Source organism: Macrobrachium nipponense, chromosome 24 (assembly GCF_015104395.2).
Source record: "Macrobrachium nipponense isolate FS-2020 chromosome 24, ASM1510439v2, whole genome shotgun sequence".
Lineage (NCBI taxonomy): Eukaryota > Metazoa > Arthropoda > Malacostraca > Decapoda > Palaemonidae > Macrobrachium > Macrobrachium nipponense.
Genome location: NC_061091.1, coordinates 4,889,048 through 4,961,136, shown reverse-complemented (window position 1 = coordinate 4,961,136; position 72,089 = coordinate 4,889,048). Strand labels below are relative to the sequence as shown.

General features: G+C 36.5%; 3 protein-coding genes across 5 annotated transcripts in view; 1 reads left to right on the top strand and 2 right to left on the bottom strand.

The window, feature by feature from the left end:
* The window catches only part of LOC135205771 (prestin-like), a 33,655-nt gene extending 9,469 nt beyond the window's left edge, over window positions 1-24,186 (bottom strand). Inside the window, 8 exon segments of the mRNA XM_064236911.1 lie at window positions 261-394; window positions 1,278-1,382; window positions 2,508-2,678; window positions 4,898-5,061; window positions 5,455-5,565; window positions 6,917-7,099; window positions 13,951-14,080; window positions 23,709-24,186. Of these exon segments, the coding sequence (XP_064092981.1) occupies window positions 261-394; window positions 1,278-1,382; window positions 2,508-2,678; window positions 4,898-5,061; window positions 5,455-5,565; window positions 6,917-7,099; window positions 13,951-14,062 (980 nt within the window). The 5' untranslated portion in view covers window positions 14,063-14,080; window positions 23,709-24,186.
* A 3,438-nt stretch (window positions 24,187-27,624) lies between these two features.
* LOC135205264 (male-specific lethal 1-like 1) lies at window positions 27,625-49,979 on the top strand. 3 transcript variants are annotated; one of them, XM_064235639.1, is made up of 8 exons: window positions 27,626-28,208; window positions 31,057-31,369; window positions 31,754-32,305; window positions 34,926-34,964; window positions 37,515-37,645; window positions 38,321-38,445; window positions 40,554-40,754; window positions 47,991-49,979. In XM_064235639.1, the coding sequence occupies exons 1-8, from the start codon at window positions 27,849-27,851 to the stop codon at window positions 48,058-48,060; spliced, it is 1,791 nt and encodes a 596-aa protein (XP_064091709.1). In that variant the 5' UTR covers window positions 27,626-27,848; the 3' UTR covers window positions 48,061-49,979. The 3 variants fall into 3 exon arrangements, with proteins under 3 accessions (XP_064091690.1, XP_064091709.1, XP_064091701.1); XM_064235620.1 differs by having other exon boundaries at window positions 27,625-28,208; window positions 31,057-32,305; XM_064235631.1 differs by lacking the exon at window positions 34,926-34,964 and having other exon boundaries at window positions 27,640-28,208; window positions 31,057-32,305.
* A 6,506-nt stretch (window positions 49,980-56,485) lies between these two features.
* LOC135205231 (cyclin-dependent kinase 1-like) lies at window positions 56,486-71,559 on the bottom strand. The gene is made up of 7 exons (XM_064235588.1): window positions 71,427-71,559; window positions 65,341-65,538; window positions 64,278-64,416; window positions 62,734-62,889; window positions 61,173-61,336; window positions 60,763-60,904; window positions 56,486-57,193 (listed from the first exon to the last, which is right to left on the bottom strand). Exons 2-7 carry the CDS (start codon window positions 65,532-65,534, stop codon window positions 57,089-57,091), a joined length of 900 nt encoding a protein of 299 aa, XP_064091658.1. The 5' UTR covers window positions 65,535-65,538; window positions 71,427-71,559; the 3' UTR covers window positions 56,486-57,088.
* Window positions 71,560-72,089: the final 530 nt, after the last annotated feature.

Here is a 72,089-nt window from a genome sequence, read left to right as displayed (position 1 = left end):
GGTGGAACGTAGATCCTATCCATGTGAACGCTCTCGAAAGACTGAGAGTTTCCAGCCCTGTCATTGGCTTATCAACAACCAATCAGGAGCGCCGTAAGGGACTGGCCTAGACGTCAAATGCACGGTTGATGTGAATCTACTATAGCTATTTAGAGGCATAATTGTCTAGTCATCATCTACGCTCACCATGACAGGCTCCTCAGGAAGAGCGGGACCCTTGATGGCATAAGGCCCAAACTGATAGAGCGACGAATGCTCACCCTGTAGGAACCTCGCCGACAACCCTGACGTCGTATTTCTCGTGGAAGTCGCCGTAATAGGATGCCACCGTTCCGAGGACCACCACGATCAGTTCCATCGGGATAGGGAGCTTCGTGTACTTCTGGACTCTGGGCTGCGGACGGAGAAAGGTGGATAGACTAACATGGACACTAAAATACTGCAGCACATGGGGACTTGTTGGCGAGGGTATTTTAATTTTTTTATGTCTTGTAATATCTGGACAATGGATATTTCAAAAATAAAATATAATTCCAATAAGTGCAGGACTATCCGCATTAAAACAATGCCCGTTTATCTGGGGGTAGTTTCCTTTTTTTTGGCAAAAGGTGGGTGCCACATTCTACTTTTTTGTGCCTTGTACTATCTGGACAATCGATATTTCAAAAATAAAATTCACATTCCAATAATGTAAGTGCAAAACTATACGCATTATAACGATGCCCATTTATCTTGGGGGGGAGGGGGGGGGAGGTCAGGTTTCCCTTTTTTGGAAAAAGGTGGGTGTCATTCGAGGACATTTTTGGGCAATTCTGGCACCTCGCTCTTTTTTTTTCCTCAAAACCAGCAACTATTTTTAGTATATTGGTACAAATTTGAAGTCACGCAACACCTAACATGGGTAGTTTGTTTCCAATATCAGCGATTACAAAAAAAAGGAATTTTTTTTTTTTTCAAAATTCCAGAATATTCCAGCCCATTCATAAGATTACAAAAAAAAAGGGGGGGGGGAAATGTCAAAATTCCAGAATATTCCATCCCATTTCCAGACCATTGATAAATCTGGACTTTGTCCATCCCCATCGACTATCTGCAACAATAAAATCCGGGTGGATCTCGTTAATCCTCCCCCGGATGACGGTAGGGGAGGCATGACACAGCCCCCATCCCCTGCAAACCGGTTTGTCCGCCCCGGGTAGGGTGTAGAAGGTAGGGGAGACATCCACCTTCCTGCAACAAGCTCGTATGCTATAAATGTGAAGAGGAGACGAACTTACTTTCAGTATTTCATTGTTGACGACCAGCATGGCTATGCAGACCAGGGAGATTAATACCACTGCGACTTTGGCCAGGCGGATGTTACTGAGGATGTCAATGTAAGTCTGTCGAAGAGAAAGTGTCCTCTGTAATTACTGAAGATAATTCCACTGCGGCAGTAAATACAATTTAGTTTTATGGATAGCTGAGCATGCTCTCTCTCTCTCTCTGTCTGGTAGACATTAGAGGTGCCTCACACTGAGGGACCTGGGGCAACCCGAACAAGATGTAAGGTCTGTAAGGTCTCTTTCTCTCTCTCTCTCTGTCATGATTTTTGATAATTTTGAATTATTATACTTATAGTATAATGTATAATTTAAGCCGTTCATTTTTATGGTAGGTCTCTCTCTCTCTCTCTCTCTCTCTTATAGTAATTTACGTATTTCATTTTTATAATAGAGGTCTCTCTCTCTTTCTCTCTCGTCCAATCATAATTTTTTGTATTATGAATCACTTACAGTAATTACGCATTTCTCTCTCTCTATCTCTCTCTCTCTCTTATAGTAATTTACGTATTTCATCTTTGTAATAGGGGTCTCTCTCTCTTTCTCTCTCGTCCAATCATAATTTTTTGTATTATGAATCACTTACAGTAATTACGCATTTCTCTCTCTCTCTCTCTCTCTCTCTCTCTCTCTCTCTCTCTCTCTCGTGCAGAATGCAAATTAAATCAACCAATTTCATGTTCCCTGCAATTTCTTTAAATAATTAGATATTCAAGTTGCATTGCGACTGAAAGTGAATCATTATATACAACTGATGATCAACAATTACAATACGAATCGACTAATGAATCATTTAATGAGCAATTAGAACCTATTGAATTATTTATTATTTTATTATTATTAATTATTATTTTATTATTATTATTATTATTATTATTATTATTATTATTATTATTATAAAGATGAACCCTATTCACATGGAACAGGCCCACCACCAAAGGGGCCATTGACTTGAAATTCAAGCTTCCAAAAAATATTAAATATTATGAAATACAGAAAGAAAAATCATACATTAAAAAAATCATATATAAATTAACAAATGACTAAATAAACCATAAAAAAAACTTAGAAGTGAAATATTAGAATACAGGAATTTGTATCGTGGTAGCAGTGCATTGCACGTGAACTTTAAAAAAAAAATCTCAAAGCAATTCCACAGAAAACTCTAATTGACCCACAACTCACGTAGATGATTTTCAAGGGTCCGTAGCGCGACTTGATCCCGGGAATGCCCAGGAGGGATTTGACCTGGGAGGTCAACACGTGGAAGCCGACGGAGGTGGTGAAGCCTGAGATGAGCATGTCGGACAAGATCACGTTCAACACCTCTCCGAAATTCAGCAGCCCGAAGGCGACCTGGAATCGAAGAGAATGTATAGTGGATTAGAGTAGATTCACATCAGTATTTGACGTCTAGGCCCCAGTCCCTTACGACGCTCCTGATTGGCTGTTGATAAGCTAATCACAGGGCTGGAAACTCTGTCTCTCTCTCGAGAGTTCACATAGGCAGGATCTATGTTCCATCTTTCCTGAGGGATACATCTTTCTGGAGAGGTAGAATATACATCCTGCCTATGTGAACTCTCTCGAGAGAGACTGAGGAGAGTTTCCAGCACTGTCATTGGCTTATCAACAGCCAACCAGGAGCGTCGTAAGGGACTGGCCTAGACGTCAAATGCACGGTTGATGTGAATCTACCATAGTTGTTGTTGTTGCTCTTGTTGTTGTAAGAGAATGTACTGTAGCAGTTGTTGTTGTTGTTGTTACTGTTGTTGTTATGAGTTTGGATACCGCAGTACAGTTTTGGTCTGCTTCAGTACTTAATTGGAAACTTATACTCTGTCTATTTATAAGGAGTATATATTATCTGTCTATCTATGTCAATATACCTATCTATATAAATACACACACGTGTATATATTATATATATATATATATATATAAATATTATATATATATATATATATAGATATATATATAATATATATATAAATAAATAATATATATATATATATACTTCTTCACCCCATAAAAGGCGGTGGCTCCAGATGTTAACCTTGTTCTTAACAAATCTTTCGGGATAAGGATCGGCGCCCCCTTCCCCCGCCACCACCACCCCCCCCCCCCACCCGCTTTCATTAAAAGTACTTACGTCATTTCCTCCTCCGTGGGGTTGAACCTCGATAATAAATCTACGTTGCAACCACTGTACATAGTTATGAACTTAATGTTTGTCTGCGTGTGTGTGTTCCCTCTTTTCATCCATGATTTGTTTTATGGCTATGCGGGCTACTTTTTTCTTTTAATATATTTAAAGTTTCATTTCTAACTGTCCCATGTCAATTGTAGCGTTTCATCAAATATATCTCGCAGACTAATGAGTTAGCGTAACAATAAGTTCGGTCATGCAAACGCATGTGAATGATAATGTTCTATAGTAGTACCATTCGTTTCGAATCAGGCATTCGAGCAATTCCCGTAGAGTTGTGCGGTGTCTCGCGCCTCTCTGGGAAGCATCCTAGGGGCGTGGCGGAAAAAAAAACCGGGCCAGGTGCAATACTAGTATACATCTCTGGAATAGGTTGGCAACAGACGTGACAGGATATAACTGGGTCTCCATACGTGATCGGGTCGAAAGTTAACTTGATCAGTTATCAAAATATTATAGCCAATAATCGTCGTTACTTTTTTTTTTTCATTTGCTGTAATACCTTTTATTTTATATACCCATATTTCTCCTTGTCTTACAATCTGTATGGGGCATCCCCTACATTTATTCCTATTTCTCGTATTCCTCTTCTCGGACAAGTACCCCAAACTTGGACTGAAATTTCGAAGTTGGTCCGACATTAGAGAAGACATCACCAAATTAAAAAAAATAGGCCGAAGTTTTTTCGGCGCAATCGAGTTTTCTGTACAGCAAATATCTGCAGGTGGAGAGATTGCATTAGAGACTATATGAGGGAGAAGGGAGTACGGGAGGAAATGACACAGGACAGAAGTAGATGGAAGAGACTCATTAAAAACGGCGACCCCGAATAGGGATAAGGCTGGGAAGAAGATATATATGCTGTATGAAACTCTCTGCCACGGCCCATGAAATCTTCGGCCCACGGCCCAGTGGTGGCCTGTGCTGTTGGCACCTGAAGAAGATATAAATGCTGAAAGAAACTCTCTGCCACGGCCCATGAAACCTTCGGCCCACGGCCCAGTGGTGGCCTGTGCTGTTGGCACCAGAAGAAGATATAAATGCTGAAAGAAACTCTGCCACGGCCCATGAAACCTTCGGCCCACGGCCAAATGGTGGCCTGTGTTGTTTGCCTCTGTAATGATGCCAGACGTATGATCATGGCTACTTTTAAAATTAAATAAAATCAAAACTACTGAAGTTAGAGGGCTGCAATTTGACACGTTTGATGATCAACATACCAATTTGCAGCCCTCTAGCCACAGCAGTTTTTGAGGTCTGAGGGTGGACGGACAGACCAATGGCCATCTCGATAGTTTTCCTTAACAGAAAAAAAAAAAAAAAAAAGTTCTAAAAACAACCCATCAACATTTCACACAAAACTCACCTCCCAGATTCCAACCACGAAGCCCAAGACAGCGGAAACTTGTTGGGCTGTGTGGGTAGACGTGGCATTTGGGGTTCCTTCCGGTAGCTGGTGACTCTCCATGTCATCGGACGATAACTCCGTCACCACCTTGCTCATCATGAGAGAGCCTATGGCGTAAGTTCCTGCAGGGAAGAGGAATCACTCTGCTAATATCTTTTTTTGAGCTAGAAGTTAGTCTCATGTTTCAGCAGTTCATTGACGATTACTTTTACAGCGCGGAAATACTTCTGAATTAATTTTTCAAAAGCTTGTTTTGTGTTAATTAAAATACCTGTGATGTGCTATAGGATGTGACATCATAAATCTTTTTTATTTTTTTTCTGAAACAGGCAAGGTAGTAAAAAGTTCCCAACAAGAATTACCCATTCAGATGTGGCTTGAAGATCTTAAGAAAAAAGTACCCATTGAGATGTGGCTTGTATTTCCCAAGGGAAGTTACCCACATAGATGTGACTTGAAGTTCCCAAGAGAACTTACCCATAGAGATGTGACTTGAAGTTCCCAAGAGAACTTACCCATTGAGATGTGACCTGAAGTTCCCAAGAAGACGTACATGAGGACAGGAAAGAAGGCCATGTACAATCCGGTGATGGGCGGAAGGTTTGCAAGCAGTGAATACGCCATGCCTGTGTGATGGTGAAAAGTAGTTGCATGATTCCCTCGTATTGACGTTCTTTTGTTTTCATTCTATAGTTTGTTCACAGTTTTCTCATTCTATAGTTTGTTCACAGTTTTCTCATTTAGATTATTTCTGCATTGAAACTGGGGTACAGGAATGCTTCTAATAGATAAATTATTATAATCGTGAAATATACGTATACTAGTATATGTTGGGAAGATCATGGGTGAATGGTTTCATCTTCTCTCATTTTATAAGTACTGATTTCAAACAATATTGAACTGAATATAGAATTTAGGCCAAATGCCAAGCACTGGCGACTTATGAGGTCATCCAGCGCTGAAACGGAAATTGACAGTAAAAGGTCTGGAAGGTGTAAAGGAGGAAAACCTGGAAGCGGTTACACTATGAATCAATTGTTAGGCCCTGTCCACACGGCCGAGCTTTGCTCGACGAACTTTGTTCGATGTGACGTCAGAAGCGGAGAAACCGCGGCAAAGTTCTGACTTCTCTAGCTGTTTCTACGCTTCTGATGTCACATGGGACAAAGTTCGTCGACCAAAGCTCGACCGTGTGGAGAGACTGGGAAGTAAGATGGAAAAGAATATGAATGGATTTACCGTAAAAGGAATGAAAGGGGTTGTAGCTAGAGGGGTCGAAGGGCATACTGCAAAGACACTTGAGTAATGCCTACAGTTCACAGCATGAGGTGCACTGACGGCACTACACCCCTACGGGGTTCGAACAATGTTATTATACCTCTTAAGACTTCAGGCACCTCTAGAATAATGTTGATAACTAAGGAGTATAGATTTTTTTTTTTAGCACTCTGATTTCATTATCATTAAACTTTAGCCTATATTATTATTTTTTTATGGCGTATATATGAGAAGCCTAATCGTATTAATATTCCTTCCAATCAGAAAGAGCTTGCCACAATGTGCTCCACTTTATCTTATGTAAAACTTTGTTTTTTCAATTTTATTTTATTTATTTATTTATTTTAGATTACACGACCCACGCCGATCGTACCTCCGATTATACGTAAATTAATTGTGTTTTTCAGTGGTGCTAGACCTTTATTTTCTAAGGACTGTATCTTTCATTTATATCTATACTAGATCTCCATTGAGCCACTAGACTCACGGTGGAGTCACGTGACAACGGTTCTTGACGACAAACTTTTCACAAATATAAGACTCCTGTTTGCGGTTATAAGTTGAGGGTCCAGCCCAAAAAAACGTTTACTAACTATAACAATATATTTTTTTATCATTTGTGTACGTATCTTCCACATCTACTAACTATAAACGTCAATTTTTGCAAAAATAAAAAAATAAAAAATAAAAATGTCTTGCCTTGTGGAATGTGCATTATGGCAACAGTGATTCCAGCGATGACGTCACCCAAAAGGGCGCTCCTGATTGGGTAATTCGGGAGCCAGTGGAGGATTGGCACCCGTGCCTGGCACCAGGCCCACAGCCTTCCCCTCGAACACGTGCAGTATTCGCGGGTCTTCGTGAGCACAGCTTCCTTCAGTCCTGAAATCGAGTCATTGCACGAAATCCTTACTTTTTTTAACAAACAAACTTGAAAGCTCAGATGTCATGTGCAAAAAAAAAAAAGAGACCACGAAATTCTTACTTTTTTTAACAAGCAAACTTGAAAGCACAGATGTTATGTGTAAAAAAGAGACATGAAAATATAAAGGGGAAGATATTTTATTCATTTTAATGGAATAAGTAACTGAGCAAGCATGCACAATAGCAGTTAGTTGAGGGGTGTATAAATAATATCATGCAGACCGTGCTTGCTTGTGCCTGCATATCACAGACGAAAGCAGTGGACGTTAAAGCTGAAGGAACCGAGTGGAATATACTATATAATATACACTTTGGGTGTTGTGAGTAGTGTTTGAAGCCAAAAACCTATATAAGTAGTAATAATAATAATAATAATAAAATAATAATAATAATATAATAATAATAATAATAATAATAATAATAATAATAATAATAATAATATAATAATAATAATAATAATAATAATAATCCTTATAGTAGCACGAGTCTTCAAATGGAGAGACAAACCCCCCCGTTATGTAAATGCACATATATTTAAATTTAAAATTCCAAGGATAGCTTTCGGGAATCAGTTCGGTTCCCTTATCAATCTGATAAGGGGATTGATAAGGGGAACCGAACAGATTCCCGAAAGCTATCCTTGGAATTTTAAATTTAAATATATGTGCATTTACATAACTGTGGACTTGTTTCTCCAACAATAATAATAATAATAATTTTTCCAGATACGATTTCCAGTTTTCCAGTGAAGCCTTTGGGACAGAATCTTTCCATGAGGGGAATCGGAAAAAAAAAAAAATCAAAATCCTCTGTCTGCAGCGCTGGGACCTACGAGGTCATTCAGCGCTTAAAACAACGCTGGAGCAATTACTAGATGGAAAGAAAGATGGGGAAATAACAATCATGAAAGGAGGTACAGTAAAAGGAAAGAAAGGGGTTGCAGCTAGGGGCCGAAGGCACGCTCCTAAGAACCTTCATTAATGCCCACAGTGCACCTTGTGCAGTGCACTGACGGCACTAACAACACCCCCCCCCCCCCCCCCCCCCCCCCCCCCCCCCCCCCCCCCCCCAATATGGGCAGGGACCTTGTAGCGTCGTGCCAACTTGACGCTGTTGAACTTCTCAGCAGCATAAGTTTCTACACGGGGCTTTGTGCCGTAATGAGGATCGTATAAATCTGGTCAGACCCATAGATAACAAGCATTAACCATGCGATGTCATGGAGCGATGTGCTCTTCCTTGCTATGAAGTCTGGAGAGTATGTTTTTGTTTTTGTTTGTTTTTCTTAGCAACGTTGTGACCGTGCATCCACCGAGTTTATACTTCGTTTAGACCTCGGTAGGATGACGAACCAGATGGAATATACTTGAGGACGTATAGCTTTCTAGTAAAACCTCTATATCTATTCATTCTTTCTAACGTGTTGAAATACATTTTTAGCGGTTGTGACACTGAATTTCATGCGACGAGAACCAGATGTCGTGGCCAGTTGAATCCTTCCTTTAATTCTTTAATAGCCTCTTCGTTTATTTCCAGATTCCTTGGAGATGTCTGGCGGTGTTGTTGCAAGGGAAGATTGTCATGACTCGTGATGACGCTGGTATTTTTTACTTTTTTTTTTTTTTTTTTTTTTTGTCTTCTTTTCTTGAAACTTGCTCATCAGGACCCAGTCCTTTCAGCGCGAATAACATAACCAATGGAATAATTACGAGCTGCCTTCAGCTAGGTCATTTTTCAAGACTAGCTTTGTCCCAGAGGCAATTGTTCTAGAGAGAGAGAGACTGGAGACAGAGAGACAGTGAGAGAGACCCTGGGTGTGGTGAGGTTACCGCATGTATTTATCTTTCGGATTCTTTCCCCTTTGTGTCGCTAGTCAAGTAAGCAGCATAAATAGCGAGACTTCTAGTTGGACAGGCATGCCTACAGATAATAAACAAACAAACAACCAGGCCTCTTTTTAACAACCTTGTTGACTCCAGCGATGACTAATCATAAACATTACCACGACACAGAATGAATTCTTGAACCGCTAGGCATTATAAGACTATTAAGTGATGCCCTTGGTATCTTGATGTAACAGCTTGTTTTTATTTGTTGTTGTTTTTTGTTGTATTACGCTATTAGATCAGGGATCCTGTCATTATCAAAACAAAGGCCAAGAGAAAGAGAAGGTCTGCTCACTCTTCCCCCCCAAAAAAAACCAAGTGGGCGGAGCTTTGTCTACCTCCTTATTACGTCAGCAGGTGGATTACCGTAACGAAAACGCAAATTACCGTAAAGAAAACGCGACCTTGAGCAGGTACCTCTCAGATACGTCATCGCCTACGTATTACCCCAGGTGGGAGACGACTCCACCCAATTAGGTAGACCTTGTCTGTCTTGGCCTTGATCAAAACTGTCGATTTCAGAAGCGCTCAAGCTAAAAACTTGGTGTTGACTTGGAATACTCTGTTCGATAACAATTAACAACTCTCCTAAATTTCACACGTACGGAAAAAGACCCTCTTTAGAGGCCAGGGGCACTGTTCCGACGAATTCCATCCATTTGCATTAGGTGGGAAAATGATGGTAGGCTTAATGCCAGTTATTTCAGGGTATTGACACTACGTTTTTCAGAATCAAGATTATTCCTTGGGCGCTCAGTGTGCTCACCAAAAGCTTGAAGTTGTCTTCAGAGTGTATATAGTAAATAACAATTTAACACGACCTTTCGACAAAATAATAGGACATTCAGTTGCACTTATAATTTTCTTATGCATTACATTATCTTACTCAGTGGCTAGAGACAATGAAGAAAATTTATTAAATGTGCACTCAAGGTCACATGGTCATTGTTGGCGCGGCTAGGCAACTGCAAGAAATACATCGTGTATGAATGTATCACCAAATAGCCGCATGACTTCACTGTGTATAGATATTTATATTGTTCGTATGAGGTTGAGATAAGATCCGGAGCCTTTGAGGAGATAACAGCTTCACTCGGGTATATATATATGAGCTGATTCAATACAGTTTTGAATATGCCTTCTCCGTGATATTCTGAAGTCCTGTGAAACCGTTATAAGTGATACTGTGTGTATGTGTAACAAAACAAGTCGGCCGCCAAAGACGTTACAAGTTAGTGTGGCTTGGGCAGTTAAAAAGAGTACCACGTATCTCTATATCCCTTCGTGATTGGCCCTTGTGTCTAAGGAGCCAGAATAACCAATCAGCTTCTTGCATAATGATGCTGTGTGTAGGGGGTATTTGAAACAGGCCGGACTACCGGTCAAATCAAATCAGTTGGTTAGCGGGTCTCATACAGTAGACGTCTGGGTCGAGACACGAGTGCCCAGTGCCCGCAACCCGGAGTCCCGTTCCCGTCGGCCGCCACACAAAGACGTGTGTCACCATGAGTGTCAATAACAGTCTAACCTGCCGTCCGGTTGTGCACTAGCATAGTTAACGTAATAATTACAGTTAAAGGCCACCTGTGTAGCTAAGAAGAATACACCTGTGTTAAACGTTCCCTCGATTATTATTTTTGCATGTCCTACATTGCATGCGCGTAAACTTATCTCTCTCCTGTTTATTCCTTCATATCCCGAACCCATAAATGACCGAGATCAGGTCATATACTATATTTATATAATAATATAATTATATATATATATATAGATATATATATATATAAATATTATATATATATATATATGAAAGTGCTTCACCCAACATCTGTTGATATCTGTATCTAATCCCTGGGGCGACCTGCCCCAACTGATCCTCAGCTCCGGAACTTCCCTGCTGTCTTCTTGATCCCTTTGGTCGTTCGCTCGGTCCTTCGTTATTCGGAATTATTCCCCTTGTTCGTGTCCCTCTTATACTATTCTTGTATATATCATCTCTCACAAGTAATCTTCTTATTATAATTATTATTCCCAACTTTGCCTTCCAGCGTTTTTCCATAAGTCGACGAGGGCGTTCTCTACAATCCCCTTAATATATATGTTTGTGTATATAGGTCTATTTCCTTATGTAGACATACCTTCCACATCTTGGTCAGCCACTCAACATTTGGGAATAATTATTAAGGAATGGTTGACAGGCTTAGTTTTTCCTTTGCGTATTGGTAGGGCGACAGAACGGATCATCAGGCGTGTCATAAACACATCGAATACAAGTTGGATACAAGTCAGTGACTTACTGGTAGACTTAACCGGTGCTTTCTATAATTATTCAGCATTTGAAAACAAATTTACCCTCCGCTTATAGCAGCTGATTTGTCTTCGACCTATCTGTGATATGTATGCGATAAGTTGACTTGTGTATAGAATTGAATTGCATTTAGGCCAAAAAGGCCAAGCACTGGGACCTATGAGGTCATTCAGCGCTGAAACGAAAACTGGCAGTAAAAGGTTTGAAAGGCGTAACAGGAGGAAATCCTCAAAGGAGTTGCAATATGAATCAATTGTTAGGAGAGGGTGGAAAGGAAGATGGAAGAAAGAGAATATGAAAGGAGGTACAGTAAAAGGAATGAAAGGGGTTGCAAGAGAGAAAATATGAGCTGAGGTACAGTAAAAGGAACAAAATGTATTGCAAGATAGAGAATATGAACTGGGGTACAGTAAAAGGAACAACATGGGTTGCAGCTGGGGGCCAAAGGCACGCTGCAAAGAACCTTAAGTTATATGCTTTAAGTTATGCTTACAGTGCACCGCGTGAGGTGCACGGACGGTACTACCCTCCTATGAGGGACAAGTGTATATGACTTGTTTATGATTATTGAACCACTTGGCAATTGAGGGAATGTGAATGAAACTATACTCTGTTTTTTTTCATCTGTCCACCCGCCTGTGGTGTTTTTGTATGGCAACACTGCGTCCCGGGCTTTAGATAGTCACATTCAGCTTACATTCAACGATTATAATGATATCCTATTTCGAATATTAACGGTGTAATTCGCATACAGTAAATTATTAAAACACTTTTCAGTTGCATTGTACACCCAGATATCCTTTTATTTACCTAAAACTTACACATAGCGTAACTATCTAAAGCCCGGGACGCAGTGTTGCCATACAAAAACACCACAGGCAGATGGACAGATGAAAAAAAACAGAGTATAAAAAGGCGGTAGGTGAGATGAATTGTCAAGTGTAGTACTATAGCTCACATACGGTACTAAACTAGGAAGGGTAAGATATGCAGTTACGTAGACCATTTAAGCATGCAAACCTGATAGTGAATCCCGTATCATTCACTACAAATGACGTCTTGCCTTAGAAGCAGATATCAAGAGAACATATGTCTGTTCTTCGTTTATCAGAACCGATTTCGTACCTCCATTAGCGTCATCATTAATCCAAGGTTGTATCAACTCAGACTAGACCAACATCGCCTATTCCCGATAGTCCCATGGCCTTCAAAGTCTACGGTGAATAAATTATATACTAGTTAGTCAATATATCATTGATAAATTAAGAAGCTGTGGCTTATTTCACCATCTTCTCGGCTGTTTGCGTTAGATTTCTGTAATCGGTGGTAGCGAGAGAGACCACAACAGGAGCCGTGTTTATTTAGGCGGTTCCTGGGTGCACGTGTGTGTGTCGTGCTAGTACTATAGCTCTACAATGGCTTTCCTTGATTCTCTCTCTCTCTCTCTTTATGTATGTATGTATATATAATAATGTGTGTCTATCTGCGAATTCCTATATGTTCTTGTTTATCTGTCATTGTAGCAGAGAGAGAGAGAGAGGAGAGAGAGAGAGAGACTCGAGAGAGGACGAGAGAGAGAGAGAGAGAGAGAGAGAGAGAGAGAGAGACTGGTTTGGTGTGTGTGATAGAAGGATGCACCATCTACATATGTTAATGTGGATGGCGGAAGGATGATAATGGATGATTAGTACTATAGGCGTTTGCCAATAAATATAACAACTGATCATGAGATAAGAGATGAGACGAGTCACAATAATAGAAGGGGGGGGGGGGAGAAGGGGAGAGGGGGGAAGAACTAAAGACCGAAGGCTGACAAAAAGAGACTTGGAATGTTTATTAGAAGTGGCAATCTGTTATGGAGCTACTGAACCGTCTCCACTTCATGAAAGTGAAGTGTGGATGTTGGATGTGAATGACAGAAAGGATGAAATATGAAAGTGGCCGAGATAAAATGAGGGTTAAAAGTTAGCTGGAATTTAACATATTTCTACTTTGCTATAAACAATTATTCGATAATAAATAAAGACTTCTATATATGGCCTTGCCTTTGATAATAATAATATTAATATATATATTATAATATATATATAATATATATATATAATATATATATATATAGATATATATATTATATATATATATATTATAATATATATATAATATATATATTATGCTTGCTATTGTGCAACATCAACTGCCGTTACTTTTAACGCTATATAGACTCTGTGTTTATTTAAAACTTCATTTATTACATTTATTATACCGACCATTGTCCTCACTCATAGCGTGCGACCAAGAAAGGATTATTTTTACTTCTACATAAAATTATACCTATATATCTTAATATCAATGTTGCATCACTTAGCCGTGACGGGAGAGAATGAGTTAAAAGCCACGATAACGTATATATGAGACTGTATTTCTCAAAATATATATTTAAAAAGTTAAGAAGCCGTGAGCTTTCGCCCTGTTTTTTAACCGTTTTTGTATTTGTTAAAAAATAGTCTCATATGCATCATATGTCTTATATCTTAACATTCAGAAATCACGGAGTAAAGTTCAAAATGTACTTGGGATAGCAAATAAATCCCATGTAGATTATTTCGAGCACGTACCCAGATTCGTTTTCGGTGTATAGCTGTACTTCTGACATCTTTGCTCGACGGTCAACGCTGGACGAACAACATAGACCTCCTCTTCATTCATGCTTGGTGGCCCCACGTCCATGGTGAACCAGCGCTGTTCCTAGAAGAGAAACGGGGAGAGGCATTAGACTCACTCACTCTCTCTCTCTCTCTCTCTCACACACACACTCAGTAAAAGTATGACGAGCGCTTTCTTTCTTTATAACTATTTTGTAATATCCGAGTGTGATGACTTGGCATGAAAACCAGTTTGCAAAGTATTGTATGTCCGTGATTTTTATTCTTTTTAAGCTCTTTTGTCTGTCGTGAACTTGTCCGCGTATTTCAGATGTTTTTCTTAGACATACGTTTGTGGCTGACTTTACTCAAAGCATTTATTGGTGAATTACATTGTTTTTTCAGCATCAAAAGCAGTGGATAAATGACGTAAAAGTAACACACACATTGCAATGTTTCTTCGGCAGTATAGTTGGAAACATTACGCAAATGAATAAGTGACCCTTCAATCAGAAATGGAAGTTTACAGACATAAAAAACTGAATCTTCAGTCGAAACTGACTACTACACACAAATACCACTTTCTTCAAATGACTGCTGTAAGCTTCACACAAATATAGGATGGCTTTTCAATCACAGTTGAAAGCTTCAAACAGGCACAACTGGAAGCTTCACACATATAACAGGGTTTTCAATCATAAATGAAAGTTTCACACAAATAAACAGTGTTTGTACAGTCACAACTGAAGCTTCACGCTAAGTGTTTTTTCAGTCACAACTGAAGCTTCACACTAAGTGTTTCTTTCAGTCACAACTGAAAGCTTCACACAAAGTGTTTCTTTTCAGTCAGAACTGAAAGCCTCACACTAAGTGTTTCTTTCAGTCACAACTGAAAGCTTCACACAAAGTGTTTCTTTCAGTCACAACTGAAAGCTTCACACAAAGTGTTTCTTTCAGTCACAACTGAAAGCTTCACATCAAAGTGTTTCTTCAATCACAATTGAAAGCTCCACACAAATAACAGTGTTAACTTCAGTCATAATGAAAGCTTCACACACTGTTTCTTCAATCACAATTGAAAGCTTCAGACAAATAACATTGGCATCTTCGGTCACAACTGAAGCTTCACACAAAGTGTTTATTCAGTAACAACTAAAAAGCTTCACATAAAGTGGTTCTTCAGTCACAACTGAAAGATTCACACAAATACAGTGTTAACTTCAGTTGAAAGTGCCACAAAAACAGGAAGTTTATTCAGTGACAGTTGAAAGCCTCACACACACAAAAAAACTTGGTTTCTTCAATCACAGTGGAAAGCTCAACCCAAATGAGTGTTTCTACAACACAGCTTAGACCTTAACACATAGTTTTTTTTATCACAGTTGAAAGTTTCATGCAAACATGATGGAAAATTCACACCAATAAGTGTTTCTTCAATCACAGTATGAAACGTCAGACAGACAAGTGCTGCTTGAATCACGAGGGTAAACTTGGCAACTTACGATAATAATCCTTCTGATGCAGTGGGGAACGTCAATCGTAGTGGGAAATTTTGCGTGAAGAACAGTGTCTTTTTCATTGACAGCTGAAAACTTCCAATTAAGTGGCTTTTCCTTAATCACAATAAAGAAACTTCACACACATGACTCAGTGATCACAGGGGAAACTTCTATCAGAAACGATCTTGTTTCCTCAAAGATAAATTTCTCACAAATAACATTTTTTTTTCAGTAATATTGAGGAACCCAACTCAAACAACTGATTTTTCAGTCACAATGTTCACTTTTTTTCACAGATTACAGTGTTTTTCAATCACAGTGTAAATCGTGATTCAATTGCAATGGGCACTTTACACAAATAACAGTGTTTCTTAAGTGGAAAACTTGAGTAAACAACATTGTCTCTTCATTGGAAAACTTGACATAAGCAATGTCTCTTCATTGGAAAACTTGACATAAGCAATGTCTCTTCAGTGGAAAACTTGACAAAAACATTGTCTCTTCAGTGGAAAACTTGACGTGAACAATGTCTCTTCAGTGGAAAACTTGATATAAACAAAGTCTCTTCAGTGGAAAACTTGATGTAAACTGTCTCTTCAGTAGAAAACATACATAAACAATGTCTCTTCAGTGGAAAACTTGACGTAAACAATGTCTCTTCAGTGGAAAACTTGGTGTAAACAATGTCTCTTCAGTGGAAAACTTGATGTAAACAAAGTCTCTTCAGTGGAAAACTTGACGTAAACAATGTCTCTTCAGTGGAAAACTTGGTGTAAACAATGTCTCTCCAGTGGAAAACTTGACGTAAACAATGTCTGTTCAGTGGAAAACTTGACATAAACAATGTCTCTTCAGTGGAAAGCTTGACGTAAACAATGTCTCTTCAATGGAAAACTTGACGTAAACAATGTCTCTTCAGTGGAAAAATTGACGTAAACAATGTCTCTTCAGTGGAAAACTTGATGTAAACAGTGTCTCTTCAGTGGAAAACTTGATGTAAACAATGTCTTTTCAGTGGAAAACTTGACATAAACAATGTCTCTTCAGTGGAAAACTTTAAGTAAACAATGTCTCTTCAGTGGAAAACTTGACATAAACAATGTGATGTAAACAATGTCTCTTCAGTGGAAAACTTGACGTAAACAATGTCTCTTCAGTGGAAAACTTGATGTAAACAATGTCTCTTCAGTGGAAAACTTGACGCAAACATCTCTTCAGTGGAAAACTTGGTGTAAACAATGTCTCTTCAATGGAAAACTTGGCGTAAACAATGTCTCTTCAGTGGAAAACTTGACATAAACAATGTCTCTTCAGTGGAAAACTTGACGTAAACAGTGTCTCTTCAGTGGAAAACTTGATGTAAACAATGTCTCTTCAGTAGAAAACTTGACATAAAAAATGTCTCTTCAGTAGAAAACTTGCGTAAACAATGTCTCTTCGGTGGAAAACATTCATAAACAATGTCTCTTCAGTTGAAAAATTAAGTAAACAATGTCTCTTCAGTGGAAAACTTGACGTAAATAATGTCTCTTCAGTAGAAAACTTGACGTAAACAATATCTCTTCAGTGTAAAACTTACGTAAACAATGTCTCTTCAGTAGAAAACTTGCGTAAACAATGTCTCTTCGGTGGAAAACATTCATAACAATGTCTCTTCAGTTGAAAAATTCCAAGTAAACAACCTGTCTTCTTCAGTGGAAACTTGACGTAGAAATTAATGTCTCTTCAGTAGAAAACTTGACGTAAACGAATATTCTCTTCAGTGTAAAACTTAACGTAAACAATGTCTCTAAAACAGTAAGAGAAACTTGCGTAAAGCAATGTCTCTTCGGTGGAAAACAGGTTCATAAACAATGTCTCTTCAGTTGAAAAATTAAGTAACAATGCCTCTCTTCAGTTGGAAAAACTTTGACGTAAATAAATGTCTCTCAGTAGACAAACTTGATGTTAAACAATATCTCTTCAGTTTGTAAAACTTAACGTAAAACAATGTCTACTCATAGAAAACTTGACGTAAACAATGTCTCTCAGTAGAAAACTTTGACGGTAAAACAAATAGGGTCTCTTCCATGTAGCAAACTGGGATGTAAACAATGTCTGTTTCAGTGGAAAACTTGACGTAAACAATGTTCTTATATAGAAAACTTGACGCTAAACAATGTCTTCTCAGTAAGAAAAACTTGAGGTATACAATGCCTCTTCCAGTGTTAAAACTTGACGTAAACAATTGTTCTCTTCAGTAGAATAAACTTTGACGGTTAAAAACCAATGTCTCCTCAGTAGAAAACTTGATGTAAACAATGTCTCTTCATTAGAAAACTTGCATTAACAATGTCTCTTCAGTGGAAAAAACTTACATAAAAAATGTCTAACCAGTAAAACTTACATAAACAATGTCTCTCCGGTAGAAAACCTTACGTAAACAATGGCTTCTTCAATGAAACTTACGTAAACAATGTTCTCAGTCAGAAACTTACATAAATTGGATGTCTCTTCAGATAAAAAAACTTACAATTAAACCAATGTCTCTTCCAGTGGAAAACTTGAAGTAAACAATGTCTCTTCAGCTTAGAAAAACTTACGAACAAATCAATGTCTTTCTTCAGCTAAGAAAACTTTAACGTAAACAACTGTCTCTTTCAGTGGTAAAAACTTGATGTAAACAATGTCTCCTTCAGTAGGAAAACTTACGTATTTCAAACAATTGGTCTCTCAGTTAGAAACTTTAAAACGTAAAACAAGTCTCTTCAGTGTAAAACTTAAATGTAAACAATGTTCCTCTTCAGTGTAAAACTTTACGTAAAAACAAATTGTTCTTCATTAGAAAACTTAACGTAAAGAAAATGTCTCTTCAGTCAGGAAAACTTTGACATAAACAATTGTCTCCTTCAAAGTGGAAACTTACATAAACCAAAAAATTCCTCTTCAAGGAAACTTGATGTAAATAATGTCGCTTCAGTGAAAAACTTTACCGTTAAACAATGTCTTCTTGCAAAGGAAAACTTTGATGTAAAACAATGTCTCTTTCAGTAAGAAAACTTGACATAAACAATGTTCTCCTCAGTGGAAAAACTTACGCAAACAATGTCTCTTCAAGTTAGAAAAACTTGACATAAACCAAAATGACTCTTCAGTGTAAAACTGATGTAAAACAATGTCCTTCAGTGGAAATTTGACGTAAACAAGTCTTTCAGTGGACAATTATGTAACAATGTCTCTTAGTGGAAAAACTTGACACAAACAATATCTTTTCAATGGAAAACTTGACATAAACAATGTCTCTTCAGTGGAAAACTTGACGTAAACAATGTCTCTTCAGTGGAAAACTTGGCATAAACAATATCTTTTCAATGGAAAACTTGACATAAACAATGTCTCTTCAGTGGAATACTTACATAAACAATGTCTTCAGTGGAAAACTTGATGTAAACAATGTGTATTCAGTGGAAAACTTGAAGCAAACAATGTGACGTAAACAATGTCTCTTCAGTGGAAAACTTACGTAAACAATGTTTCTTCAGTGGAAAACTTGACGTAAACAATGTCTCTTCAGTGGAGAACTTGATGTAAACAATGTTTTTTCAGTGGAAAACTTGACATAAACAATGTCTCTTCTGTGGAAAACTTGACGTAAACAATGTCTCTTCAGTGGAAAACTTGACATAAACAAAGTCTCTTCAGTGGAAAACTTGACGTAAACAAATTCTCTTCAGTGGAAAACTTGACGTAAACAATGTCTCTTCAGTGGAAAACTTGATGTAAACAATGTCTCTTCAGTGGAAAACTTGATGTAAACAAAGTCTCTTCATTGGAAAACTTGATGTAAACAACAGTGTTTCTTTCAGTGAAAAACCTGACATGAACAACAGTATCTCTCCAGTAGAAAACTTATGTAAAAAATGTCTCTTCAGTAGAAAACTTGACATAAACAATCTCTTCAGTGGAAAACTTGACATAAACAATGTCTCTTCAGTGGAAAATTTGGAAAACTTGACAAAAACAATGTCTCTTCAGTGGAAAACTTACGTAAACAATGTCTCTTCAGTGGAAAACTTGACGTTAATGTCTCTTCAGTGGAACACTTGACGTAAACAATGTCTCTTCAGTGGAAAACTTGACGTAAACAATGTCTCTTCAGTGGAAAACTTGACTTAAACAATATCTTTTCAATGGAAAACTTGACATAAACAATGTCTCTTCAGTGGAAAAATTACATAAACAATGTCTCTTCAGTGAAAAACTTGACGTAAACAATGTGTCTTCAGTGGAAAACTTGACGTAAACAATGTGATGTAAACAATGTCTCTTCAGTGGAAAAATTACGTAAACAGTGTATCTTCAGTGGAAAACTTGACGTAAACAATGTCTCTTCAGTGGAAAACTTGACGTAATCAATGTCTCTTCAGTGGAAAACTTGATGTAAACAAGGTCTCTTCAGTGGAAAACCTGACATAAACAATGTGTCTTCTGTGGAAAACTTGACGTAAACAATGTGTCTTCAGTGGAAAAGTTGACATAAACAATATCACATAAACAATGTCTCTTCAGTGGAAAACTTGACGTAAACAATGTCTCTTCAGTGGAAAACTTGACGTAAACAATGTCTCTTCAGTGGAAAACTTACGTAAACAATGTCTCTTCACTGGAAAACTTGTTGTAAACAATGTCTCTTCAGTGGAAAACTTGACGTAAACAATGTCTCTTCAGTGGAAAACTTGACATAAACAGTGTCTCTTTAGTGGAAAACTTGACATAAACAGTGTCTCTTTAGTGGAAAACTTGACGTAAACAATGTCTCATCAGTGGAAAACTTGACGTAAACAATGTCTCTTCAGTGGAAATCTTGATGTAAACAATGTCTTCAGGGAAAACTTAATGTAAACAATGTCTCTTCAGTGCAAAACTTGACATAAACAATATCTTTTCAATGGAAAACTTGACATAAACAATGTCTCTTCAGTGGAATACTTACGTAAACAATGTCTTCAGTGGAAAACTTGATGTAAACAATGTGTCTTCAGTGGAAAACTTGACGTAAACAATGTCTCTTCAGTGGAAAACTTACATAAACAATGTTTCTTCAGTGGAAAACTTGACGTAAACAATGTCTCTTCAGTGGAGGACTTGACATGAACAATGTTTCTTCAGTGGAAAACTTGACGTAAACAATGTCTCTTCAGTGGAAAACTTGACGTAAACAATGTCTCTTCAGTGGAAAACTTGACATAAACAAAGTCTCTTCATTGGAAAACTTGACGTAAACAAAGTCTCTTCATTGGAAAACTTGACATAAACAAATTCTCTTCAGTGGAAAACTTGATGTAAACAATGTCTCTTCAGTGGAAAACTTGACATAAACAAAGTCTCTTGTAAACAATGTCTCTTCGGTGGAAAACTTGACGTAAACAAAGTCTCTTCATTGGAAAACTTGATGTAAACAACAGTGTTTTTTTCAGTGAAAAACCTGACATAAACAACAGTATCTCTTCAGTAGAAAACTTATGTAAACAATGTCTCTTCAGTAGAATACTTGACGTAAACAATCTCTTCAGTGGAAAGCTTGATATAAACAATGAGTCTTCGGTGGAAAACTTGACATAAACAATGTCTCTTCAGTGGAAAATTTGGAAAACTTGACGTAAACAATGTCTCTTCAGTGGAAAACTTACGTAAACAATGTCTCTTCAGTGGAAAACTTGACGTAAACAATGTCTCTTCAGTAGAACACTTGACGTAAACAATGTCTCTTCAGTGGAACACTTGACGTAAACAATGTCTCTTCAGTGGAAAACTTGACTTAACCAATATCTTTTCAATGGAAAACTTGACATAAAAAATGTCTCTTCAGTAGAAAACTTGACGTAAACAATGTCTCTTCAGTGGAAAGCTTACGCAAACAATGTCTCCTCAGTAGAAAACTTCCGCAAACAATGTCTCTTCAGTAGAAAACTTACGCAAACAATGTCTCTTCAGTAGAAAAATTACATAAACGATGTCTCTTCAGTGGAAAACTTGATGTAAACAATGTCTCTTAAGTGGAAAACTTACGTAAACAATGTCTCTTCAGTGTAAAACTTACGTAAACAATGTCTCTACAGTAGAAAACTTACATAAACAATGTCTCTTCAGTAGAAAACTTACATAAACAATGTCTCTTCAGTGGAAAACTTGATGTAAACAATGTCTCTTCAGTAGAAAACTTACGTACACAATGTCTCTTCAGTAGAAAACTTACGTAAACAATGTCTCTTCAGTGTAAAACTTATGTAAACAATGTCTCTTCAAAGGAAAACTTGATGTAAACAATGTCTCTTCAGTAGAAAACTTGACATAAACAATGTCTCCTCAGTGGAAAACTTACGCAAACAATGTCTCTTCAGTAGAAAACTTGACATAAACAATGACTCTTCAGTGGAAAACCTAAGCAAACAATGTCTCTTCAGTAGAAAACTTACGCAAACAATGTCTCTTCAGTAGAAAACTTATGTAAACAATGTCTCTTCAGTAGAAAACTTACGCAAACAATGTCTCTTCAGTAGAAAAATGCAAACAATGTCTCTTCAGTAGAAAACTTATGCAAACAATGTCTCTTAAGTAGAAAACTTACGCAAACAATGTCTCTTCAGTAGAAAACTTATGCAAACAATGTCTCTTCAGTGGAAAACCTAAGCAAACAATGTCTCTTCAGTAGAAAACTTATGCAAACAATATCTCTTCAGTAGAAAACTTACGTAAACGATGTCTTTTCAGTAGAACACTTACATAAACAATGTCTCTTCAGTAGAAAACTTATGCAAACAATGTCTCTTCAGTAGAAAACTTACGCAAACAATGTCTCTTCAGTAGAACACTTACGTAAACAATGTCTCTTCAGTAGAAAACTTACGCAAACAATGTCTCTTCAGTAGAAAACTTACGCAAACAATGTCTCTTTAGTAGAACACTTATGTAAACAATGTCTCTTCAGTAGAAAACTTAAGCAAACAATGTCTCTTAAGTAGAAAAGTTACGTGAACAATGTCTCTTCAGTAGAAAACTTACGCAAACAATGTCTCTTCAGTGGAAAACCTACGGAAACAATGTCCCTTCAGTAGAAAACTTATGCAAACAATGTCTCTTCAGTAGAAAACTTACGCAAACAATGTCTCTTCAGTAGAAAACTTACGCAAACAATGTCTCTTCAGTAGAAAAATTAACATAAACAATGTCTCTTCAGTAGAAAACTTAAGCAAACAATGTCTCTTCAGTAGAAAAGTTACGTAAACGATGTCTCTTCAGTAGAAAACTTGACTTAAACAATGTCTCTTCAGTAGAAAACTTGACGTAAACAATGTCTCTTCAGTAGAAAACTTATGTAAACAATGTCTCTTCAGTAGAAAACTTATGTAAACAATGTCTCTTCAGTAGAAAACTTGACGTAAACAATGTCTCTTCAGTAGAAAACTTACGCAAACAATGTCGCTTCAGTAGAAAACTTGACATAAACAATGTCTCTTCAGTAGAAAACTTGACGTAAACAATGTCTCTTCAGTAGAAAACTTACGCAAACAATGTCTCTTCAGCAGAAAACTTGACATAAACAATGTCTCTTCAGTGGAAAACTTGACATAAACAATGTCTCTTCAGTGGAAAACTTGCGTAAACAATGTCTCTTCAGTGGAAAACTTGACATAAACAATGTCTTCTTCAGTGGGAAACTTGACGCAAACAACCGTGTTTCGTCATTTATATCGGAATCTTTAGAAGGAGGTAATCTTCAGTCTCAACGGAGAACTTGACACATATAAAATTATCACATAAATCACTCATAAAACTCTACACAAATGTCTGTCTGGTTACAAAACTGGTTCGTCAATCGCGAAATTAAAACTTAACGGAAATTAGTGGTTTGTCAAACGGAAATTAGTGGTTTGTCAACCACAGCGGGAAAACTCGAAAAAATGACAGTTCTTTGTTTGGTGAAATTCAATAACACTTTACATTTAATTTCAGTTAATGAGATATTATGTAAATATTCCGAGTCCTATTCTTATAGGAAAATGGTACTAAAGTGTACTGCTATTGCTGGTGGTCTTTTAACCGTGAAACAAAGTTTTCTACATTTTTACGAGTCTGAAACTTCAGCAAATTCTGTTTATTTGTTAATTACCAGTTAAATGGACAATAGACTTCTTTACAGTAGTTACGTCATTCTGAAATTGATGAGGAGAATTTCCATAACTATCTATTTACCTTCTTCCTTTAACCTCTTCGCACCTTGAAGACGAATGCAAGTTGATTATAGTCTATCTTTGGTGAAAGCAGAAGTTTCTTTTACTTTCTATAATAAGTCCAAGGACATTTCTATGACACTATACACTTCTTGCCTTCAGTTGTGCCCGGCCGGTGCCCACTGGCAGGGCATGAAGACGACTAGTACTAGCTCAACTGTTCAACTCCAGCGACCAGTCCCCAAAACTCGGACCGGGTATAGTCGTACAACACCCAACGACAAGAATGGAAGTTACACTAATCGACTGATGTACTATGGAGAGACACAAATTCGCTCAAGGAGAGAGAGAGAGAGAATCTTATCATATCTTATCTTCTGCATGGTTTCATCCGTGGGTTAAGATCGTGTTAACATAACCAAACCGTTTTAAATTCTGGCGTGTGTAATTTTTTAGGGAATAGTACTAATGACACTTTCTCTCCCTCTCCCTCTTTCTCTCTCAGTAGCTACAACAGATGCAACCTCAGCTGTCGCCTAGCAGCCAGCCAGCCAGGAATGTAATTTACTGCTTAAATCAAGAGAGGCATCCTCCTTGATTTTCCAAGTAAATAGTAAAACCGTTTGATTCCTCGCCCGGCCTGGGGAATTGGAGCTTCTCGGTTCAGGGAGGTTAGGTAGCTAGGCCTACCATTGCGATCACGCCGCGAAAAGAGGAAAATAAGAGAGTTTAATAACGAGTGCCTGGTGGAAAGAGAAGTAAAACATGAGAGAGAGAGAGAGAGAGAGAGAGAGAGAGAGAGAGAGAGAGAGAGAGAGAGAGCAAAGTAGTCTAAAACGGAAGTGCAACATCACACACACAAACTCTGTTTAGACCCATTATTCCTCCAAGGTTTAGACCCATATCACAAAGGTCCCATTTTTATGCGAAAAGCAGCGACCACTCCGTTACTTCCCCCTGGACCCTGTGTGTGTGTGTGTGCGTGTGTGTGTTCCACTTCCACCCTTACACATGCCCTGAACCCTTACCCACGCGTACCCTAAAACGGCCCTAACCACCATCATTTCATTAGTCATTTTCCTCCGTAACATCTCCACACCCTCATCTCCCCGCTCGCCGCGACCTCCAACACCTGTTTATCGTTCTCTTCATTATCGGGGTTTTCAGTCATTGTTATTTTCTTGTGGTTTATCACATTTTCCTTTCATTATTTCGCTGTATTAGTGTAGCATTTTCAAGGCTTATATATTTTCATCGTGAACACAAATGTTCCAAACATTCTTCCTAGCACGTACACGTTTAACCTTTAAGTCAGTAAACATTTGTCATCGTTACAAAATAATAAGTCAAAATCGAACAACAGTTCCATTGTAACTTGCTCAGTTTTTAAGTATAGATTCTCAATACATGTGTTCTCTTAATGGCATACCTTTCGATTACTACAGCATTATACTATAGTCCCATGGCTTATTTAGTCTCATGTGACCACTTGGAGCGGAACACTATAATACTATAGCATTCTTTAAGCAGCGCCACAAGAGTGCCTAGCGCTTGCATGAAGACTTTGAATTGAATATAGAATCCAGGCCAAATGCCAAGCAATGGGACCTATGAGGTCATTCCTAACCAAGTGGATGACCTCACCTTGCTTTCGTCATTAAAATCAAAAGAGGTGTATTACTCAGATCTGGTCAAACAAGTGAGGAGTATACAAATGTCTTTTAACGTTTATGAGACTTACAAACCAATGTCCCCATTTAAAACCTTACAATAAAACCTTTTTATTTTTTTTAAGCAAAAAGTTGAAATACATAGTCATGCCCACATTAATGTCAATTTTCTTCTCTGAGAATTAAATTTCATCGTTTAAAATAGGCGTTACCAGATCAAAACTTGGAAACAGTGATGTTTAATTAAAGTTTGAAATAAGGTAGGATTGTTGTTCCATAATTGTTCCTTACTTGTCTGCAGGAATTAATTTCATTTTCGAATTTTCAAAGCGTTCATTAATAATGACTGTTTAAGCCTATTTAACAATTACTTCCTTTAACTGGATGCATATACATATATGGGTCTGCTTTAACGTTAACATACCTGAAGGTAATAAGGTTTTGTAAATCACTTTGTTTTCTAATACGCTTTCAAAGGGCCAAGTCTCGTTATACATTACACACACACAGCGAAATGATTCATCTCTCCCACAGAACCCGTAAAGGGGGTGGGGGGGTTTGTGTTGTCTCAGAGGCGCTCACGTGGTGCGCTGAAGGCTTAACTCGAGACTGTTTACGGCACCCCTCAACCCACCCACCCCCCGCCCCCCCAATCTCGGCCCGTCACCCTCAGCTACAACACCAACTTCTAGGCAGCGTCTTACCTACCTCACTTCCTCCTGTTTTTGTTCCAACTCCCTCTTGTCGCTGTCTCAAGATTTTAATGGCTGAAGCGTCCAGTTTTCTTGGCTTTAGAGCTAGTTTTCATTAATATATAATATGTGACACAGACTTTTGCACATCCTAGAGAGCAAAGCCTTTAGTTGCGTCACCTTTTCACAAAGTTAGTTAAGGTCACATTCTGTCATTATAGTCTTTAGACGTATCGTATGCATTGATTTCATTGATAAAATCTTTGTTGATACTGAGAGTCGAGGCTTACGTGTTTAGTTGCGCGTGCGTAAATATTCCATTTATTACGCAGGCTTTGTTTTTTCTAAAGCGTATATTACAAATTCATTCCATTTCCAACATTTTCTCTCTATTATGGGCGTGTTCTAACTCGCATCGCGTCACGTGACTTACCACGAGTGACCTCGATTTGTTGCGTTACATAACAACACTATACGTCATATCCTTCGTGTTTATATATACGGCACGAGTCGCCCAGCAAGAGAATTTCGGCGTAATTGCGTATCGCTTAGCCCGATTTCTCCCCGCATTCACTTAAAATTTTCCCCCCACCGTCGGCCTGACCCGTCAACGCCATATTAGGGAAAGAATCGGTTTGAGGCGACGCAAGTCTGATTCAGTAGGCGATTCAAACGTAAAAAAAAATAGGTTTCAAGGTAAATAATTTTCGCTGATCAATAACACCATGGTTTTCAAGGTCGCAGTTTATGAACATTGTAAAGAATAAATCAGTTTTCATGTAGTTTACATATAAAGATGTGGCATTTAAAGAGGATGTCGGGATATAGTACTAAATTCAGAATACACTATGCCTAAGCAGACCACCTTATGTCACGTAAAAAAAAAATAAAGAGAAAACGTATGATCACGAGTTGGTAACACTTGAAAATTTCCGGTGCGTGAAATGATTTTTTCTCCAAAAACCGTTTAGAGAAGAGTTCTCTTTTTGGGAATTGATAAATGTGTGTGTAAATTGCCGCCTTAAATTATTACCGATAAATCAATGCACTTCATTCCACGAACAGAGATGGATTTAGGAAGCAAATTGAATTGACGCGGTTGAGATGACGCACGCGACAGCCAATCAGAGCAAAGCTGTAACAGTGACGTCATATGTTTTTAATTTTCCAATCGGCTTTACATAACAGGATGAATTCATTTTCAGACAGTAATCACCAATAAAATGTATCACACCACTCTCCACCGAAACGAGGGATGAAACAACCGAGAAAGAGTCATCGGTGGCGTTAATCCGTCAAAATAAATCGCCGTTAATTTACAAGGACGCGCATCCAACATGGTCCGACAACAGGGTTTTTACTAGAGGTTTCGAGCCGGACGTAAGTGGAACGATTACTGCTTCGAACAGGGTTCGGTTGTGGACGAGGCGTATTATTCGGCGTAAATTTGTCGTGAATGTTATTAAAAACGTGATTGACGCATATTAAATTTTATTCATTTTAAAATCCATTACCTTCGCATTTATTTTTCTGCTTTGAGTATGACGAGTGTAGAGTTGTGTAGCGCTTCGATCTGGCGTTCGGAATCCGTGCGAAGCGCTCGGTCGGTGGTGTTCGAACGGCGAGAGCCAGCAGCTGATCCGTTGAGGGACGTTGTTGAGCAGGAGGAGGAACGAGAAATGATGCGTATATAACTTTATTTGTGCAATTTGACAGTTTCCCGTCGAGTGCCGCGCCACCGGTGACCATAATGAAAGAAAGGAGTGCGTGCCGTCGCATCTGGTGATCGCGAGTCGAGAAATGCCAAGGGGACTGTCGCTCTATAACGGCGAAAACGATGAAATAGAGGCTTCGGTCGTTCCCGTCGAGAAGACTGACGGAGTGACAGCCGCCGACGGGAGCCGACAGCCGCCCCTGGACAGAGTGACGTCTTCTATGACGACGAATGAAAAGGCCGAGAACAGGATAGCGGCCATGGCGGTGGAGTTCGACCACATGTACCTGGGTTGCTCGGAGACCAAGGCCTCCATCGGCAAAGACATTGAGGTGCAGCATCTCAAGGACCTCCTCCTGTTGCATTTGGACCTCATTCAGCAGCAGGCCGAGCAGCTGGTGGCCAAGGACAAGCTCATCAAGAGTCTGCGGGACGAGAACGAACACGTAAGTCCTTCCCCTTCGGAGGGTTTTGAATTTAAATGGCTCAAGGAGCTCCCCATAGCCTTCGAGTGGCAGCCATCAACCCGGTGCTCAGGTGGGGAAAAGCTCGTTTGTCGGGGCGTTTAGGGAAGATTTGCACCTACTGTGACGTCAACGCCTTCGGAAAACGTCGAGGGCAGTGATTAAACCCGAAAAGAATCCCGTGGCCGTTTGAAATAGGCCAGATAATCGCCCAAGTGGGATGCCATGTCGAGAGCGTAGTAGTAGTAGTCAAATGAGCGTCCGATGAATACGATTGTATTATTAATATACCGTCGCCTTTTAGCTGTTAAGGTGATTAATGATATAATTAGTGAGATTTTAATGTAATCCGCCGTATTGGATGCAGATTTTTATTTTCTGCGGGAAAAGTGTGAGACGAAGATGATAGTTTCCCCGTTGACTGTTTTGGTTCCCGTGAATGGCGGGAGAACATGTCATCAGCTGATCTTAATGGTGCAAGACGTCGGTCGGACGAGCACTCATTTATATGGGGGGATTTATCGATGGCGCTGCATCTGGGCCTTATCGAGATTTGATCTGGGCTTTTTATGATGATTGTTGATGGGTTTTAGGGTGTTGTCATGGACTGTAATGCCGAAATTACGGCGATGGCAGGTCTTGACTGACCGTATTTGTCAGGTTGGGAGGCTTCGACATGTGACAAGTCAGCTGGTTATTTTTTAGAAATGAATAAATCTTTAAACACCGTATTTATCAGTAATAAGAAATAAGGGAGATATTAGTGATTTATTAGTTTTTAAAAATCACAGAAGTGGTAGGCCTATTGCGTTATATAGACATCGAATATTTGAATAAATACAAACATTTAGAAGGGTGACCTGAAATACTATTCTAATTAATGGCCAAAAGTAAACATTCGAGTCAATGTTATGTAATACATCTTAAGGTTAGGCTATTTCATTGGTTTATGTAGTTCATGAGAGGAACTACATTTAAGGCCTAGGGCAAATGGTATTTCATAACTTGGTTGGCTTCTGAATTTTACACTATTTTAACCTGTCCAACTCGTTTTATATAGAAATGATCTGTTAAACTTCTATTATCGACCTGCCTCATTTCTTGTAGTAATGGGATCACATTTGGAAACTAGAATTTTTAGGTGGGACAAAATTAAAGGCTTGTGCATAACATTTCACATGATCATGGTGTCAGAAGCTACTACTTACCTTCTACAAGCATATTGAATGTAGCGTGCCATAAACCTTGGACTATTTACTTGATATATATATATATATATATATATATATATATATATATCTATATATATATATATATATATATTTAGGCTTCATATCTTGTTTGTCAATCTTCACATAAGGAAGCAGGTTTGGCCCATGAACCCAATGCATTTTGGTCCATTGATGTCAGGCAAGGGAGGGAGATTGTAATGGGATTCATTTACTTGTACATCTCGCGCAAGCATACTCGGCCAATGAATTTTTTGCCATCAATCTCTCTGTTCTCGCATCCTTTAATTTGAAGGTTCTAGTAACAATGTACAGTACTAAGACTTGTTAAAACATGAAGAATAACGAGATATCGTCCACTACATAACTGTTGAATCGCCATTGAAAGCAACTTAGTTTACACTGCATTTAATTCTTAACTCAGCTTGCTTTGGTTTGCCTTTGAAACAGATCCATTAAGCAGTTGTAACGTGTTTCATTGTGTAAAGAAACAAGGTATTTTGTGTTGTTGTAAATTGAAATGTGGCCAAGCAGCCAAGTACAGAAAAGGAAACAGAGAAACAAAAAAATTTATCCAGTACTTGTACCCTCTGTTTGAAGAGTTAAATAAGAAAAAATAAACACTGCATAGTCTTATGGTGGTGGTAAAGTTATGCCAGTCATTTTGATTATATGTGATATGCTTTTTGAAAACAAAGATATTCATCATAGATTTGTCCTACGTTCTCTCATCTTTTGATAGTTGTGTAATGTTTGAAATTGAAAATAAATTAAACTGATCCTTCCTGAGTACGTATGAAATAATAACAACCTAATGAATGCTTATAGCAGGGGTTCTTAACAATGGGTATCCATACCCCTTGTGGGTATGAGAACCACAGAACGTGATCTCTGGATATATGTATATATTTGATTTTAATGTGTCAGTACAATCATGGGTGCATTTTCTAGATCAATAACTATATAAAACCATAAATGCGTTTGATTTTCTTGTATGTTCTATTCCTAGCTAATCATACCTAAACTATGTATTAAACTAAGCATATAAAGTTATATTGTCAACAAATAGGACTTAAGTGGACTTAAGCTAAGGGGGTATGGAACCATATTGGGCATTTCATTGGGGCTATGGAGTGGTCAAAAGGTTAAGAACGACTGGCTTAAACTACCACAAGGTCAGAAAAAAATTAACAACCGTGAGTGAAAACTCTTACCAGTAAATTTTTTATAGATAAAAAGTCATGGTTTGTTTGGTATGACAATTTAAAATTTGTTGAAGATTAGTACACTAGGTAAACTCATTATGTACACTGTATGTCTGAGAATTGTATTGTCTTATTTGATAGTTCGTTACAGGGTAAGTTGGTAAAATTGTTTATAATTTTATTGTTTTCTATTTAATTTACAGATCTTTTTGTAAAGACATTCAAGTGGAAATAGTTGTAGTGCATTTAGTTCTGATACTTTTTTTAATAATCAGTTTGATATATTATGAGTTATTTCACAGTTATTGTGAAAATTTACATTTTAAGAAATTTATCGTTGGTAGTTTTGAAATTTGTGTAACGAATGTTTAATCTTGATTTATCTTGCAATTTCAGCTGAGATCAAGGCTTGATCGTATAGACAGACGTGTCTCACTGAGCCTGAACAAAAAGTCCAGTGAATCCACAAGTGTTGAACTAAAGCAAGAAATTGTGTCGGAGGAGGACCAACCAGACTCTCAGTTAAAGCAACTAGGCTCTCCAAGTGCCAAATCAGATGTCCAAGCAAATAAAGTCCTCTCTCCTTCCAATAAAAATGCTTCTAGTAGTAAATTGCCCTGTCCATCCAACAAGAGCTCTCCTTCTAGTAAACCTGCCTCTCCAACAAGCAAATCTGTTTCTCCAGCCAGTAAGGTTGTGTCTCCAGCAAGTAAGTCTCTCTCTCCCTCAAGTAAGTCTGTTTCTCCATCAAGCAAACCTGGATCCCCAATAAGCAAACCTGGGTCGCCCATAAGTAAACCAGGCTCTCCATCAAGTAAACCTGTTACCCCTCAAAGTAAGCCTGGCTCCCCCTTGAATAAGTCTTCTCCAAGTGCAAATAAACCTTTATCTCCCATAAGTAAAGTTGATTCTCCTTTAAATAAGTCTGTATCTCCAACTAGTAAGTTGCAAAGTCCAAATAATAAAGTTGGTTCATTGAAAAAGTCGCTCTCTCCGCAATTAAAGGTTGTCTCGCCTTCAGGTAAAGCAATATCCCTTAATAATAAAACATCGCCATCATTGAATAATAAGGTCAGAACATCTCCGCCCTCAGCAAAACCAACTTCGCCACAACCAAAGACTGTGACGTCACTTCCTGACGAGGAAGCTGAATCACCCCCAGTGAGCACAGTTGATGGAACTAGTAGTGTGGAATCATCCAGCCCTAGAAGCGGCGGACCTTCTAGACTCAATAGAAAATCTTCCTCGCGGCCAGTGGTGCAGAAGGCTTTGCTGAGGGAAAAACGACAGAGAAATACTTCTCAGAGTCAGAGTAGTGAAAATGAGACAGAAGTAGAACCCTTGAAAGATGTATCAAAGTCCGTAAGTGACAAGGAGAGACCGAGACTAAAGCGAAGATCGGAAAGTGAGACCGAAACATCTCCAGTCAAAAGAATCCGCACCGAGAGAGAGAGAAGTGGCCATGTGAAAGACGACGGTTTAACAGATCACAACCTGCGATCCAGAGATAAGTCGAGAGACAGATTGAAAAGCACCTCAAAACAAGAGGAGTTTCCTCCATCGCCTGTGGTGCGTGCGCCAACACCTACTCCACGAGCTGCAGCCCTTGAAGCCAAGAAGTTACGGCAAAAACTTCAATTAAAAGGTATTTACTTTTAATAGTGATCTAGTCATGATTATGTATATACAGTATTTTTTTATTTAGCAGAGACTTCTCCCTTTGCATGTATAGTTTCAGTAGGTAGTAGGTAGTACCTTCCAAGTACTGTACTGCAGTAACATTAAAATTTTTTCAAGCAGTGTCTTTAGATTTACTAAGACTTTGAAATACATTATTTACATGGGTAGTGTTTGGTTTATTTCATGAAATATAAATATTTTTCAGTACAGTACTTGTATTGTTAACTGATTTATTTGTACTATTGTAAATTTATAAGCATTTACAAGGATGCTAATATTTATATTCATTGACAAAATAACTCGGGATTTTGAGAAAATCATTTGAAATAGCATTTGAAGTTTATTAGATTTAAAAGCAAATGTCTTAACTGTTTGTTATTGTAGTCAGGGTAGTATGCAAATCTTGACGACAAGCATTTATTATTTACATGACAACTTTCCATTTAATGTATAAGGGATAATTGTTGCAGTGTTCTCTGGTAAATGTTGAAATTTAATTTTTTTTCTTCACTTTCTAATGTATATTTTTCCTAGTTAGCAGTATTTATTTTATTAGTTTACACTTGGTTAACAACTTTACGTCTAGGCTTTATTCTTTTCTATCTTTATGTGAGTTTTCATCAATTCATGTGTATACATTTCCGTATATATATATTTTTTTTTAGAATACTTTTAAGACCTCCATAGTTTTATATTGGTCATGGTATCTACTTTCATTTTAGCCAATGTTTGTCCAAATAGTTATGTAGCTTAATTAGAGCACTGAGTTGAAATGCTCAACTGTCCTATGGCTCACCTGAAAAGACTGTCTTTAATAACAAAATATCAATTTTTATTTGATCATTCCAATTTTTGCTGTTGGTTGAAGCTTGGATATTCACATTGAATGTGTGCTAATTTTTACCTGCATTGTCTGTAGACTGTAATGGGACTGGATCATGGGGTTAGTCATCAAGTATCCATTGGTCAAATAAGTGTGATCATTTATAAGATCAGATAAAGTTCCTTCGTTATGCCATTCTTTTCTCCCCCAAAAAATTATTAAGCTTGTACAGCAGATTAGCAGAAGGAAATTGTCACAGTTTTTCATGCATGAGGCTTTGACATTTATGTCATTTTTAGTCATACTGTTATGAAGAAAGAAAAAAATTATGTCATAGTGTTCTAGCTTTTTATGGAACAGAAAATTCTCTGTATTTTTGCCTGCATGGTGGGGTAATTTCAGTGCATTATGTATCCATAGCAAGTAGGCAGTGGAGTGCTTGTTAAAGTTTGCTATATTTAAACTCCAATCCTTTGGTCCCTGAGGTATATAAATTAATTCATTTTTTTGTCTATGAATTACAAATTCCATGTCTATACTTAGATGTGTTGTTTGGTATTTTTTCTCTATCAAAGTGGCCACTATGGAATGTTCAAACCAACATCAAAATGTTTAGAGTAAAATTATATAAGTGACCAGAAAGACATTGATTAAAAGGTAATTTGGATTATCAAGTTGCTTCATATTACATTTTATGCCTATGTATTCGTACCAAAATCTTACCTCTTACACATCTGAATATACTGCCAGTTCTTAAATGATAGATCAGATATTTCATGCAACATATTAAAAAATTTACTGTATGTATTTGTAACATGCTGGAAAATGTGTCGTACCTCAGTCCTTGGGCTTTTATCATTAGACTGTTTGATATTCTGAATCATTGAAGGTAAATTTTAATGTATTGATTCTTTGTTCCTCTAATTTTGTATTGGTTGTCTTTCTTTTAGCTTTCAGTCATTACAGTTTGACTTTCATTACATTTATTATTAGTGCCTTGGAGCAGTATTCTTTAGTGTTAAGTAAGATTTATTACAAAAATAACTGTGGCCATGATTTGAGACATAGTAATCATATATGTATTCATATTTTATGTTGTTTACCATTGCAGAGGTATATTTATGATTTTATGTAACATTAGCAAAAAGATAAGGTCTTTTTAGTATGCAGTATTATTTTGCTTTTATTATACTAATTTGTCTAATTAATTTGTGAGTTACCCATTTTATGAGTAGATGCCATTCTGGTCCCTCATTTTTTGTCTAATCAATTTTTCATTGTTTAGTTGAATTTCTATGGGCTTTAAAGCCAAGATTTTCCTACATCTAGGCCATTTTACATGTATAGAATTAATGAGGAATGTGAAATCTTTATGCAATTTAAAATCTTTCTTTTCTTTGTATTTCTGGTACGTACTTGAGATTGTACGAGATTCTTCCTATATAATTGCACTTAAATTTTGTTTCAATTACTTCTGAGTTAAATCGCATATACAAATAAAGCCATACTGAACATATTTTCAAATACAGCTGCCATAGCTTACAAACACCTATTACTCACAGAAGAGGGGATAAAAATCAGTTTATAAGACTTGCAGTCTCTGTGCTTTGTAGCTTGTTCCAATAATGGTTGTTTTATTCAGCTAGTTGTGTCCTGTTACCTAATATTTTGCATGCTTGAATTCTTACATTGATATTGTTACTCATCCATAGTTCTTGGTTTACATTTTTTGTAACTGTGGTGTGATTTTTTTTCAACATAGAACAATCTGTGCAGGGACAGACTTTTGGGCGAAAAGGAGGTAATTTTAAAACTAGCGTTTTGTGTTATATCTTATACAGTTACTTTTTCAAGTAGATTTTACTGCTTTTAAGGCTTTTAGATTCTTCATATGATAACCACACTTGACTGTCCTGTAGAAAGAAGCTTTGTTTTTGTTATGCATGGTTTTTCCACCTGGGTTAGCTGCTTCTTTAAAGGCTCTCCACTGCAAATATAAGGATTGTTGAACCAAGTTGATTTTCTTCAGCATTTGTGTATGTTAATTGTATTCCTTTAAACAGATACTTTGGCTTTAATACAGTTTATGTAGTGTGTTTTATTATTACAAAATAGATAGTCACATTTCTAAACCAGGTCGTAGTGAGGTAAAGTAAAAAGTTGAATTGCTTAGTAGGAAAAGACCAAAGGGAAAATTAATTGCAGTAATTACTCTGGCTGGGGTGAAGGGATGCTAATTCTTACCTTCAGTATCTTGCACTGTGTCATGCAAGGCATGATGTAAGTGCTAACCCGCTTGGGGAATATGGGAGTACATTATAATGAAAATACATGGTACATTAATGCTGTACTACTGTATTCCATAGTATCTTGTTCCATATGCCACTATATGGAAGTAATATTTGATAGTGGTCTTTTACAGTGTTCTGCATTTTGTTATTGATGGTCCCTTGCAGTGTTCTTTCAAACACAAGCTCCAATTTTTTTATTTATTTATTTTTTTTTTTTCCCATTGGGTGATGATGCGACGATTCCTAGCACAGTTAATGATATAGTTATAATTGGTAAAAAAAAATGTGCTTTTAACAGTGGAAATGTATGGTAAGGGTAACGTGCTTTTTTGAAGGCTAGGAGTGTTACTAATCTCTTGATTGACCTATTACCTGTTGTAGTTACATAGTAAAAGATAGTTTAAAGAGGTTCAGTTAGAGGATATTAATGACTTAAGAAAGCAAATTTATGAAAGTTGAGACCCTATCCCTTCCGAGTACAATAAATGTTTTACTAAATTGGTGAGTAGGTAGCTTCTATTACAGCTTTAAGTAAAATTAGGAAATATTTTAGTAATATGCGTTATCTTACTAACACAATGGCTTTTTAGTGTAACCTCAACTTTTCCTAGAAATGAAATAAACAGACTGCCACTTCAATTTTATCAAATTATTATGCAGGCAGTGATGTGGATGTATTGAATCTCAGGTTTATTTAGGCACATTAACATATTTTATGTGACAGAACTATGAGCCTGAAATTTGACTTTTGAATCATTATTTTAAAGTGGTTATGCAAATCACAAGCTATTTTTTTCTTTAAAGATTTATCCATAGACTTTGTGTTTGTTTATGCAGCCAAACGCAAACTTGGAATTCCAAAATGCTTTTAGGGATGAGGTATTGGTTGAGACATCACCATTAGGAAATGTACCTTTTCATTTGATTCCATATAATTGATGTATTCTACTTGGTCAGACCTGCTTGCTTTTCCAACATCACCTTAGCCCTCTGAGAGTAATATTATTTTATACTTTATCTTCTGTCTCTTAGTACGTTAATATTGACATTGCGGCTTGTGCATTATTTTGTAAGTTAATCTTGTAATACTCTTGTTTTTTATTTATTTATTTTTTTTTTTTATTAGAAAAAATTACGTGTATTCATTATTTTTAGTGCTCATAGATTTTTTTTTTTTTTTTTTTTTTTTTTTTTTTTTTTTTTTTTTTTTTACACCATCAGCAGAAGGTCTTGTTTGCTTCTTTCTAGTTAATTTCAGCTTATCTTAGACATAAAATACCTTGTTGATAATTCACATCAGTTGCACAGAATTAAGACTGGTTGACCAATGCTCAATTGTTTTTCTGTCTGGTAGCTATGTGGCTGTAACAAATTTCATCTATCCTTCCCTGCATGCTTAGCTAAGTTATGGTTTAGGATGAATGAGAGAAAAAAAAAAAAAAAAGAGACTTCACCAATTGGGCTTTCTTACCCAGCTGTGGGAGGGCTAAGGGAATTTAGCTTGTCAGACTGCCAGGATCAATAAAACAAACTAAATTTGTTAGAACTAGTTTTTATTTTTGAAATTTCAAACAAAGTATTCAAGAAATATTTTCTGTTCTTTTTCTTTGACATAAATATTTTTAGGTAGTGGCACTATAGTTTACTAGATTATCGAGAACGGTTTAAAAATTGCAATATAGAAATACTTGTTAATTTTACATTTTAATGCATGCATAACTTTGTTCCTGGGTGTTGTAGCACTGCACTTTTTATTGATTTATTATATTTGTTTTCCATACACAACACACATGCATTTCACATTTTAAGAAGTAATGTTGAGTGGCTAACAAATAGACATTTGGAAATATGCACAGTATATTGTAATGTTTGAGCAAATCAAATGTGAAAGATGCCTGCATAGGAAGATTTATTTTGATTACCTGTGTGCCTCAAAATATTGGAGTATTTGATTTTGAAGTGTATAATCTTACATTTTTATTTTTAATACGTGCAATAGATAGAGTTATGATGAAAAGTAGCGATGACATCATTTACCGTTGAATTTTTACCTTACACAGGAAAAACACCTGGTGCAGTAACCGTGAGAGGAGACGGCATTCTAAACACAACAGTCACTTACTTTTTACCGTATGGAAGCTATATTCATGACCCTAACCCTGAGGAAGAATGCCTTCAGGCCCAGGTTGAGGTAAGAGATCTTCGTACCATGTTTATTTGATTTCTTTACCCATGTGCTTATAACCTCAGTCCTTAACTCCTGTTGAAGGAACTAAGAAAACATGACTTTTTACCAAAATATTCTCCATCTTAATTGACTTGATTTTCAGTTTTTCATAGCAAAATACATCTGGTTGTCATGCAAATTGTTTCAAAGGTGTCTGCAAGACCAAAAAAAAAATCTTATGATCTTCCTTCCTGTTATACAGTGGATTGGCTGTTCTTTCTTGGAATCATGTCACTTGCTATAAAGGCATCTGCCAATGAGATAACAAATAATGCAGAATGGTTTCTGTTTTTCTTATTGCATAAGTTTGTCTTATCTAAATTAAGATTATTAGTATTATTATTTTTAATCTAAATTAAGATGATTATTATTATTATTATTATTTAAATTCTTATACTACTTATACATAATTTTATTAGCCATATCTGTGTGGCATGAATGTAGTAGCTCTTATGTTGTAGACTTCCTCATTTCTAGTCAAGATTGAAACCGTCAGTTGGGCTGTTCAATAATTATTCTCTTGATACAGATTGTAACATATATCAGAATTTCAGTTTTGCGTGACATAAAATCATAAGTAATTAAAAGCCCAATAAACTGGTACAGCCTTCATGTCTTATTACTGTTTTTTTTCTTCAGATTCCTCGGTGGGGAACACGCATTCTGACTAGCCTTTATGTCATGGAAGGTACTGAAAATCTTGAGGATGAAATATTCATTAAACGGCATGCTAAACCTGAACAGGATGAGAAAAGACGTAAAAGGTAAAAAAGAAAAAGAAAAATAGCATTTATTCTGAATAAGGGAAGTTGCCAGAGAAAATGTTCATTTTCATGTTTTTCTCCAGGCAACCAGTGTGAATTTTCTTCACACAGATGACATGATTTTTTTTATATTGGGTTTTCTCTGTCAGTTTAGACAAGAAGTAAGTTCTTTCCACTCCTCCTTCCTGTGCTTTTTCTGCTAGTTCCCATCAGGCTAGGTCTGTATCTATCCCCTGGCTCCATGATTTTCTGGTCCCTCCTACAAGTCTTCACCCTGTTACTTTTATATCATCATAGTTATGGAAATTTAAGATTATTTTTCAACTGCCTCCCTCATTCATAATGCAGCCTTCCCATCACACACTCACCTTAAATCTTTAATTTTCTGTAGTCACACATTTTACAAATCTCTGTTTTCTTAACCAGTGACTGTGTTCCTGTTTGCATTGGGGTAGTATAAGCCTTATTTTTTTATATTTACAATCTATTGATGCCTTGAGGATTTTGGGGGGGTGGGGTGGAATCCAAAACTTGTGCAAAATACACTTCTGTCTTATAGTTTTAAGCTTTGAAATAATTTTTCATCACCTGTTGTAAATTTATTTTTTTTGTAGAGTGATATGGAATGATGTATTGAAGTCAGCAGAGAACAAATATCTTACATTTTACTACAGAACAGTAGATCTGCTGTAAATCCACCTGCCCTTCTAAAAGATACATCCATAGACGATTTGAATGCATTTGAATAAGAGCCATTTTCTTTGACATATAAGAAATCTATGATCGCACATGGAGATATCAAAAATTAAAAATATGGAAAAAAATAACATAGTTGTCACACATGAGTTTTCATTGAATACTTTCTAACAGATCGTATCTTTCCCTTATAAATTGATGATATTCATTCAAAGATCTTTACACTTGCCAAAGTTCTAAAGGTACATGTTCCTAGTTGCACTCTCTGTACTTTAGCAATTAATGACATCAGTAGGCAACTGCCTTTCAGAATTTAAAAATATTTACTTGAACAGTTTTGCTGTATACTGCTCAATGTCAAATGTAAGGCATGCCAAATGTATCATCAATATGTAATGCTAAAGTAAAAAGACACAGGCATATGTCAAATTCTGCTCTGAGAAGACCTCTCCAATTCTCCTTGTTCTACAATGTGTCTACTTTACAGCAGAATTACTCGTATGTGCAATAGGAGCATCTAATAATATGACTGAAGATGCAAGATCACAGAAATTGTTTATTTCCAGTGACTAGAAATCCTCAAGAACCCTCCAGAATTGTAGTTCCAGGACCTTAGCATAAGTGAAAACTAGTGCAAATACCTTATACATATATTTATATATATATATATTTTTTTTTTAAGGTAGACCACTTACCTTCATTTTGATGTACCTGTATATATGACCTGAATGAGATAATTAAGTATATTACATAATACTATTGAATAAATGAGGATATTTCTGAATAGAGACAATATAAATTCTGTTTGAATCCACATTTTTTTTCTAAATGGCTTCTGGGGTTACAAGCTTGTATGTCTCCTCAGAATAGTTAGTTGATCTCCACGTTTCTTAATTTATCATAAGTAGAAATGTCTTACTAACTCTTAGGCTTTTATTATTATTTTTTTTTAATACAGTACCCTATGAGAAATCTTTAAACACTTGGTCCCTGACCTGTTTTGCCCCCAAATGATCTAATAAAGCTGCGAACCTTTTACTAAGAACCCCTAACCTAAATTGTAATTCAGAATCTATATGATTGATGGTCTTTTAAGGAAACAAATGACATTTCGAATACAAATTATGGTTCTCGTATGATTGTTGGATTTGGAACAATAAATATGTTATTGAAACCTGATTTTATATCTTACCAGGTGGTTACTGTAAATCAAAATGAATAGTGTGTTCATGATATTTACATTCTGGAAAAATGTTTTATATCTACTTTTCTTTTTTGATTTGCATGCACATGTCTTAAGATGACATTTTGATGCTTTATATTGGACATTTGTCACTGAATTAATTGTATTTATATATATAAACAGAACTTGTGGTGATTAGTATAGTATTTAAATCATAAAATATTCGCAGGTGGGATTTGCAGAGAATGAGAGAGCAGAGACATTACGAACGGCTCCGTGAACGTTATGAAAGTCGACAGAGTGCCAATGAACCAACAGTATCGGGCAGTGGGTCATTGTGGCCTTGCCCTGAGTCAGCTATGTACTTACATGTAGAGGATACTCTTCCGGTTTGTGCCTTTGGGCAGCCCCTAGCCCGAATACCCCCTCAGTAAGTGGTTATGTCTGTATTTTCATTAGAATTAACCCTTGAATGTTTTCATTACTAGATATTTTCAGACAAAAATTAGGATATTTTTCCAGTGCCAATCAGCAGATAGTATTTGTAAGATTTTATCCTAGACTTGCTTCCCAGGATTTTCAGTCATTTTGAAGCTTGAAAAAAAAGTGTAATGTTGATTATATGGTTTTTTATATTATTTGTTCCCACATATAATTGGTTCAGCCAGAGTGAGAGTGAAATACTCATACATTATTTTGGAGATAAATTTTTTTGTGAATTAACAAAGCTGGTTTAGAAAAATGCAGCTTACTTTTATTTATACATGCAGTAAAATTTCAATAAAGTAAAGGTGTGATTAGACTGTAGTCAGTAGCTTTTATACATGTGGAAAAAGCAGATGATGCATAAGGGTGAATTTAAAAGGAATTGTTCTTCTTAAAACCCTGTGACGTGTGTGTGTGTGTGTGTGCGAGAGAGAGAGAGAGAGAGCTTGTCCGAGATACACTATCACCTAGAAATTTAAAGATCATATTCTTGCTGGTTGGCTGTAGTGCATGTATCCACCTGTTGCTCTGCCTAGGTAACAACCTTAACAGATCATGTGTCTCCTTGCTGTCACAACTTTGAGTGTGTCCCTTACTTTTTCCTTTTTCTTTTATGCTTAGTGATTTTATCATCTCATCTCTTAAGTGTGCATTGCCAATGATGATTTATGATTCACCAGTGAGGGTGTTTTGTCACCCTTGTTGGTAAAAGTTAGCAATCTCAATAGCGCGAGTATTTTTAGTTTCTACACCTAAATACCTTTGTGCATTTCAGCCTTTATTATTCAAGCTTTAGAAATATTTTTGCCAGCATGTTTTCTTTGGCTACCAGTTTTCGTCAACTGGGCAACTAGAGCTATTGGATACTGTGCCATCACCAGTGTTTTCTTTAATGGTGTCACTTTCTTAGCTCAGCGTTTATTATGCTAGGCTATTCTTACTGTGCAAGTTTAATTTTTGATAGATTATGCGAGGCTATGGTTACTATGTCTGTCTCGATTTTGATAGCTTGCATTGCTAATGCAAATTCCATCTAGACTTGAATTATGAATTGCCCGAAAGCAAATATTCTATGGGGGTAAGAGGCATTGTATATTCAAGCAGACTCAACACTATTTCATATAATTAACTACTTACTCTTTTATGACTACTACTTAACAATAGCTGGCACAACAGCAAGTAATGACATAAATAGTTGTTTGCCAGTGTTAGTTACCATAACTATTGCTCATTATATTCCAGTTGTTATCTTGTTTATAATTTGCTGATTCCCGGTGGCGACTTCCATATTAACAGCACTTGCTTTTAAATTTATAATTTGGCTACATACTTGTCAATGTCACACCTGTGCTTCATTGAAATTTTACTGTATGTATCGTTAAAAGTATGCTGCAAATTGTTTATTTTAGCAATTAATGGCAATGTTGTTGGTAATACTGTACTCGGCTGACATGTAGCAACACATGGCAATGATGATGTTTGAGTTCAGTTGGTTGATGATTTTGAGAATGTAAACATTACCAGAATGCCAAATGGTGCATGACTACATTGTTTTTAATCAAATAATAATGATGTACATGCACCGTGACTAGATACAATAGTAAATGAACCAACTCGTATTAAACTGTGGAAGTATGTTAGAGCCATGCCCTTTGGTGGGGGGTGTAAAAGAATATGATGCCAGTGATACAACCCAAGCTTCAACCACTATGACCATATCAAAAGTAAGGATCCCAGTCAAAGATTAAGAACTGTATATACCATAATTGTTCATATGTGAAACAAACCATCAGTCTTGACATAAGGATAAACCTAGTGCCACCTGGAAACCGGTAAAGTTGAACAAAAATGGTGTATGCAAGGAACTACATACTGGCATTTGTACCTGGTCACAAGTTACGTGGGAGCATCCAATACCGCTCGGCATCCCACGATCACTCCAGAATTTTCTTACCGCCTAAATTTAAGAGAGGATTTGCTTTGCTCTCTCTTTTTTAAAGTCAGTTTGGTTTGCCCGCTTTTCATTTCTTTCTGTTTATCATTACATTGTATGAGTTTCGGGATATTGTGGATCTTCTTAACTCCCCAGCAAAGGTTTCTTGCAAGAAACAGGGGAAATGGTTGCCAGGTTTTAGTGGATTCCCTTGTTAGGGATTCTTAACATTGATGTCCTCAGATCCACATTCATTGGGTATTAGGTACAAAGAAAATATATCTACAATAACTACCGTATATACTCGAGTAACGTGCAATCTCGCATATCGTGCGAGTTCCTTTTCCGAGAGCGTCAGTTCATAAGGTTGGTGGTTTAGCATGCTAATGGCCGAGTCATTCAGATGTGTGCTGCTGCTAGTCAAGTTACGGTAATTTTCTTACTAATCTTGAGAATTGAATAGAAAATTTCAAGATTAAAAAAGAATCCCAAGATAATAAAATAATTGTAAAAATAACACGCCTTGTAGTCCTAAATCATTCTCTCTCTCTCTCTCTCTCTCTCTCTCTCTCTCTCAGGAATAAATACTGTAATTTGAGTCTTTCACCAATGGGTATCAGTAAATGTGTAGACATTGTGTGCGTTTAAAAAAATGTGCAGTACACACACATTCCGATGTTTCAGTTTTTGGAATTTTTCAGATTTCGGAAATGTGAGGTCAGATGCATAATCAAACAAACATCACTACTGCAGCAAAAACATTTTTTCCCTTTATGTTTTTCATTATTGTTATTTATTAATTACAGTTTATTTAAATAAATATTAATATAATACTGTTAAATGAATGTGAGATAATTAAGATGACCTATAACAAAATAGTGGAACAATTAATACCATATGTTCACTAATAGCTATTATTTTCAAAACAAACATTCCGTAAAACGCAAAAAATATATGTACATGACAATCAAAATATAATAATGTTTTGTAGTTCAACTTGTGAATTTTAACAATAAATATGACTATATAATATATTTCACCATATCGATCTTGAAGTTGAAGAGTCGTAAAATTTTTAGGATGGTCCGGGAAAAGGATTTGTACTTCGTGATTACGTATCTCTACAACACCATGTGGTATTTTTATACCACATATTGATGACGCATCGCTACGACACACTGGTATTTTTCATACCACTATACATTAAAGTTAAAATGATTATATTATATTATTGTTTTCACGAAGAAATAATTATGTAAAGAAAATTATTGAGTAATTTTTGCCATCAGCAGTCAGAAAATCACGAACATGGTAACGTTCAAAACTAGTGCCATCCACGGCATATGTCTGTAAATAGAACAGAAGCAGAGGGCAGTCATTGGATAACAGATCTCCATGGTTACCAACCAACCAATCAGGTGTTAGTTGTACTACTCTGTGAATTTCTTAGAATGAACGTTTACGCACGCGAAGCTAACGATGATGTGTATGTTTTGCATACAATACGCAGTTTTAGTTTTTATTAGTGTAAGTATTTTATTGATTTCATGAAGAATAGAATGATTCCTTCTCATTACTTTGAATGCAAATTGGTTTGAAGATTCTTCTGCAAAAAGAAAAGAAAAAAAAATTCTTTAGAAGATGATACCTATTTACTAACGCGGTTGACATAGCTTCAAAACAAAATTCAGCTCTTTAATCTCTGGAAAAATGTTAATCTTTCTGTCTGCTGGTCACACCCTTTATATCCCCGGCGACTAAAAACAACAAAATTTGTTTTGTTTGTTTTATCTTCCAAGATGTAAGTATTTATTACCTGTAGGCACAGCACATTTTTTAACAGTATGCCCATACACACACACACACACATACAGTTGCGCGTGTGCTAATACCTATTGGTTTCAGATACTCAAGTTAACACTTACAGTATAGTTGAGAGGGGAGAGAGGTAGTTCATCCTAGATGGCCTTGGTTCATCTCTCTATCTCTCGAGGAATGTCAAGATTTGTTCCCTGCTCTTTGTAAATTTAGTCCATGCGACTGACAGCAACAAAATTCTTTTTTTTTATTCTTCCAGATATGAATTACCCGTACTGCACATTTTTAACACGCATGAACACACTGCAATATACTCTCTCTCTCTCTCTCAGAAAAGATTCCGTCAATTCAATTTATCAGTATCTTTTCCTGATAGACAGACATAGTAAATATTTAGGACTCCAAGGCTTGGTATATTTCAATTATTTTATTATCTTGGGATTTTTGGTTAATCTTGGGATTTTCCATGGTCAACTCTTGGGATTAGTAAGAAAAATGCGATTATTTGAGTAGCAGCAGCTGCAGCGCACACCCAAATGAATCAGGTAAGCCTAGCACGCCAAACAATAGTATTTACAAAATGAGCTGAGCTCTCTGGCTGGGCTGTTTTGGTCCTCCCACGTGTTTGATCGCATATCTGCCAAATTTATATCAACAACAGAGATAAAACCATTTCTCCCATTACAGATGTCAAATATTATCTTTTCCGTTACGCAGAATTCTAAATAAATTACGTAGGTTCACAATTGATTAAGTTTTTTTATGCAATAACAAGAAATGGAGTCAGATTTTCTATCACCATGGCATCTCATTTTGGTGCTGTTGCGAATATTTCAACCAGTTCCACGTGCGTTTAAATCCATACTGACTGTACAGTCTGGAGGCAGTTCTCCCTTCTACACATATCTTGATTTCTTAATATCGTAGGTATAGAATAAATTGGTGAGCAAGGAAATATGAAATAAAGCATAACAGAGTAAGTTTGATGAGTAAGAAAATAAACAATCATATACAAACAGATTCTCTCTCTCTCTCTCTCTCTCTCTCTCTCTCTCTCTCTCTCTCTCTCTCTCTCTCTCTCTCTCTCTCTCTCTCTGACAGAATAATAGATAGGAAACAATTACTGAATATTGCTTGAATGCGATATGGCAAAGTTTTGGCCTGACTGAAGTGTGGAGTGACTCTGACACCGACTTACAAGTTATTCCTGGTCATCTCACAGCCATGAATAGACTTCAACTTCACAGCCGAGAAAGGGCAATCGTATACAAAATAATTAGGTATGGAAAATGCGAAATGCGGGCCTATGTTGTCCCATAAAAAAAGCTCTCGCTCGGACAGCTGAGGATTTAGGAGAGAGAGAGAGAGCCTCGGGGTTTGTCTCAAGGACATTCAAAGGTCTGTCAAACACGGGCAGTTGTTGTTTTTGTAAAATTAGCATAAGGGCAGATCTTTAAAAGCCATGCCAGAGAGCTCGTCACGGTGACAAGACTATACCTTCCATATGAAGATGAAATGATCAAAGATCTGGAAGATGACAAATATGACTGCCTTGAGGGCGAAGAATTCAGAGCAGTATTTGATGATACGGACACGGAGAGCTACTTTGGAGGATTTTAGTTTATTAATTTTATGCATTTTTTTTTTACTTTAATAAATTTTCACTTAACTGCGTATCCTAAAATAAAAATAATAGTTCAAGTAACAAATGTTTCTTTTACCGAGTAAAACAAAAAGTAAAAATTCCTTCGGTATTGTGCCTTAATCAACTGATTTGGAAATTAAAGATGGTTAGTCTAGAACAGTTAAACATGCTGTATAAACCAAAATAATGCAAATGGCGCACGATCGCTCTTTTGTATTTTAAAATACAATAGTAATATGAGAATGCATACAATATTATTGGATATAGTGAAGTACAAGTAAAGCATAACTTTTTAAAAGATCTACTGTTTTCCTCCGGTAGTAACTATCGCAATCTGCCGATTTGGGAAAGCATAGACGGTACGCTAATTTTATACCGCATGTATGATGCGACCCCTTTAAAATTAGGTTTCAAAAGTCGCATAATATGCGAGTATATACGGTAATCCTTGATCTGTATGTCAATTTTGTCAGTGGAACAGTGGAGAAGGTTATATGAGAAGGGTTAGTAGAGGAGAAAGGAGACGATGACATCTTTGGATGATGATCCCCTTCATTTTTTTTTTTTTTTTTTTGTTCTGCCTAATCGTGATACTGATCCATGTTTCTCCTCCTATACTATTTGCTTCCCTTAGCCTGTTGGGTTCATCCACATTGATATGTCCTTTGCCTCTGCTGTTCCTGGGTACTGCTATACATACCATATATTTCTGCATATAAGATGACCTTTAAATCCTGAAATTCACCCAGAAAACTTAGGGGCTGTCTTATACTACTATTCTAAAAATCAAACTCGAAATAAACTGATGATAGGGGCAAGAAAACCATTTTTACCTTATACATTATTGACGTAACTTCATAATAAATAGCCTATTCAAGGAATAATTCCCTCTCAATGAAATCAACTTTTATTTATGCGACCCCAGCTGAGAAAATATAAACATAGAGTTGTGGTTGCGCTCACAGCAACCTTTTAGAAGTTTTAATGGTAGTGTAATGTCAGTATTAATAACATTTATGATAACAATATTAATATTTCATCAGAAATTCATGATCATTTTTGTGGTAAATAACAATTTCATACGAACAATAATTATTATTGTATTGTTTTTAGGGGTTGTTTGTGATTGGCGATGAAACGTAAACAAAACGATGGCTACCATTTAAGGCGACATATGCGTTGGGTAAACAATATTAAATTGCCTTTGTTACTTCTTTTATTTTGAATTTTTAAGGATATAGTAAGTAAAACAGCATTTGTAATAACATCAGCTTTATATAACCAATATTTCATAAGATAACTGTTGTTGCAAAAGCTAGCCTATACACAGATGGTTTTGTAATTTAGCAGATGTCGTATATTACAAATATGAGAAATTCATGGAAATTTGCCATCATTTTTTACCTTGTCTTATCTAAAGGCCTCTTATGCAAAGGAATATACAGTAGTTGATCTAGTCTGAACTGCAGAAGTAGAGGAAGATGATGTCAGGATGAAAGATAGAGAGGAGAGTATCAGCAAAAAAAAAAAAAATGCAAGAGTGAAGATGAAATATTTCACATATCAAACCTCTAAGAGGGAAAATTGGTTTCTCATTGGTGGTAAAGTCCTCAGGTAGAAGAGTGGAAGACACATTTAACCTAGAGGATCTTTATGAACTATTTTTTTCTAAGTTGATATTTCTTGGAGTGCTGGTTGTCTAAAAAAAAAAAAAAATTTACATTTACATTTTCTTGTACATTTTAACTTTCCAATTCACTAAAATCTTTCTTTACTTTTTTCAGGGAATTTACAATTCCATGGTTAACTGGACACGGACTTGAGGGAGTTTCAACAAGAAGAAGAAAGCGATGATAGATATAATCTTATTTTGAAAGGTAAATAATCTACACCCACCACAAACACACATTATTTGTGCTAGTGTTATAGATTTTTAGATTCCTGTAGAATTGTTATAGACCATATTTTGTCTGGGTGCTATGTGACAGAAAATTTTACACCTAGTTTTAGCGACTGAATGGTCAGTGGATTGGGTCTTAATTATCTCGGCTGATTCAATTCTCATAGTAAACTTCCACATATCCTTTTGTGTTTTGGAGGGGAGAGGGAGATCATTATATTTATTGTTAAGCAGAAAGACTTGTGAAGATGTCATAAGTAGCTGTGAATGTTTTCATTTTGATAAAACAATAAATGAATACGTATCTAATACAAAGAAATTCTTCTTTTAAAGAAGTTGTGACATCACTTCCTCCTGCCTTAGTCCCTAAATGGGAGTTGTAGACATCAGTGGATTTATAGAAAATAATATAGCAATCACAGTTCTTCTGGCCCACTACTATCATAGTTCCTTAATATGGATAGGTTTATGTGAATGTATGCTAGTAGTGGCTAGAGAACCACACCCTGTCATAAGAATATGTACAGACTTTAATTGCTGTTTTTAGGAAAAGGATTCCTGGATAGTGCAGTGCACTGAGAGACTTGTGCATCATTCCAGGAAACTGAAACCTCTAAGTGCATTTTGTACAGAACCTCTTTATCTACTGTACAAAAAAATTTGTCGACTCATATTGTGTCATGTAAAGTTATGCCTTTCCAACAAAGCTTTTGAAAGGGAAGCTGATTTGGAGTGTATAGTTCTTCCCAAGTATTTTGACTATTTTTCTGTGTACAGTATATTCATCCTCTCTACATGTTCATTTATGGATTATGATAGTTATTTTCTATTGAGAATTTAAAGTCATTATGTAAGAATGTTCTGATTAGCTGTGAAGTCATTTTTCAGTTATTCCAGAGTAATTCGTGATATTTTTCTTTGAAATACAGTTTAGTACTAAATATTCTTATTAAATGAGCTTTTTTTCCTTTCTCAAACAACTAAGTACGTATTGTACATATTAATACATGTATTCTGTGATAACGAATGACAAAAAGTTATATTGTAAATGCAGTCAATTGATATGCTAAGGGTTTTTTTTTTTCTACCCATTACTGACATTTTGTCATATTTAGTGCTAAAGTATGAAATACACCAAAGGGAATAAATAATGTACAAGAATTTTAAGTTGTTAAGTATTATTTTTATGTCAGTAGCTCATGTTAACCCAACTTACAGTAAGCTCTTATCTCCATGGCAAGGTACATCATTTTTTCGACTGGATATCTGCAAATGTTCTACAGCTTCTTTCTATGACAGTACAGTGTATAATTTAGAAATTAAATTTTAGTCAACCATTGTTGTATTTTAAATGTTTACCAATAATGAAGTGCTCACTGCAGTCATGTGTAGAATAGCCATAGCAGATCATAGTTCCAGGAGATGAGCTTTTACTGTTGTGTGTGTAATGTCCTTTATTAACAGTGTCCTACTTGATGAATAATCATGTTTAGAGCTTCTCTAAGTTTCATTGTAGTGGTTTAATAATTTGAATCACTTTTCAGAATGCCAGTGTGGGGTATTCACATTTCCACCCAAGATGCTGTCTTGTACTAGTTTCTTTGTTGTTGATGTTAGCCAATTGATTAAATTGTCGATTCTGTTGTATCAAGTTTTTCGTTGAACTATACTTTTTAATAGTTGTAGGTGTATGACACTGATCATTTCAGGATTTTTTTTTTCTTTCCTCTGGCCCAAACATTTTTCTAAAATTTTTGTTCTCAGTTTTGTATATATGTCATGTCAATATTTTCTTGGAAAAAAATGAGTTCTTAGTTATGATAGCCATACTTTTAAATATTGTATGATGATAATAAAATTATATTTCATACAGTTTTCAGATCCTCAAATCCTTAAACCTGAACATAAACTTTGTAGATATCTCACTTTTAAAAAATCTTGAAGATATGGTTGTACAAACAAGGGCTTTGTTCTGACAATGACAATGTATTTTAACCCCCATCTGATAATAAGTACCTTGTAGCATGAATGAGTGTAGTCATTGAAGTTTCTTGTGTAAAGGTACATGTTATGAAGTCGTTTAACCACTGGACATGTATGATTGTGGTTCTCAGGAACAACCTTGCGAGAGAAGTAAAGTGGCTGAAGTTAATCTCGTAGCAGCGATGATGCAATGTCCTCCTGTTGATGAAAATTTAGCTCCGTCAACCTTTTGTTGGTTAGGTGTTGTGGGTTGGAACCACACGATTGGTTACTCATACCTCATCAAGCAGTGTCTCCTGCTCACTATCAAGTGAGTATTCCACGTTCACTTATTGAGCAGCCTCCTGGTGTCAATGCATTGTCCCCAGCTGTGCTATGCTATCCAAAGCTAATTTCAAAGCCCTAAGGGTTTGCTGAAGGCTCTGGCTTTCCTTCAGGATGACAATATGCTGCTGATAGTACTGCCTTAGGATGTGTACTACTGCAATTCCTGGGTCCATATAGAAGCTTACCCTGACTATGAACATGATAAAACTAAAGCTGCGCCCACCAGGAAGTGTATAAGAAACACATCCCTGAATAATGAAAGTTTTATCATAAAAACTTCAAATGGGTACAGTGTTCTGGAAGAGATCTCTCCGCCAAGGAAGATAGTTCCAAAAGCAGATCCAGTTCAAAGACATGCAAGTTCTCATCAGTCTTGCTGCCCCAAGACTAATAGTAGTAGTGATGCACAGAATCACAGTAAAAATCCTGAGCATCAGCCTCTAATTCAGAAATCTTTGTCAACCAAGAACCCTGATCTCTGAAAAAGATGAAAAGGGATCAAGAAAACAATCTCTTATTAAGGAGAATTTTCCTCTCCACCCTAGGATCAATACTTCCCCTCCAAAGAGAGTGAAGTAGTACATTACCACCTTAACAGTCAAGTTCGATGTCCTTCAGTGGAACTGTAAGGGTCTCGGAGCCCGGACAGAATACTTTAAAGTTTTAATGCATGAATTCAATCACGGGATTGTATGCCAGCAGTAGACTATGTTAGGTAACTCCCTATAATCGTGGACTTGATTATGCTATTTTTAACTTTTCCCCCAATTGGTGATCGTGCCCATGGAGGTGCAGCAATTATTGTTAATAAATCTCTGCAGCACTCCATAATACAATTAAATACAACTCTACAAGCTGTTGCTGTCTCAGTTATATTAGACAAAAGGATAACGGTTTGTTCATTATACCTCCCTCCAGACCTGTCTTTTAACTTTGGAGATATTCAGTCCTTGATTAATCAACTTCCCATTCCTTTTCTCTTATTAGGAGATTTTAATGCCCACAACCCCCTTTGGGGAAGTCTGTGTTTAGGCAGCAAAGGGAAAATAATTGAGGACCTTATTGACACGAATGATGTCGCCCTATATAATAATGGGTCAAAGACCTTCCACAGCATTCATAATAACCCTCTCTCTGCACTGGACCTTAGTATTTCCTCAACAAATATCCACCTTGATTTTAACTGGTCTGTTAATGAAGATTTGAATGGAAGTGATCATTACCCGATCCATCTGAAATATGTTGTAAATGCTCATCTGAAACATTACCTAAGTGGAAGGTAGAGGATGCTGACTGGGACAAGTTCAATAAAGGAGTCAATCTAGATAGGGAGTTTGAGTCATTTCATTCTCACCTGGATGCCTATGACTACTCACTGAATCCACTCTGAAGAGTGCTGAGGACTCGATTCCCAAGACAAAAGGTAAACCTCGTAGACCTGCAGTTCCCTGATGGAATAAGACTTGGTATTCTGAGGAAAGTCACTAGGAAGTGCTACTGACGATACAAAACTAGTGGCTCCCCTCAGTCTAAATTAATCTATAATCGTGCGTTAGCCAAGCAATGGCACTTTCATAAGAAAGCCAAAAGAGAAAGTTGGCTTTATTATATCAATGGAATAAATTCCAGAACTCCATTGAGAGTGGTGTGGCACAAAATCAGGAAACTAAGTGGAAAATTTGTGGTGTCACCATTACCCTCATTAAAAGTCAACAACACTGATCACAGAGCCCACTGAAGGTGCCAATGAGCTAGGAAAACACTTTTCTCAAGTTTCCGGCCCTGACAATTATTCTCTAGAATTTAAAAGAATTCGGAATGTCGAAATGACTCTGAAATTTGAATCTGGAAAATCTGAACCATACAATCACAAATTTTCCTTAAGAGAATTTCGGGAGGCACTCTCTTCAACTGAATCAACAGCTCCAGGGGGTGATTCAGTTTTATATGAAATGCTTAAACACCTCCCAGATGATGCCAAAAAGTATCTACTCAAGATTATAAACAAAATATGGGAAACTGGAATTTTACCCAAGGACTGGAAAATATCTAGAATTGTTCCCTTAAAAAAGTCTAATAAAGAAGCTTCCCAAACCACCAGCTATAGACCAATAGCTCTTACCAGCTGTGTGTGTAAGCTGATGGAAAAAACGATAAACACCAGATTAGTTTGGCACCTGGAAACCAAAGGACTAGCTATCTCCATTTCAATTTGGTTTCAGGAAAAATCGTTCTACCCTTGATCCCTTGCTGAGGCTGACCAATCAAATCCAGCAAGGATTTGCTAAATGATGTCAGACTATCGGCGTATTTTTCGACCTTGAGAAAGCATATGACACTACTTGGAGAATTGGCATCATAAAACAATTGCACAAGATGGGCATATGTGGAAGAATGATTAAATTTTTATATTCCTTTTTAACAGAAATTTTTTAAGGTTAGAGTGGGCAACTCTCTCCCAACCTTTTGTGCAGGAGGAGGGTGTTCCACAAGGAAACGTTTTAAGTGTAACACTTTTTTTCAGTGGTAATAAACAGTATAGTCCAACAAATATCATCACCTGTTAAATGCTCGCTTTTTTTGGATGACCTTGCAATATACTGCACAGGATATGATGCCTCATCAGTATGTAAACATTTGCAAAGGTCTGTTAATGCTATTACAAAGTGGGCTGATGAGAATGGTTTTAGATTCTCCTCTAAAACAGTTTCTGTAAGATTTAGTAGGTGCCGGCGTGTGGAAGAGGTTCCCACACTTAGTTTAAAAGGATCTATCATTCCTTATGAAAATGAAGTGAAATTTTTGGGAATGACCATTGACCAGAAATTTACATAAGCCAGCCACATAAATGCCTTAAAGATTAAGGTTAAATAATCTGAATATTTTAAAGTTTGTTTCTGGATTTAGTTGGGGAGCTGATAAAAAATCCCAGTTGAGGCTATGACTTGTGTAGATCCAAGCTAGACTATGGCTGTCAGATTTATTCCTCAGCTTGTAAAACCAGGCTGAAGGAACTGGACGTTGTACAAAATATGGGGCTGAGAATATGCTCAGGGGCTTTTAAAACTTCGCCTGTTGAAAGCATATGTGTTGATACTAACCAACTTCCCCTTGATCTGAGAAGGCAAGAACTAGGATTAATGTACATGGCTAGAATTAAAAGTGCTCCCAAAAATCCCTCCTTCCAGGTGCCGAGGGAAGAAGACTCACAGGTCTTTTCTGGTATAAGAGCCTCTAGACCATTTCAAGTAAGACTAAATGTAGATGTTACGAGTAATCATCTTAAATCCCAGAAAGTCATGGAAGTAAAACATCCTGTGTATCCTCCATGGCTTATTCCAGAAGCATCCGTGCGCAAAAAAGCATATAACAAAAAACTGTCCTGAGGAAGACATTAGGGGAAAATTCTTGGAACACGAAACTGTCCATACTAATGTGACAAAAATATATACAGATGGATCAAAGTTAGATGGTGGTGTTGGCTGTGCAGTTATCCTTGGTGATACAGCATATACAGCTAAACTACCTGACTTTGCATCCATATTCACAGCAGAATAAACAGCCATAGTCTCTGCTCTGGATATAGTTTTTCAAAGTAGCGACACTAATTTTGTCATTTATGTACTCGGATTCCAAAAGCACTTTAGAAGGCATTAAAAATTCAATAACTTCCGTCCGTTAGTTCAAAAAGTTCAGAAATTGCTCCTCCATTTGTATTATATGCGTAAATCTCTCTCTTTCTGTTGGGTCCCTTCACATGTGGGGATTTGCGGAAACGAGATGGCAGATAGGGAAGCGAAAGCTGCTAGTGTCTCCTCAGAAACAGCCTTTAGTAAAGTGCCTCATACAGATCTAAAAGGTCCTTTTAGGTCTTATATTTTAAGCAAATGACAAGAAAGATGGACTTCTCCTCACCTTGCCAATAATAGAAAGTACAGAAGAATTAGAAATAATATATTGCCGTGGCCTTCATCTTTCCAGTCTGATAGGTGAACAGAAATAGTTTTAAGCAGACTGAGGATTGGGCACACTTATTTGACCCATCAGTTTATTTTAGAAGGGGGCAGCCTCCCAGAACGTGCTTGCGGTGTCGAGATGCTAACAGTGGAGCACATTCTGGTTGCTTGCCCCAGATATTTTAACCAGTGAGAGATATCTTAAGGGTAAATTCCTTTGTGATATTAAGCAGATATTTCTGCTCTCATCTCCTTTTTCAAGTCTATAAACATTTTTAATAACATTTAATTATTTTTCATCTATCACATCATAGATATATTTATTTATTAAGCATTTTCTTCATTAATTCATTCATTTGTCATATGGTAATTTATCTAAACCATTTTCTTCATGCACTTAACTTATTTATAATGTAATTTATTTACTTTTCATTATGGCGCTGAATGGCTTCTTTGGCCCCAGTGCCTGGGCTTTTGCCCTAAAACTCATACATCCATCCATCCATCCTTGACTATGTCCTCAGCACAAGCAAGGTCATTATAATCGTTGTGCTTCTCATTGCAAGAGTTCACATTTGATTTGATAGGTACCATTATTCCTGAAAGATTAGTAGTAGAGATCAATCCTGTTTATTGCAACATTTCTTTGACAGGTTGGCTGACAAGTGTGGTCCAATGAGTACCCTACACTGATTTCCTAGCTGTTTATACGTTGTATGGAACCAGTGGTTGGTTATTCAGCAATGGGACCAACGGCTTTACGTGACTTCCAAACCACGTCGAGAGTGAACTTCTATCACCAGAAATACACATATCTCACTCCTCAATGGGATGGCAGAGAATCGAACTCGCGACCACCGAGGTGGGACGCCAACACCATACCAACTACGCCACTGAGGCGCTCCTAGCTATTATTGGATCATCCACTTCCTGCAGTATGACAAGGGACCATCCACTTGTGCTTTGGAACCAGCATAGTCTGTCCAGGTCAGCAGGCTTGATTCTTGGAAGTAGTTACAGGTTGGGGCTGTCCAGGGTTGGCTCATGAATGGCTAGCACCAACAGGTCTGGTTCTCTACTCTAAACTAGGTTATATAGTCATCACTCCCTGGTACATATCCAGATATCCATTCATCTAAGTCCAAGAAATACCTCTTTAGCTACAATTAAGCTGTCATTCAGTTCTGAGCTTGTGGTCTGGACTATAGACTATCTCCAGGTGTTCTTGTCAAATTTGGTGCTGATTTGGCCCCATTTGGTATGGATTTCCTTGCTACAAGATCTCTAAAAATGACTTGTCCGAGCATCCGTGGATGCCAGTATTGGAATAAACTTTACAACTTTCATCATAAGCTGGGAAGAGTCAAATATGCAGTCAGTGGGTGAAATACTTTTGTCTGTAGTCAGCAACTTCAGTGAGGTCTAGTAGTTTCCCCTTACTACTTTCAGTGAGTGTAGCAGCATGCCTCCTACTCTTTGTGTCTGCCTCAACCAGGTGGTAATGAACAGTCTGGAGTGATGGATGAACATGGACCCCTGCATGGGAATACTAGTGAACTCTTCCCCTCTCTAGAAATGCTTCTGTTCTTGGATACACAGTTAGAGATGGCATTCACACCTGAAGGACCTTGTCATTTCAGAGATACGGTCTGCAGACATCCTTTATCTGCACATCAGTATACTCAAGAAGCTAGTGCAACACAGTAATCATCACTGTGGCAGGAGTGTTGAGCCTCAATCAGGGGAGTGCTGGAGTAATTCCTATTAGAAGACAAATATTTGTAAATCTACTAAAAAATAAGTTAACTTGAAAGAAAAACCAGTATTCTGGGGTGAGGATATTATGCAAGTCTTGAGTTTCTGGCCAAGCAGCAAGTTTGCAATATCATGAATTTCTGGATGGGAAAGAAATTGAATCAAGTCATAATAAAAATAACCATTAATTACATAGTTTCTGGGCTGTGAAAAACAACGATCTGTATACAGGCATAATTACTCATTCAAAGAACTCTAATTTGGCAGATTTACTTAACGAAAAGGTCAAAGCAAGTATACCTTTTCCAGTTTCCAGAGTTCATCACATTTACTTGTTTGAAGGAATTACAAAAAACAGATTTTTTATATATATTTATTAGAAATTCTCAAACTATTAGTCACCTAACACCATTTCATGTCACCATATTTTTTTCTTGTTTCAACATTGAACAACAAGCTATTTTTAACAAAAAAATAACCTTCTATAAATATAAGCATGCTGGCCTTATTTGCCTTAATCTTCAAGAAATCTGGCTTTCAGTACAGTAATAAGAACTAGATTTACCTTACATGGCAAAACTTTAAAACAATGCATTGTGACTAATTGTTTGTAAGGAAAAGTTGTCAAACTGAAGGTAATTTGTGACTAAGTATCAGAAAACATTTTCACCAATAACGAGCCAAAATGACAACCATGAAAAATCCTCTTAGTGCATAAATAATGAATAACCAAATAGCATGGGAATGTAGTTTCCACAATCAATTCTCCAGTGATACAGAAAATAATGATAAATTCCAGTGTAAATCAAAGAAATTCATGGCTGTTACCTTCATTTCAGAGATGGAACACATAAAAGATCATTACCTTTTAAGTAATTGTCTTTCAAATGTAAAGCAACAGAAGGAAAGCTATGTAAGAGGCTATATTAAATTGAATCACAGTTAAAGAGCAGCTCTGCACTTAGTTGGGAGCTGGAAGAGTAGACTTGTCCAGGTCATCAAAGTATGGATGGTTAAGCGCCTCCTTGGCCGTTATTCTTTGTGTTGGGTCATAGATCAGCGTTTTCTGAAATTAAAATTTAGCTCTCAGAACTGATATTTGTAAATTAGGATAAAAATCACATTCCAATTCTAGTTTCACAAAACTTCATTGATTCTTAGCAAGTCTAACAAAAATACAAAAATTAAATTTCTAGATTCATATAACTGCTTGAAGGATATGTTCCTGAACACAATACAATGAAAGAACTTGGACAAATAGGTGTTTGTTGCACATTAAGACTCACGCCCCTGTCAGTGCTTAAGGGAATTCATTTGGAGAGATTATTGTGCCGTTTATCCATAACCCACTTGTATTGAATTCTCTGTTTAAGTGCTACTGATGAAGTAGAATAGTAGAGCCCAAAAAACTACTCTCGCATGGCTTACAATGGGGAAGTAATTTTTCTACAAGTCAAAAAATGGCTAATCTGAAGTCATCACAGAGGGACTCACTTCCTTGGAACCACTACTCCTGAACACCTATGGACAATTGAAAAGGAAAATCATTTATCTGCTTTAAAATGACAATAGGTTATCAGTAAGAATAGCTGCTTCACAGCCGCTAAGTTCCATGCTGGAAGGGGGGTTTTCGAGCTCGGCTGCCAATCCGGTGGTCCGAAGTTCGATTCCCTGCTCTGCCAACGCAGAATCAGAGGAATTTATTTCTGGTGATAGAAATTCATTTCTCGATACAGTGGGGCTCGGATCCCTAAATAAACTGTAGGTCCCATGCTAGGTAACCAATTGGTTCCTAGCCACGTAAAAATTCTAATCTTTCGGGCCAGCCCTAGGAGAGCTATTAATCAGTTCAGTGGTCTGGTTAAACTAAGATATACTTAACTTCACAGCTGCTGAACCATGTAGTGACATTCATCACAGATCTGCGGTTCAAGCTCCACCGCCTTTGGCCCAAAGACCAGAACGGGGATATTCGTACCCAACATTGCTCCAAAAATTTGGTCAATCAAAAGGCCATTTAGGGTGCACTTCAAGTATGTGTTACCTTTACCATGGGGTAACGAAAAATGGCAACTAGAATGAAACTACATATATTCAATATAATGGCCAAAGTACAAACATTTCCAGCATTTCAAAAGGCCAATAACGGCCACTGACTTAGAATTCAAGCTTCCTTAGAAGATGATGTTCAATACAAAGATCTCACTTACTAAAATACACACACACACACACACACATATATATATATATATATATATATTTAACAGATTATTCAAGATAAAAATGTATTAAAGTGAATGGAGAATAGTATCAGGGTATTATTGCATTGTATCTTCACTTGAACTTTTCCAGTTCCAATTGTAATGCAACTTCCTGGAAACTGTTGCTCAGTCCAGCAGTGTGAGGACTAAAGGACCTCTGGAACCTAGAAGTTCTGCAGTGAGGCATTTACTGCATAATGGTGCTGCTGTTCAGCAAATGTGGTTACTCTCAGCAGGAAAATAGGATCAGCGATCAATTGTGAATAGGAAAGGTCTCTGTTAGAATAAAACTTATGAAAATTTCACAAGCATGAGACCATATGGCAATGGTCCAATATACAACTGCTAATAGTCAAGATGCCAATACAGTTCCATTGCCAGATTAAATGTTACCATCCTAGTCAAAAACATGAAAACAGTGAATGATAATAATTAAAGCAGACCAAGCACATCATTGGAACATCACACTGTTCACAACAAAAGACAGCCTCACTTTTGTAAGTTTTTGTGGTAAATATTTGAGCTAGTCATACTTGTTTTAACACAGACAGGTGATGATCGCTCAACAACCTTATACCAGCGTCTCAGTCGGTATGGTGTTGGCATACCACCTCGGTGGCCGCGAATTCGATTCTTGGGTATTCTACCGAGGAGTGAGAGATGTGTATTTCTGGTGATAAAACTTCACTCTCAGTGTGGTTCGGAAGTCACGTAGAACCGTTGGTCCCATTGCTAAATAACCACTGGTTCAATGCAACGTAAAAACACCATACAAACAAACAAAACAAACAACCTTATACCTGTGTACAGAGAATGCAGGTCAACACAAGTTGGACACCATGTGAATGTCCAAATTTCAATCATAAAGTGCCTCTGTGATCTGATTAAACTAATAAATTATAAAATAGTGGCACAAGCTTCAACTAATCGTGCATGTTCTGTAATTAATTCAAAGGTATTTTGTCATAATCTACATTATTTCCACTATAAAACACTTGAAAATGTCAGATAATTTTAGGTTTCTAAGTCCACTCAATTACTTATAACTTCAATGTTGGAATGGAATATAAATAAAACCTAGGCCAAATTCTGGGACCTAAGGTAAATTCAGCGCAGAAAGGGAAATTGAGAATAAACAGTAAAACATAAACCAAAGTTTCTTTGGCTCAATTGAGTTTTCTGTCTGGTAGTGTCCTCAGTCATGGCCCATAAAACTCTAGCCATGGCCCATGAAACTCAGCCACGGTCCAGTGGTGGCTTATGTTGTTGGTACCTGTAAAACTGCCAGAAGTACGATTATGGCGAACTTAAACCCTAATAATCGAACTTTAACCCTAAATGAAATAAAAACTACAGAGGCTAGAGGGCTGGAATTTGCTATGTTTGATGATTGGAGGGTGGATGGTCAGCATGACAATTTGCAGGCCTCTAGCGCCAGTAGTTTTTAAGATCCGAGGGCAGACACACAGACAAAGCTGGCACAATAGTTTTCTTTTGCAGAATACTAATAGGTACTGAAGGTATGATACAAGGAAAACATCCCTGTTGCATCATGCTATAATTTTAGCAAACTCTCACCTAAAACATTCAGCAACACAAGTCTATACTCAGAAGTGTACGTTCATTTGCAACTGTAGTTCAGAAAGGCAGGAAGATGTTTAAGAAATATCAAACAACCAGCTTGCTCTTTTCTCCAAGCTTAAATGCAGTACATATAATACTGAGCAGCACATTCCAATCAAAACCAATTTAAACTTTACACGAAACAAATGGAAGCACAAAAACAGGAGAAATATGCCCATATGAAGTTACCTGTGACTCTCATAACAACAAAAATAGCAACAGAAGCTAAGAGCCAAAGAGCTCTACGTTTTGATTAACTGGCAAAATACAAGTCTTAAGGCTCAGTGTATTTTGGTATAGAAACCAGTAAAATCTTGTTAAGCCAAGCCACAACAGGAACTCTGCAATATCTCCTCATGTCCTTTAAAATCAGGGAAGATGAGAATCCAATATTCCACTTAGTTCCTATGAAAACACAAGGTACAATACACACACCAGTACTCATACTGGTAATTAAGATTACTACGTATCATAAAGTCATTTTATAAGACCTGGGCCACATTCCTACAACCTCACAGGGCTTGATCAAGGAATTTTTCTTGAATGGAATGAAATACATAGCAAGATAAAAGTTGATGATGCTGGTCACCAAACAGAAACTGAAGAGAACATTAATATCCCCATATGAAGTAGATACCATAAATTGCCTAACTTTTTAATTTCATAAACAATGCATTTAATTTTATTCTTTCTTTTTAGTCTATGCTTACTCAACTATATATTTTTTTGCATTCATCCCTAGTCTACTTACCGATAAGAGGTCAAGCCCATCTGGATCCATCTGCTTCACTGAATTTGCCAAATTATAGTCTGTCCAATTTGGGAAGTTTGCCTTGTAATCCTGTAGTTGTGTAACCCCTGGCCAATTGTCTTCAGTAGGTGTGGTCAGAGTCCTAAAATTTCAGGTATAATTTGAATATTACTCATTTGATACCTTTAATTTAGCTATTATAACTAAAGAAAACTTCATGACGAGGAAACAAAGCCACAATTATTCTAATCCACAATGAACCAACTTATTAGTAAGTTGACTACAATTAAAGTATGAGGAACTATGGAACAAAACTTCACAGAACTAATTTATTATGTATCCTGTTTTTAGTGAGATTACACTTTTCAATTGGAATCAACTTTAGTGGAATTTAATAAAACTTAACTTACCTGAAAATCCTAAAAAGTTGGTCAATTTCTGAATCTCCATGGAAGAGAGGGCGCTTTGTGACCATCTCTGCAAAGATGCATCCTAATGACCAAATGTCAACAGGGCAAGAATATCGGGAGGATCCAAGAAGAACTTCAGGTGCACGGTACCATAAAGTCACTACCTATGAAAAAGTAAAATCTGACTAGAAGTTTTTACTACTAAACTGACACAAGGTCATCATAAACTGGTTTGGTTATATTAAGCTTTGCTCCTCAATTCTCCATTCAACTCTTCCATCTTTTACATAACTTCTCTCTTCCTCTGATTTTGCATAGTGTAGCCCTCAGGGTCTCACTTGCTGCACTTTTTAATAACTTCCTTCATTACTATACTAAGTAGCAAAGGATTCAAGGCTGACACGTGATGGACACTAACAATTATCTTACTGATACATGTCATTTTACTCTAAAACTTGTAATGGTACAGTAACATTAATTACTCGAGATGTCTTTTTGGTACCCTTTGCTTTTCATAGTAGTGTTAAAAGCCGTCTTCAAGGTCCATTATTAAGACTTCCTCTGCTAATGAATTCTCCGACATGAAGCCAAATTGAAAGCTGTCTATTCTTATTTGTACTCTTTCCTCCAGCACCTTCCCCAATATTTTACCAATAAGCTCAAGTAATCTTTCCCCTTTATAATTTCTACACGGCTTTGTATCCCCCTTATCCTCAGCATATTTTAAAACTGGCATGCTCCTACTTTTCTGGCCCTATCCCTTACCAGGTTTTCACTTTCTGTGCAGCTATTGACTTCTCCAACTACTTTTAGCAAACTGCCGTTATTCCTAATGGTCCTTTGAGGTTCTCCACTTGATATCTTTTCAAAGAGCCTTCAGCCAACAGCATCCTCCAACTGAACATAAAAAATGACTACACCCTAACAAATCTAACGCCCTGAATCAATGGGATGCTTATTTAGAGAAACAGATCAAAGAGAAGCAGCATGCAACCTACCCAGTTACAAAATGGGGAAGCAGACAAGACATGCATCTCTTTAATATGTCTTTCAAATATTACCCTCTAAATATAGTGGTTTCAACCTAACAAGTTCTCACCATTTACAATCAATGACACATTCTATTCAACTACGAATCATACATTTCTCCAATCATAACCTTTCCCTCAGCAAAAACATATTATGATGGGTCAATTAATCTGGAATAATGTCTATTGCAGCAACTCTCACCTTACATGTTTTTACAAGATGAACATAAAAAAAATAAAAGAATAAACCAATAAAAAACTGAATACAATCTTTTGAACTCCTAACGAAACCAGCGGCAGAAGTAGACTGATCAGCTACGAGTGTTTGTACCTAACAGTACCCAGGTGGGGGAAGTAGATGGATAAAGATGAACATTCATAGATAATTTTTATCTGTCAAACAACCACTGGCACGGAAGTAAAAGCTATATAATGCAGGGGTAAAGTTCATTTTAAAAATACCGTAATACAGTAAATTGTTAACTTAGTCAAAGGATGTTATATACTTACAGTACACACAATCTAAAAATTACCTCATGAGTGTACACTCTCACTGGTATTCCAAAAGCTCTTGCAAGCCCAAAATCTGCCAACTTGATTACTCCTGATTCATTAATCAGGAGATTCTGAGGCTTCAAATCCCTGTGAAGAACTCTGCGCTGATGGCAGTATAAGATTCCTTGAAATAGCTGAAATATAAGAACTAATAACAGTAACTGAACATCAGATATAGTTCTTCTCTCTTCTTTTCTACTCCTGAGTCTATTATTATTTAGTTCAAATTACTATTGCTTTCCTTTCATTTAGTTTGATTTTATCCTTACTTTTATATGTACAATTCGTTCACTTCTTCAAATCCCTCAACCCTCACCTAATATTAACCTGTATTATGGAAAAGATGTAAGACATGTCCAGCTATTTTGGGTACTGGATGTAAAGTTATTAAAGTAATGTACCTGTAGGTAAAAGAACAGGAATTGTCCATTTGATGCAATGCTGTTTGTGTGGTATGAAATATGTTGGGAAAGCTGGCTCCCCTTTACACATGAATTAATAATCTTAGGAATTTGAACAATAACAATTGAAACGTGTTATATGTAATTCAACCCTGTAAACATTTAATATTTATTTTTTGATATTGTTAATGTTAGTAATAGTAGACTAGGGGCAAAAAATTCTTGCACTGAAAACTCCTTACCCTCAATTAACAGAACTTTTACTTATAAAATTTTTTCATAATGATATTTACAGAACTGTAAGAATAAGAATCAACAGAAATAATAAATGTGTTGATTTAAATGATTTAGACAACATGAAATTGATATTACTGTTAACACAAAATAGATTAGTCCCGTTATTACCACGTCCATGAAAAAATGTTCAACTATGCTATCATATTAAATGTTCGTGAAAATCACCTTCAAATATAGGATCATATTTAAATTCTTCGCATTCTTCATATAACTTAATGTAATTTTAATTATTGTTTATTGAGTACCTTTACAATAATTTTTTTTGTTATGCATTTATTTTCAAGGGAAAATTACATTAATTCAGGGCACTATATATTAATTTTGGGATACTCAGATCAAAATCTAGAACTGAGGAAGTATAATTAAGGTACTATACTATTATTCTCTCCTCAATTTGTTTTGAGTTTACATTTGAGTTGATCTACCACCAAATCCTTTCGTACACTACAATCAAACTGCTTTGCTTCACCCTCAAACCCAAAATTAAAATTCCACAGAAAAGTGTAAGCTTAATAAAGAAGTTTAATTTATGTGCTTTGTCAAATTCTGAGCATTTCTACCGACTTTAAGAGCATGGGATAGCAATCATATTTCTTATGACCAATCGCTTATATCAAATCTAAAACATCAGATAATCTTGCAATCTCTCATTATCAAAAAGGTGGGTTCATTATATGCAGCATCGGGGAGTTCTCATCGATAGTAACACAATGTACCACTTGTAAACAAATAACTAAAATATTAATACTAATCATTCTTCAAATAGTCACAGACTAGTATATTTATCACTAAAACTCTTAACTCAGATTAGGATTGTAACTTACCTGGTAACAATAGGATTTTACTAGCTTCTTATCAATATATTTTCCTGACTCAAAGGTATCTAAATACTTCTTAAGGTCCATGCTAAGAAATTCAAATACAAGGAAAAGCTTATTTTCCTGCATCAAAACATCTTCTAACCTGTTCAAAAGACAAGGAAGCAAGGGGAATAAAACCTAGTAAACACATACTAAAACATAAACAAAACAAAAATACTAAAAAAAAGCAAGCCACTCCAATAAATCTCAAGCATGGAAATTAGTGAAAAAAAAAAGGTGAATACAAAGCACACAAAATTGTGCATAAAGCACTCACTCAATTACTGTATAATTTCTTATTTGATATTCATTCACATTATGCACAGTCTGTTCCAAAATGATATAGGAGAACTGCAAGCACAATAGTAGAAAACACAATATCTGACTGAAGATACGTTTAATAAATTCTAAAATTAGTTGAATCACAGTTTTGATATAAATTTTGACTGCTCCAAACTAAAGTTCTAATTCAACATGACAAAATATGATAAAAGTATAGTGTCAACCATAACCTGACAAAATATGAAAAAACCTGACAGCCAGCAATGTCGTTCCTAAAGTACAGACTGCTTCCAGACCAATCTAAAATAACCCAGGCCATAGAACTTGTAGTCACATAAATCTTCCTCATTTAATAAGATAAGGCTTAGAGACTGATGGGAGTACAGTATTGTCAAGTACATATAGTACACTAATAGTCTAGTCAGACATCTTCACATACTTGCATATCAACTTCATGACAAGGCCAAAGGACTGGGATCTACAGAGCTTTACATACCATTTAACAGATTACAAATTAGTACAGATAAAATAGTGTCAACGTACAGCACATTGTTTAGGCCACTTATAATTGTGAACGACTTTGCCAAAAAAACTTCCTGTGTTCCATAAACTTTATGGTATTTAAAGATTTAACCATGTGTAAAGTGATCCAACTCAAAATTAAAACAAGCAAAATCAATTAAATAAAAAACTATGAGGTTCATCAAAAACATATAAGAAGTTAGTCCCAGTTATCTAAACTTACGAAACTATGTTAGGATGTTGCAGTTCCTTCAGAAGTGATATCTCCCGAATAGCTGTTGATGGGACACCTTCTTCCTCATTTTCTAATCTGATTTTCTTCATGGCCACGAACTTTCCAGTTTTGCGGCTCTTGGCTTTGTAGACCACACCATAGGTGCCCTCGCCAAGCTTCTCTATACGCGTGTAATCATCCATAATTCTGTGGTAAAAATGATTGCATGTAAGATTATTTGTTTTCTGGGCCTAAACAAATTCTCCAAAAGCTCAATTGTATGTATGCATTTAAAGAACACAATCCATCATCCTTGATCTACACCTTTAACTAACAAAACAAACACAGAAAACATGGCCCCAAAAGGGGTGTACCCATCCAGGCAACACACTGAAACCTCTACTCTCCTCTCAAAGTATGAGTTTTCTCCTATACTACGAAATAAAGGCATAATTTCTGATTAAAGAGAGGTTAACGAAGGTCTAGCCAAGTGCCGTGCTAACTTACCACCATGCCGCTCTCAAAATTTTTACTTAAAACTCCTAAAATGTAGACAATTGATGCCATCTCAATGTTTGCAGTCACTTGAGTAAACAAACTACCAATTTCTTGAGCTAAATCTGCAAAACATTTGTAACCATAGATGCTGGTACAGTTTCCTTACAACAATGGTAAATGATGACGCTGTTCGAGATGTGGCAGGGAGAAACCTAGCGAATCTTTGGGGGTGCCAGTGCGCTAGATAACTAGTAGTACCTATTTTTGTATGATGAAAAGTGAAGATATTGAAAACTTAGATGAGAATTTATGAATATCCAATACTAATGATATCTAATACAATTATAATTCAATCTTTCATAATGCATTTTATGAATCTGGGCCACAACAAAAATTGAACGCCATAAGAAATTAAAAGGCCCATATTTAAATTGACCATAAAATTGTTAATAGTATAGGGAAGTTAGCATTCAGACTCATAAAATTTCATTAAGAAAAATAAGTAGAGGTAGTCCCTGGTTATCAGCTGGGTGCTGACACGCGAAAACCACTATTCACCGCCGATAACCAAAATTCGGACCATTATGGCGCTAACTGGATCACCATTAACAGAGTCCGCCGATATCCATGAACTACCTGTATTTATATGTTATATAAAATATGAATAGGCTGAGTACTTGTCATTTACTTTATTGGATAATGAACTTAGTATTTTTTACATACTATTATATATATTTATATTTTTCTCAATCAAAATACATTGGTCTCAATATTAACTTTCCTCTATTGACAATTTTCTTGCCGTTTCAAAGTCAGCACCATTAATTTCTTACGGAGTGAAAATAGACAAGTGGCCAGAGCAGTAGTGACTGTGGCTCACTTCGGAACTCTAGTCCAAGAACAAAGTCATTAAGAGTACATTTATTTCAGCCAAAATTATTAAAAATTAAAAAAAAAAGGGCCAAATAGTCATATGGACTTAAATCCATGAAAAGTGCTAGCAACAAAATAAAAAAAATTTTCATAACAATTCATTAATGCGTCAATTGCTCGCGGATGATTTTGGCAGCCAGATGAACAATAAAGCTGAAAAATAGTTCTCTCCACTGTTTCGCTGTAAACTCTCACATATTTCAAGTGGAATTTGGAGTGAATTATGAACAATATGTTCATAATTACAATCACATAAGCACTATGGACTTTCAGTTATGATGTCAGTAAGGATAAAACCACTGATGACAAGGGTAAAAATGCATTTCAGTTCAAAACTTGACCCCGGGAATAGACATTTCATACTTTCACTAGTATAGGAAACAAAATGTTGTTTATTGTGCTGATGACAACTAAAATCTTGAGTAATATCAATAAACGTTACGTAAACAAAAATATTGTTCAAATGAGGGTAGATCTATATTACTATTCCGCAGCGGCCTAGACTACGGCAGTTGTGGTTTTTCTATGCAGTTTTACCTCCTGAACAAAAATTTTAAGTAATATTTATTCGGACGACTGTAATTAACCCCCCGAGGGCTCGTACTAAACACGGCAAAATACATTTGACAGCCCAATTCCTGGTAGCTTTCGTATTTGCGAGGACGAACTATGTGGAATGCTTATATAGAAATACCCAAATGAGTGCCAGGAAAGCTGGGGAAGGATGAGGCCTTTCTGTGAGGGAGGAGTGGCTCACGTCCTGAAGGGATGCCACATTGGATTCAAAACTGCTTTAAACACACATTTTACGAAGACTTCATGTGCTTATTTTAGTTTGCACAGTGGTTTCATATATCTCATTTTGTTAATGAAACTTCAATCTTTTGAATGGTATGGTTAAAGATTTAATTGCATTATTGTTTTACCAAATAAATATAGAGTGAAAAAGTGGTTTTTCTGAAAGCCAACATGTCGCTGCTTGGTTGTTTACCCTTAAAAAAAAAAAATAAAGTAAAAATGTACTTTTCTTGGGGTTGTACACATTGATCGTACATGGTCCAGCCCTGTATCATGCGGTTTTTTATCCTAAGTATCCTGCAGGACTGCAGCTTGGTTATGCTAGAACTAAGCAAGGCCTGAATTTTTGGCTTAACCCTTAAACGCCGACTGGACGTATTTTACGTCGACATTTTTTGTCTCTCGGGTGCCGACTGGACGTATTTTACGTCGACATTTTTTGTCTCTCGGGTGCCGACTGGACGTATTTTACGTCGACATTTTTTGTCTCTCGGGTGCCGACTGGACGTATTTTACGTCGACATACAAAAGTTTTTTTAAAAATTCGCGGAAAAATACTTTTAGGCCTACCAGCCAAAAACTCTTGAATCACGCGCCTTGGGGGATGCTGGGAGTTCACGGATCAAGGTATTGTTTTATTTACAATCGTTACGCAGGCGCGCAAGCGCGAATTTCTTTCTTGCCGCACTAAAAAGTATCTGTGACACATCTCGGAAATTATTTCGTCACTTTGACATAATTTGTGTACCATTTTAAATTAGCCGTTACGGAGTATTATATATGAAAATGTGCGCATTTTTATGAAGAATACAACAAAAAAATATTCATGATTGTAGCTTTTATCAGTTTTGAGATATTTTCATATAAATAACGATAAGTGCCAAAATTTCAACCTTCGGTCAACTTTGACTCTATCGAAATGGTCGAAAAACGCAATTGTAAGCTAAAACGCTAATATTTTAGTAATATTCAATCATTTAAATTAATTTTGCAACTAATTGGAAGTCTCTAGCACAATATTTCGATTTATGGTGAATTTATGAAAAAACATTTTCCTTACGTCCGCGCGGTAACTCTTCCGAAAAAATCATACATGCGATTGTGGTAATGTTTGCACCATTTTAAATTAGCCGTTACATAAAGTTTTATATATGAAAATGTGCGCAATTTCATGCACAATACAACTAAAAACAACCCATGGTTGTAGCTTTTATCAATTTTGAAATATTTTCATATTAAAAATGATAAGTGACAAATTTTCAACCTTCGGTCAACTTTGACTCTACCGAAATGGTCAAAAAACGCAATTGTAAGCTAAACTGCTTATATTCTAGTAATATTCAAGCATTTACCTTCAGTTTGCAACAAATTGGAAGTCTCTGGCACAATATTTTGATTTATGGTGAATTTATGAAAAAAAAATAACATTTTCTTTACGTCCGCGCGGTAACTCTTCCGAAAAAAATCATACGTGCGATTGTGGTAATATTTGCACCATTTTGAATTAGCCGTTACATAAAGTTTTATATATGAAAATGTGCGCAATTTCATGTAAAATACAACAAAAAATAATTGAAGGTTGTAGCTTTTCTCATTTTTTAAATATTTGCATATAAATCACGATAAATAGAAAAAAAACCACGTTCGGTCAACTTTGACTCTACCGAAATAGTCGAAAAACGCAATTGTAAGCTAAAACTCTTACAGTCTAGTAATATTCAGTCATTTATCTTCATCTTGAAACAAATTCGAAGTCTCTAGCACAATATTTAGATTTATGGTGAATTTAAAAAAAAATCTTTCCTTCCCTCCGCGCGCGGATTCTCCGCCACAAATCTCCGAAATGCGCATGTTCCATTCTCGGAATATTTGCTCCATTTCATATTAGGCATTTCATAGAGTTTTATATATGAAAATGTGCGCAATTTCATGTAGAATAAAACGAAAAGTATTTGAAGGTTGTAGCTTTTCTTATTTCCGAAATAATTGACATATATATATATATAAAAAATTCTACATTCGGTCAACTTTACCTAGTCAGATATGGTCGAAAACTGCATTTGTAAGCTAATATTCTTACAGTATAGTAATATTCAATCATTTTTCTTCATTTTGAAAGAAATTGGAAGTCTCTAGGACAATATTTAGATTTATGGTGAATTTTTGAAAAAAATATTTGTTTACGTACGTGCGTTACGAATTCATGCATTATTTTGTGATAATATTTTCTCTGTGTTGCTTTTATTGTTTTACAATGTGTTATATACCAAAATGATCGCAATTTAGTGTACATTACAACGAAAAAAAAAGTAACTCGTTACCTTTAACCGTTTTGCGCACAGCGCGATTTGAATTCAATTATATATGAAATTTCATTTTTGCGCTATCATATATCGCATTATTTATATATGATAATGATAATTTTTTTCATTTCTGATGGTTGCATACTAAACTTCAGCCAATGGCAAAAAAAGGAGCCAAAAATGAACTCTTAATCTTAAAAACTAAGCGCGCTGTGATTTTTTGAAAAAAAAATTTTTTCCGCTTCCGCTCTCACTCTGAAACACTTCCGGCACACGGGAGACATTTTTTTTTTACCGCTCCGGCGTTTAAGGGTTAATAAACCTTTAACAAAATTTGTGCTCAGATTTTGGTGAAATTTTAAAAGTTGTCAAGAGGGTAAATGACAGCTGCCATCAATCCCGGAATGCAGCCACCTTCCCTAAAAAGTACTTGAATTTGCTGCCATGAGCACCAGTCAAGAGTTGTGGCTTATCCAGGCAGCACACCAAGACCTCTACGCTCCTCTCAAAGTTAAGTGTTTTCTCCTAAATTAGGAAATAATGGCATAAGCGCTTTTTCGGAAAGTGACAGCGTTCAGAGAGAGGTGGCCATTATGTTGCCACTTTATTATTTACCCTATTCCCAATTTTTCCAATTAAAATGATTTTGGGGTTTTCGTGCATAAATGGATAGGAAATGATAGAGAACTAAAAGAACCTTAAAAGTCGTTAACTGATTAATTTTCTAAATTTATCATACACATACCTAGGGTAAATGACCGAGCAGTGACCACCTCTCTCGGAACACGGCCACTTCCCCAAAACGTACTTGAATTATGCCATTATTTCGTAATTTAGGAGAAAGCGCTTACTTCAAGAGGAGCGTAGAGGTCTCAGTGTGCTGCCTGGTTGGGCCACAACTCTTGACTGATGCTGATGACAGCGAATTCAAGTACTTTTGCAGGAAGGTGGCTGCATTCCAGGATCAGTGGCTGCTATGTCATTTACCGCATTAAAATAATACCCCGATTTCTACAAATGGTCCTCCCTTGGAAGCGGCGACACGGGCTAGCCCAGTACTAGGCTAGCAGAATAGGATACTCGGGACTCGCCATAATAAAACGAGTTCGGGGACGGAAGTAAAATAGAGGGTATAATATGGTATTTCTATTCCTTAAATTAACAACATAGTGATTAAACGAGGTTGTGATGTTAATTTATAGAGGAGGGTCAATGGAGGTCAATCCTGGGAGGTAAAGTGATCGGGGGTCTCTGGTCCAACCGTATTATTTTCATAACCTGGGCTAGGATCCAAATCAAATAAAGGACTACGCATCTAATGGTAAATTTATTTTGATATTTAATGCCAATTAGGCGCAGCGAAGGATATGATTCATAGGATAATTCTACGAGAATACGAACTACGGAGGACCTCCTACGACGAGTAAGGCCTAAACTAAAATTCAGTTTGAACGGCCGCCAATCCCACCACAAAAACCGGCCCAAACCGAAACCTCCATCGAATTAAACGTCATGCGACCAAATTACGTATAAAACCCACTAAAATGCATAACAATACTGCACCTTCCGTCGCCAACAAACTTTTATTAATGGGAATAATTATCCGCGGAGAAGCACAAGGTACACAAAGCAGCTTGAATTTCGAGACACTCCACCAGCCAATGAGGACGAAGGATCCAGCCGACCAATCGGCGACTTTGTTTTGATTCGTATCGACCAATCATCGTGCAGTATTGTCTGCACTCGACGATGGTTCTTTGCGGAGATGAGGCGAAAAAATAAAATAAATGCCGATTATTTGGTGTGATACTGCTTTAAATAATCTTATAATATAAAATTAAATTATTTTCGCGCATGCATAGTCTGAATATATACGCGTACATATATTCAAAATCAACATCTAACCGCATGACTACATTTCGAGATCTTGAAATTTGATGTAGGAAGGTAGTAACTACTTTGCTCCACTAAATATTTTGTATTCGATATTGACAATTTACGGTGTAAAACAAGAAAGAAAGGGGCGTGGCTTTCAAAGTATATTTCTCTTCGTTAAAAAAATGTGTACACTGCTGATTTACTAACATTTTACTACTTCATTTGTTTCTTAGCCTAAAGTACTCTGTTCCTTTGTGGTATAGTTTTCCTAGGCTGATATACGTATTACAATCAACTGTCTCCATGTTTTGCAGGTGCCACGTTATTCCCAGCTTTTATTCAAAACAT

Excerpts from the sequence above, each read along its gene's own strand:
- LOC135205264 (XM_064235620.1), top strand. The coding sequence starts at position 27,849 with ATGCCAAGGGGACTGTCGCTCTATAACGGCGAAAACGATGAAATAGAG. Across the intron at positions 34,965-37,514 it reads GACTTTTGGGCGAAAAGGAG|GAAAAACACCTGGTGCAGTA; the intron begins GTAATTTTAAAA and ends TACCTTACACAG. Across the intron at positions 38,446-40,553 it reads GATGAGAAAAGACGTAAAAG|GTGGGATTTGCAGAGAATGA; the intron begins GTAAAAAAGAAA and ends AAATATTCGCAG.
- LOC135205231 (XM_064235588.1), bottom strand. The coding sequence starts at position 65,534 with ATGGATGATTACACGCGTATAGAGAAGCTTGGCGAGGGCACCTATGGT. Across the intron at positions 60,905-61,172 it reads CAACTTTTTAGGATTTTCAG|GACTCTGACCACACCTACTG; the intron begins GTAAGTTAAGTT and ends CTGAAATTTTAG. Across the intron at positions 57,194-60,762 it reads ATGGGCTTGACCTCTTATCG|AAAACGCTGATCTATGACCC; the intron begins GTAAGTAGACTA and ends TTTTAATTTCAG.